Source organism: Polyodon spathula, chromosome 19 (genome assembly GCF_017654505.1).
Source record: "Polyodon spathula isolate WHYD16114869_AA chromosome 19, ASM1765450v1, whole genome shotgun sequence".
Lineage (NCBI taxonomy): Eukaryota > Metazoa > Chordata > Actinopteri > Acipenseriformes > Polyodontidae > Polyodon > Polyodon spathula.
In genome coordinates this window covers 3,049,708-3,121,796 of record NC_054552.1, presented here as the reverse complement: position 1 = coordinate 3,121,796, position 72,089 = coordinate 3,049,708, and the positions used below count along the sequence as shown (strand labels likewise).

Below are 72,089 nucleotides of genomic sequence, written 5' to 3'. Positions count from 1 at the left end.
AATAGTGGAATGCTACAATCATTAAAAATAAAACGAAAATCACAAATGCACTGAACAAACTAGATGTGTATGGATACAGAACAGCGCTAATAAGTTTACCAACACAGTAAAATGAAACATTGTGTTTTGTTGGAGTATAGGCCTAACAACACGTCTTGTTTAATTGTTCTTAAACGTGTCGGTTGTCCTATAGTGTAACCCTGTCGATTTAGCGAGGTGTGTAGCCTAGGTGAGACATTATTAACCCTGGGATAGACTTTCGGTCTGACGTTAAGGAGTGCGCATTACTCTTAGAATACACCGATCGAATGGTTTCAAATGAGGGTGCCAATGTGCAACAGTCAATTTTATGACAACTACTTTTAAAATGTTATACCTGACCTTCTTAACACAGCAATGACTTACTTGGTTACGGCTTCCAGTGTATTCAAACCACCAAAGAAATGAAAAACAAAGGATAGTCCTATATTAATTTTCAGTTTAAATATGCACACTTACACATGTGTCGGTGTTAAAATATTCAAATAAATAGGATAGGGGGAGATTCCATGAGCTCCTTATTTAACAACAACAACAAAAAAAAGTTGTAGGCTGTAACTTTCAGTGGTAAATGCTTTGTGAATAGCTCCTAACATCGCTTCGTTTTCTGATCAGTCCTAGCTTCGTGTAATGTAACTTTTGCAATGTCTGATCCCTAATTTTCTAAAAGTAGTCTACAATAATAATAAAAATAAATAAATAAATAAATAAATAATAATAATAATAATAATAATAATAATAATAATAATAATAATAATAATAATAATAATAATAATAATAATAAAAACTGTTACTGGTTCAAAAACGAATTATTTATTCAGAACACGATCCCAATAAGACTCAATAACACCCAATAACCCAAAACTGCAATACACCTGCTTAATAACATCGATAACCTGTCATTATTTTTAAAAAATAAAATCCTTAAAATACACAGGGTACAGATTTTCAGCAGAGAAGTTTATCCTCAAGAACGCACCTGATAGAGTATAGGATTACTGCAACTTACTCTGTACTGCAACTTGTCTCTAAGTGGGGTATGTACAAAACACACCCCCATCAGTTCATAGGGTTCAAAAACTAAAATAAACGTATAATCCAGGACTTAAAAATAATCAACCAAAAAAAAAAAAAAAAAATAATAAAATCTTAAAAACTTTCATTCTTATTTTGGAATCCACTGTCAAATTATTTCGAGGCTCCTGTTACATTGTCATTCTTTTGTCACTTTGCCACTCTGATCTACTCCAGTGCTTGTAACATTGTGCGTTACAAAAGGCGGGTTTGATCACCGCAAACGCTTGCTACAAGCAGAGGAGGTCTATGAAGTCACACGGAGATCAAATAACCCGACTGCAAAATACGTGGTTTGTGTGCATATGGCTCGCCAGCGGGCAGCACTTAATGAATCAGCGGACCCAAGATGAGAGGGTCGCCCAGCGACAGTGCGAGTTATTTGGTGTATGGCCCCAGATCTGACGGCATTCCATGCCCCTATTTGCACAATTATAAAAAATGTGCCTTTTTATATAGAGAATCACCCAGACGTGAACGTGAGAACACGTTGTCATCCGAATCTTTTGCCAAGTGACTCGTTTCTCTCCTTAAAAGCCACATATAGCTGTTTGCTTTGGATAATTAGATTGAAACATGAAAAAAAAAAAAAAAAAAAAAAAACATTGTTTCGAAGTGAGCAATACTAGAAAGTAAAAAATTACAATGGATCAAACAATGCCATTGCAGTTGTGGATATACTGAAAACGCGAATGTCCACGAATGCGTTTAGGTATTTAAAAAATAAAGAAGAACTCACGGGTGATCTGTCTATCTGTTCTCTTAATTTCCCTGTCTACTCCAGATCGCTCAAAAGGCTGTGTGAACAGTTCCTAACCATAGATTTGAAATTAGACTTCGAAATGAACATCAGCAAGTGTGAGTCAACAGACAGAAATTCCGTTTATAACTTGATTACGGTGGTCTTGAAAACGTAGATTTCAATATTGCAATGCATGATGCACACTTAATTTGTTCGGGCCAGCATCATCCAACAGTGTCTACGTTGAGCAAATTCTCAATATGTAATGTAATGGTAAGCAGTCTGCGACGGGTCCACTTAAGTCACTGTCTCTTTAATGACGTGATTTATGTCTAAACTAAATCATGTGTCACAAATGAACAGGTGCAGGGGCGTGCACAAGGGGTGTGTTTGAGGGGCGGGGAAGGGGGGGGGGGGGGGGGGGCAAGCAGGGGCACTGCCCCCTCCAATGATCATCTCCAAAATATTGATTTTGCTTATCAGTGTATTGGGTTTGCCATTTCTGTCACTGACACTAACAAACTGAATGTATTTCCTCATAACGTGCAGTTAAGGACTGGCGCGACCCTTAATGTTTGAGTCCAACTGCAGTGGTACAATTAGCGGAAAAACCGCACATTTTATTAAATATGCTATTTTATGCTAAGATGAAAACATGAACACTGTTAATTTACTTAAGCGAAAGCACTTGTGAAGCTGAATCAAGACTAACACAGAAACCCCGGAAGTGCAGAATAATCAATACAAATTTAAGGCTTAACCAAACCTCAAGCCTGTACTGTATATGCTATAAAGTTGTTTAAAGTTACCATGCATACAATACCACTTCACACAGTACAAATACTTTGGCTGTAAGGTTACAACAGGCATCGTTTTCATTGAATTTGTAAGCTATTGATAATTAGTCTAAAATCGACGGAATCATCTGAGCTCAACTTAGATATATAGCACAATAATAATTAACAGGGTGCCAATTTGCTGATTCTTTCACAGTTAACGCCCGCATCTGAATTTTACTAATAGTTAAAAAGGTTAGTTGACAGTGCGATTATGGTGTGTTCCAAATTATAAACAACAGGCAAATACTTTGATGTCTGCCATACATTAAACGGTTGCTAGCATACAAAATGGAATGTGGCACTCTCTTTAGGTCAGATAAGGTATATGAATTAATACGATATATATATATATATATATATATATATATATATATATATATATATATATATATATATATATATATATATATATATATATATATATATATATAGATATATATATATATATATATATATATATATATATATAGATAGATAGATAGATAGATAGATAGATAGATAGATAGATAGATAGATAGATAGATAGATAACATGGACAGGGCATGCTATTCCATTACACTTGTTCTAGAAAGATCAATAGTATTAGCACCTATGTGAGCTTTCACCTTGCCAATAGCAATTCTATCTTATGTTGCATCCTTTACCAGAACAGCAGGAGATCTTGTCGATGTGAAAAGGCCAAAGCTATAAAGACCATGACTCACTATTACCAGATACTTGTTGTGTTAACCTAGTAGTTATCCTAGATACTTCTGACATCTTTGCACTTTAAAAGCAATCTATGGTCTATAGACATTATACATCATCTCACTCCAAATATGTTATAGAATACATTCAGTCTTGCAATTAATAATGCCTATGTGCATAATCAAATCTGAAAAAAAATGTGCATCTGAAGAAAATATCTTTAAGTCTATGTTTTCTCAATATATTTTAATCATCTATTTGTGATTTTTAACATCTGATAAAAATCCCATTGCTGATTAGAAAATACACATACTATATGAAATAATATATGTTGATGTGTTTTAATCTAATAATAAAATGTTGAACTCTGCTGGAAATTTAGAAATCAGTGTTTTTTCAATTTAAGTAACAGCAACATTTAAAATGCTTAAAAGGCTTTTTTTTTTTTTTTTTTTTTTTTCTTCATACTGTTCATTTATATTAATATTAAACTCTCCCTTGTGGTAATTGCATTCTGTTGCTTTCTCATTTTACATTCTCCCATACGTAAATTATTATGATTTATTATTTTTTTTTTTAGCTTTTAATGAAGAGGATTTTATTATTAACCACGTCGCCAGCGTACCACAACAACTTAAATTCCAGGGTTTCACAAATAAAATGCATGTAAAGTTCAGTTTACAATAGTATGTGCAAGTAACGGGATTTTATCTGATCAACGTCAATTCTGACATTTGTTTAATGTTACCACTTCCTTTTTACTGCTAAATGTTAGCATAATGTTCACCAAAGGGATCAGTAGCATCTGTGGGTGACGATTGTGTTAAAGTGAATACTGCCCCATGCTGCAGGAGGTGGTGTGTGATGTAATAGGTAACGAAGCAGATATAAATATCGTTGGTCAGGGTAGAGCAGCATGGCTGAGCTGGGCTGGTATAGGCGTTCAACACTTCTTTAGACAACTCTTCTCCTGTGGCTCACAACAAATTGGGATCAAGTTCGAATAAACTTGCACAGAATCGAATCCACTTCACAGTGGAGTCTCCATGCAGTACCAAAGAGAACGTCACAGCTCCGTTTGGAACTGAGCGTTTTGCTTTCTTTATTTTCCTTTTTCCTTTGGTCTAAGTATACAGCGGAGCTAGAGGTATTTTTAGTGCAATCGACTCCTTCAACCACGTGTGCCCACGTTGATCAGGATGTCCATTCAATCGGCCTTCTTGCCAATATTGGCCCTGGGACTGGTGTCGTGTTTAGTGCACTGCGCTCCCTTCCCCGGTGGGCAAAACGGCACTCCGGAGCGCCACTGGGAGACCCTCTACTCTCGCTCTTTGGCTCGGATCCCCGGGGAAAGGAGGGATATCAACCGTGACAGTGACTATCTTATTGGCATCAAAAGGCTGCGGCGCCTTTACTGCAATGTAGGCATTGGGTTTCATATTCAGGTTTTGCCCGATGGAAAAATAACCGGAGTGCACAACGAAAATCGATACAGTAAGTACAGTGTATTTTTTGCCTGTGATTATTTTTTAGTTTAGGGATGATTTTCAGTTTCAGATCTAATTTATCTGATTTCCACAATGTAAAATGTTTTAATTGCAGTGTATTTGCAGGTGATGTTTATGTTGGGTCAGCACTGCATTTTCTGTAGCAGATACAGTGACTCTGTATATGTGTGTGTGTGTGTGTGTGTGTGTGTGTGTGTGTGTGTGTGTAAACATAGTTTATACATTTACTTTGAATGTGTTTTTGCCTTGCATATACAATATGATCAAATGCATTATACACTGTGTCAGATTCTGAGATTATTATGAACGTTTTTTGAATTGCATATTGCAAAGTCATATGAAAGTCGTATATTCTAAGAGCTGGGCGTAAAATATTGAAGTTTATTTAAATGTCACAATCAGTCAACGTGACAAACTTATGCATGTGAGGTTTCATCTTAAATTAGTTTTTAAGATTTGATTACACACACAAACCGGCACCACTAGGCTTCCTGTCTAATAAAGAAATACGAATGGGTTCTTCAGTATTTTCCAAGTTAGCTGGAGGGCACAGTTAATGGTGTAACTATAGAGGACTTGTGTATACGGCCTTGAAGACCATGCTAATCATGCGCTTGTTTGAACAAAATAAGCAGCTTCTTTTTTGGATCCAAAAAATGTTCAAAGCATTATTTTCTGATGTAGGATAGAATCAGGTGTTCATGCACCTCGACATCTGGACACACACACACGCAGCTTGCATGTTTTTTTTTGTTTTATAATAACCAAGTTGGTATTCACAAACCAGTTGAACGTTTAATGTCAGTCCATCGGTTCTTATGTTAGAATCTATACAGGAAAGTATCTGCTAGGGTTTAACCCCACGGCCCCACACGTCTAATTAATATTCTTCTGGAGACAATAGAATGTTAGAGGAAAGCATGTGGCAGAAAACAGAACCACAAATATTAATGGGACTATCCATAAATTACGAAATTGTGCAGTTTAATTTGTTGCATGTGCAGGGAATTTACCGGAGAAGACGACATACTGTTACAGTGGCCCGTTTAAGAATACAAAAAATAAAAAAATAAAATAGCTCATTTTTACATTACAGTCTATCAATAGAAATAAAATATTTGAAAAATATAACTGAAAGAGAACGTAACAGTTCCTTCACGTCAAACTTAACTATATATTATAAAGCAATAGTTTTATACTTTTAAACTCAATGGGCTCCACAGATTAAATCGATGCAAATCCAATGTCATTTTTATCATCTACTTTTGTTTCTAGGTCTTCTTGAAATTTCCCCTGTGGAAAGAGGTGTTGTGACACTATTTGGTGTAAGAAGTGGTCTTTTCCTGGCCATGAATGGCAAAGGCAAGCTCTATGGATCTGTAAGTTATGACAAATTAGTTAAGATGCGTGTTCGCATCTTCTGAAACCCTCTGCCTCGCATTGTTAGGCGCAGTCATTGCATGCCTGTAGTGTTTCGCTGTGTTTGTATTGTGAGCCCGATAAACTGTGGATGGATATTGCCGTAGATCATCTAGTCTGCATTCCATTCTCTGCATTGCCAGCCAACACATGTACCTACTGTCCTCCCCATCGTAACGCTGAATTGGTCAATCTAGACCACCCGTAATGCGCCCTGTAGTCGTGTATCAACCCCCCCCCCATTCCCTCCTTCCTTCCTATGTTCCACAAGCTATTAACACAGCTCACCTGCTCTTGTTGCCAGTACGTTACAGGTAACTGTGTCTAATAATCCAAAGCGCGTTTCACTCGTCATCATTCTGAAAAAAGTCATTTTCACAAATGTTTAGGCTTAATGATGTTTATTAAGACGGCTGATCTGTGTAGCATGGATCAACCATTACCTTCGTACATTCAGTTGTCCAACTCAATTCTATAAGCCAAATATATTTAGGCAGTTGAACAACATTCCCAGATGTGTTTACCTTCAGCTGGAATGATCAATAATTGAACATTGAGAAGTGTGTCGTAGTAACGGCGTAATAAGCAAGTGCAAAGAAACCATTTGGTTCTTATTCTCTGACAATAACCATATTTTTCTCTTTTCTTTTTAGACACATTTCAGTGAGGAGTGCACGTTTAGAGAGATGCTCCTGGCCAACAACTACAACGCATACGAATCCCGAGCGTATCCCGGGATGTATATAGGAATAAGCAAAACTGGCAAAACAAAGAAAGGAAACAGAATTTCCCCAACAATGACAGTTACGCATTTCTTACCCAGAATCTGAGTGATCCTTCTAGACTTTACCTCAAAGAAATGAGACAGATCGGGCGACACAAAACAGTGCACTTTCAAACGGAGCGTTTTATGCAATAGTATCATATTTAAATTTATTATTAAGATTATTAAAGATATATATATATATATATATATATATATATATATATATATATATATATATATATATATATATATATATATATATATTTATAATTATCATGAGTTTTATATTTCTGAGAAAATGCCTTTCAATTCACGAGGCAATTGTAAGAGACCTCCTACAGTACGTTTTTTTTTTTTTGTGTGTTTGTTTTTTCAATGTATCACAGGTGTGCTGCTATTACTTGTTCAAACAAGTGCAATGTAATTCCTTTATTTACATTTAGTTTTTGCACTGTTTATAAATTATGTTGTATAGTGAGCGTCCTTGAAGATCTACGTGTATTTTTATTTGTAAAAAGATAAGTCTTAGTCTTTGGCTATAACTCGTGAAAACCTAGTCAGTTCGAATAGTGTAGCTTGCAGGAAATGTACAATGTCTGACCTCCTTTGTGCACAGTTGCTATTCAATTGAAGCGGTATCGGTTTACTTCTGGTACAGAAAGTGCAGTGTTGAAGTCCTACCCCACAAATCTGTTTTTAGCTCCGCATGGGCTGAACTTTGAACTTTTCTGCAGTCAATCTTTGTTGGATCTATACAGAATCAGACAGAGAGACATCTTCGACTTCAGCCAATATACAAGCAGCAAGTTCTAAATGATAGTGGATTCTTCAGTAGGCATTTTAACTCGCGTACAGTCTTTAAAAAAAATAAATAAAATAAAATAAAATTAACTCTTTCCAAAAAGCTGAGGATACAAGGACATATACTGGACTTGTGTCATGGCTGATAACTATAACATGTTTATCGTGTATAGTGTTTAATATCAAACATGAAGATCAGATCTCGACCAGTACATCATTAACAGAACACTAACAACAAACGCGAATATCTGATTAGGCTACATCATGTTACCTTTGAAATAAATTAATAAAAAATGCTTTTTGTTTTAAAATATGCAGTATTTTGAAGCAGAAAGAAATTGCTGCTTTTCATTTTTTTCCATTCCCTGAATTCATAGAATATTTCTCTACCTCGCTAAAACTATTATCTAAACACGAATCTCCTTACAAAATCTGCTATTACGTATTCATTGAGTTTAATTTCTAGAAACTTGCAGACGGGTTCTTGAGGCACTAAGTTTCCATATGTAGCAAAAAGTATCCAGGCGTCTATTGCGTCTAGTTGAGCCTTGTCACTTTTGAGCTATCTTTACCCAGCGATTTACTTTTAGTAAGGATAATCATGGTGGAAATATTTGCAGACAGCTGTTAGACTGCACTATATGGCCATCCAGTAACCCTAGATTTGTCTTTATATATTTTGCAAATATAACTCCTAGTAGCCAGTGTAATGCAGTTGAAGGCTAGGTTATATTTGGAAGTTGAAAACACACACACACACACACACACACACACACACACACACACACACACACACACACACACACACACACACAAAAGCTAAAAACGTTAAAGATATATATATATATATATATATATATATATATTATATATATATATATATATATATATATATATATATATATATATATATATATTGTATGTTCAAACATACAAGTCCATTGTTGTGAAAAGTGAGCTAGCCTGCATGTTGACACACTCCTACAACCCTTGCAGACTGAAAAAAGTTTCGGTTAGGTTTAACATTCCTCTTTTAATTGTGTGCTTTGATATACTTCTTTATAAAGTCAAATTGTTTGGTATAGTAAACGCTGAAAAAAACAAAGAACAACAAAACGCCAGTATGGAAATAAGGAGAACATTCATCAAGATCGGATCCATTATTCCCTGCTCGCTGTTCAGACTTCAAATAGGAGGCCGCTTATACTAATACTCTGTTCTCTGTAATCGTTATTAATTGTACTGTTAAGTGTTTTCAATTCTTGTGATTTAATTTATCATCCCCACCTGAATGCATAAATGGACATAACTAGTACCTGCAGCCAATTTCAACCAGGCCTTCCTCAAACCTTTGCCCTCCCTAATCTCCAGTGTCAGGAATTAGTGCCAAATTTGTTCTGCTCAAAACGTTATTTGCATTAGTTTGGAAAACGTTTGCAATAGGCATTATTTGCCTAATCTAACTCCCTCATGTAAATTCAAATTCTGTGCATGAACAAGAAGAAATATTAGCTTCTTTAGGGTTTTTTTTTGTTGTACATGTGACATGTACGCACTTTTACTAATAATAATAATAATAATAATAATAATAATAATAATAATAATAATAATAAATAATAATTTAAAACATCTGTAGTGAAAATGTATCTAAAACTAAGACATTGGATGAAAATGCCAAGTGAACTAAAGAGTTGATTTGGTGAATAATACACCCTGTCAGGATAAAACACTTGGTAGATTGTATTAGAGAATTTTACTTCACCTGGCTTGAGAAACCCATGACTACTGTAAAACCCTTTAATCAATTCCATCTGTAGCTTATCCAGACCAATCAACCTCCTATATAAGACCTGTACCCCTTTTTATTTCTGTTCATGCATTCAGGTAGGCTTTATAGTGTTTGACTGGATACTGTGGTCACGTGATATCTATTTAATTCATTTATCAGAATTTTTCTGTAGTTTTATACAGGTGCTGTTAAATATTGTGGTGTATGTGCTGTGCACATAAAAATGACTTATAAAGAAGTAAATAAACCATCTTTGGAGAATCCTGTTCCTTGTCTCAAGTGTTTAATCTGTCAAAGATGGTCATTACATACAAAAGGAAGAGCATGCTTTTTCAGTATATCCTCACTTGGAAATTTAAACTTATAAAAATAAATTGTGTGTTGTTTCATTGCAATATTTGGCTCAGGACAAATTAATAACATACAGGTAAATGGGGCAAAGATGATATTCAAGGCCACTAAAAGCAAGTGGGTTTCCAGTTACAATTGTAGCTATATTATTAATCGCTCGTTATAGCAACTTCAAATCGAAGGTGTTTTTTTGTTGTTTTTTTTTCCAGTTGAACTCCACTTTATTTTCTGTCCGTCACCTTGTCATTGTATCACACCAGATATAAATTTTGAATAGCAAATTTTATTAAAAAAGTCAGGATACCAATACATTTTAACCTGATTTGCAAGTAAGGTCATGGATCTGAATGCTACTTGGAATATAAAAACGATCAGTAGTTCAAAGATTTCTGGCTGTGAAGCAGATCGTATTGCTATTGCTTTTAAGGTCCTGTAGTGAAATAATTTTGACAAGATGCTCCGAGGGCTGTTCCCTCTTTTTAAAGATGACTAATAAGGACGCAGTTCAGACACCTTCGTGACACTTTATTTTGTCACAATATGGAACAAGGTTACTAACCCTTCACAGACTGTCTGTAACTTTAGTTGCAGTTTATATCCAAGTAAAAACTTGGTTTGCCTTTTCTTCATGAGTTGACATGCTGTAGACAAATACAGTTCTCTTCTTTATCATGCTATGTTGCTTCAAAACACCTGTTTCTCTGTTCAGCAAAATGCTAAATTAAATAATAATAATAATAATAATAAAATAATAATAATAATAATAATAATAATAATAATAATAATAATAATAACAAACAATGTCTTTGCGTTTAGATTTAATTAAGCCCAGATCATTTCCAGTGTACTGAACAGGTCACCACAACATTTTCCAACTACATTTAAGCTCATGAGGGCAAGAGTTCTACTCTCAAGTTGTAATGTGATTCCAAGCCCTTTTGTAAATTGGCTATGTAAATAAGGTCAAATGTTGTTAAATTGCTCTCCGTGACATGGAAGAGACAGTGTGAATAAAGTAGGCAGCAATGGTCAATAAAACATAATGTGAGGAAGTAGGAGGATGCAGTGACTTAAATGAATGCAAACAGCAGCATTTTTAAAGGGATGGCATTATTTAATTTTTTTTTTGGCATCTTGCTAAACAAAGGAACAGGTGACTGGAAACAATATAATACAGTAACATAACAGCTCATGAAGATTAAAACATGTTTTGACCTTAACTTTAAATGGTACAGTGATTTTTTTAATGCACTTACTTTACAATATGGACTATAGATATTAGGCTGTGCGAAACAGGTTGAGAAGCATTTCAAACACTGTCCATGACTGGCCATTCAAATATTCCTCTTTAAAAAGCTCTATAAAAGGAGCACACTGATTGTTGTAAAGCATTTGCAATAGCAAATCCAAAAGAAAATATATAAAAAATACACCATATTTAAAATGGCCATATTTAAAACAAATAAACAAACAATCAAACACAATAGACCTTAAAAGCTAATCTGCTACCCCACCCTCAATAAAGAACAAAATGGCAGGTATTGCAACAGTTGGGTGTGGCATGGTCATATTCATTTATTTATTTTTGTATAATGTTATCTGCATATTGGCTGTTGAGATGTTACATATTGCCTACAATGGTGTCCTGCAAAGCAAAACAAGCACATCAATATGTTTTAATAAATAAATAAATAAAGCATTCCCAAGTCACTTTCAAATGACTTTTAGCATCATATCATGAACTGACTATTTGCATCTATGTATCTAATTGTTTGCTAGATTTCTGTTTCAATGGGCTTATCAGCACGTTAGTGATTATATTGAACAAATAGGCTTTGTTGATCCATTTGTTTAAATAAGTTATAGCAAACTGTATCTCTAAATGGCAACTTGATATTTTCCTGGAAGTCATTAATATAAAGCAATGGAGACAAAAAAGTAACTGACGGTGATAGTAATGCATTTCTACCTGTTTGTAGAGGAAGGCCAGTTTGTAGATTTTTTTTTTTTTTTTTTTTTTTTTTTAAAGCACACACAGATATGAATTTATAGGCATCTCTTTGCACATAACACCCCCTTCACCCTTTTTAGTTACAGTTCTATTAACAATCTTCAAATATACACATGCACACATAATATATGATCTGATATTCTACCCTCAGAGACCTTGTCCTGACCCCTCTGCATATTCTAAACTAGTTCTTTTAAGTGCTGAAATATACAAAGACTTCAAGAAACCAGACATCTCAGGAAACTGAAATGCATGTGTTACCAGAAAGTGTATTGCTTGTAATTGACTTTAGTACATCAGTGACGTGGATAAACAGCCATCACAGCAGGGAGAGATGCTGGATTTCACACATGATTTGTTCTTCACTCCTTAACCCTGTCACAGCAAGCGATAGGTACTCAACACCTTGGGCTAACACATGCACTAACACTTGTGAATGTGCATCTAAATGCAACATGTCAGCTCCAATGAAACAATGTTGTGGGACAAGCAGTTTCCATCCAGGAAGCCAGGTGTAAAATGGTGGTGGTGGGGGGGATGGGGGGTGCCAAGGTTCAAAACCCCAATTTATCCTTCCCGATCAAGCATGCATGGATGGTGCCTTAGTTGATCCTCTAATATAATAACAATCAATAGAAAGCATGAAGCAGTGCTTGGCCTTGTCCTGACATGGTTATCAAATTCCCAAAACTGAATATACAAATGAGACTATTACAAAACCTTGTCAATCAGGGCACCCATTTTAAACTTAGACTATTTAATACATAATTTGTTCAATTTAAAATAAGCTCAACAGATATGCAAGTACCATTAACCCATAATGTGTGATGAAATAGTTTGATAAGGGTCTGCTTGGCAGATTAAAACTCTCCAACTATGTCTTTGGTTTTGAAAGTGTTTCTGGTGCAGCAGTAACATTTACATTCCACTTTTTAATTAGCAGAGGCAATTGAAGCATTCATGGCATCATACTGAAAGCACAACATTCCACGGAAACTGCACCTATGAGACCATTAAGCACAAGCTTATAGGTTTTGTTTCTTTATCTAGTTTCCAAACAACAATAAAAACTTCAACACTCATGAGACAAGAGATCTGTGATGGCAACTGATCACTGCAGGACAGGGCTTATCTGCAGCGTGACTTGCCAAAACAAATAAAGAGGAGATACAAAGAGACCAGTGGCACTCTGCAGGACTGAGCTCAAACTTGATTATCAAATGATTATCTGTGGGAACCAACAAAATCTGCTTTAGCTGTCCAGAGGTTCTTAGGAGGCCAAATCCCTCAGACCAAGGAAATAAGCCAAAACATCCTGGGAGTAATTCCCTACAAAATAAAACTGTGGGGCCAACTCTGCAAACACAGCCTCTACTTTGTGTACTATGAATAACATTTTTCAAAATTATTTAATAAATAAATCTTGACACTTTGTCCTCTTTATGTCATGCAGTTTAAGGGGCCCCGAAGAAGCAAGGGAATGTATGTGCACTTATTTTCACCTCCCGTATACAAACACTGTTGAATATGCATTGAAACAAAAGCAGTCAGTGCTTTGCATGCAGCGCTGCTCACTTTGTTTCTCCAGTCTCCCTCACAAGGTAGATCATATGACACCGACAGATTCAGCTTTTGTTTGTTTTACTTTTATTGCAACAAACAGCCAAACAAGACAGGCAGCTTGTTATCTCTCTTTTCAGAAAAGAGCCAGGTGAGTAATATGAACTTGCTTTAAGGAGAAGTTTATTTGGAGCAGAGCCTAAGCTGCAAGTGGATTTATGGTTATCCCTTTTTGATAGATTTATAAAATAACGCCTGGTAGCAATTCAGACTACCAAACAGCATCAGTTGACTTCCACTTCCATTCTGAGAACTGAAAAAAGACTTGCTTATGAGGATAGTAAAGGTGACGTGGAACCAAGGCTCTATATTTTGTAGACTTTGTAGATAAGGGGAGCAGGGCTGTCCTACTAGATTTCATCTGAAGCTATTGCCAAAAGTTTTGTACCACCCTATAGAATTAATACATTTTTCTTCATAAAGTCAAATGAAACCTGGTGAATAATGCCACGTTGTAGACACTGCAGAACACTTAACTGGACTTCCTCTGCAACTTGTGATACTGGCAATGAATTCATTGCATTTATTAACTGTATTACACACAGTATCACATATCACATCCCCAAAGAATGACTGCCACGCCACAAATAGAGTGAGAGAGGCTAGCACTGGGGCAGTGATATACTGTAAATTATTGGCCTTTGTCCTGCTTTGCTGAATGAAGGCAGACAAAGCCATGACTAAAAAGAGAAAGGGAGAGGTGGACGGCAAAGAAAGAAAATGAACACAGCAAGAAATGGTAACTACAACAACCTATAATTATGGGGAATTAGAGAAAAAAAGTGTCTTTGTAACAAGTGTAAGCTATCTTGATTGTTTAAGCCATTTGTCCTTGGAATCATCTTAGTTTTATTTCTTTTAATGAAAAAAAACAGTTTTGCTTCTGTCTACTTGTGGTTGATCTTCTACAGAATAGGTTTGTCTGTGATCACTTTTTGGTGCTTAAAGGAAAGACTCATAAATAGGGTCAGCTAAACAGTAAAGTTTGCCCTTTAAATACAAAAGCCTAGGCTTTTCAGAAATAGCAATTCAGTATTATAACTTATATACTTTAATTAGCTCTATGCAGCATGGATGGCAAATGAGGCCAAAATGCAGTCAACAAGACACGCAGTGGCATGCACCTTGTTATAAAACCAAAATAAGGAATATAAGGTATATTTAGACATGGTACTTGTCCTCTTGATCCTTTGTAGAGCCAGCTGTGAAGTGTGCACAGTGCTGTCTGTTTGCAGAGGGAACGCAGCCTTCCAGATGTTTAACTATAAAGAGTGGGACGATCATAGGGGATGAAATATAAACCTCTTTTAACTGGACACCGCCTTCACGGATTTCAAAAGAGGAAGTTATCTGGACTTTTATCCTGTAATCATCCTCTCAAAGCCAGTGTTTAAAGAAGGAGAAGAAAAAGTCATACTGTACATGGGGGCCCATTGTTACTTTTTTGTACTGTACTGTAGGTCCATACAAGAGCTGCAAAAATTCATAAATTATCCAAATACAACAAGCATATTGTACAAAAATAGGATTGTAGTGAATCTTTTCTGAATGGTTTAACAAAGGTTTACCTTTAGTGGTATAAATGTTGGAATTAGTTTTGTCCCCACCTCAGAGTAGTTCTATTCTGGAAGAACAGGTGCTTTCTTGTTAGTTTAGCTAACTTGCTTAAGAATGGCTATGAAATGTAAATGGCCCGAATTATTTACTTATCCTCTAAATGGATCGATAGTGTCTCACAATTTTATATGCTGAACAAAAAGGCGCAAGTGCTTTATCACACCTTCAATGTTTACATCTAACCGCCAGTGAGACATGCCATTTACAGTGGCTAGAATGAGATTTTTGTCTTAGAAAAGTTCAGGTGTTTTCCATTGCATTCCGTTGACATGTTTGCAGATTTGCCAGTTTGACTCATCAAAAGTCTTCATTATTCTTGGTTGGCACACACAGAAGCGAGGAATTGTAGCATAATACATTCATAAACACAGAGACCAATATTTAACCTAAAACAATTTTTCCCCAATGTAATTGAGTTGTGTAAATAAAAGGCCTACACAATTGCTAAGGCAATGAGCATTTAAGATTTGTGTTCCATGTATGCAGGAAGAGACATAGGGCATGGTGGCTCAAAGCCATTTCCTTAACCTCTGAGGTCCAGCTACAGTGACAAACAATTCCAGAGTTATCAACTAACATTATAGTGAAATAAAAATCACATCCAATGGCCTGTCATCACCTATCACAATCTCTGGGTGGGGTATGATCTCTTCAACAAGTCAAAAGGTCACATTCTTATTGGAGCCTGTGACAGCGAGAACTTGTCACTGGTTCTTGGGTGCACGTGTGACTTTACAGAACTGGGATGCACGTTGCACGGGTAATAATTGAGCAGGTAGGCTCGCCCAGCTCGGAGGGGTTCGGGAGGTCTGGATTGGCTGGGGGCCGTGCCTGGGCCACAGCTCGAGGCTACTGCACCGCCATTGCTACACAGATGGGCAGTGAGCAAAAGCTGCCGCTGTGTTTACATCAAGGAGGAGAGCGTCCTCACTGAGGGATTAATGACACAAAACCCTTCTACTGCAAGATGGTGCTTGTGAAGGCGTTGCCCAGCCGAGGCCATCTGAAGAGGCAGGAGTCGCTGTGAGAAGGCTGGGACTTCGGGACCCCAGAAGAAGGTCAGAGAGGGTTTGCGTAGTGAAGTAGGTTCCTGCAGCAGTTCCTTTTAGTGGGACTTGCACTCACCATTTGTGTGGCAAACTTTTATTTTTAGTTTTGCTTAGTTTAGTTTTCTTTATTAATGTGACACTAGGGCTACCATTGCTCGTACCTTAGTGCCAGCACCTGTGTTTATTAAATCTGCGCACCTGTGCGGCGTACCAATGCTCTGTGTCTGCCTCAGTATCATTCAGTGATGACCCACACACATGACAAACCCCCCTGTTAAAGAGCCCTTGCCCCAGTTTTGATTTAAGAGACATAGCAGGCAGTGACTTTTTACCATATTAGCACTGACTTTTTTCATTGCCCTCCACAATTTGCGCCTAAACAATGTAATAAACGTATGGCCCCGGGGTATTGACAAGAGAAGATCTGCAAGCAAACACTGCGGAGGCATGCACCACTCAGCAAGACGTTTCTCCACTCCACGCAGGTGTACCGATATACTGCACAACAGAATGAGCCGATGCATGAGAGACTGGGCAGGTTTTGTGGAAGTTACAGGACAGTAATTGGCACATTAACAGAGAGCTCACTTAAAACAGCTGTTGTGATCGGAAACAAAAAGCTCAGTACTAAAACAAATAAGAGCGGATGTGATTTCTCAAAGCACCCACCTCATACACCCTGGCAAGTCTTGGCATCGACTGAAGGTGTGTTGTTGGATAAAGAGTTGCCACGATCATATCAGAAAGCTTGTAGCTTGAGGGTGAAACATCATGTTTCATTTATCAAAGACATTAAGGCTGTTCCACCCACTGGGAGAAGGTATATCATATCTGATCCGTAAGTTAAGCATAAGAAAATGTCTCCTTTCATTAAAGAATTCAATGATCAAACAGTTTTCTGTATTGTTGATGCCACCTATCAGCATTCAGCAGCATTTTGGGAAACAAAGCCTTAGATTTTTTACAGAATGTAGTACTTTAATACTGCATTTTCTGTGGGGTATTTTATTGACAGGGGCAATAAGATTTTACTGCATGCTTAGTCAAAAGTTTAATTTACCCAACCACATTGCCGACAGTGGTGTTATAAATATGATCAACTGAAAACATCATCCCAGGAATAATTTAGGCAGCAGAAATGTAACCTTTTTAGGTAATAAGAGTTAAGATCTGCCAAAAATCCAGCATAGACTGCTAAGTATATTACATTACCAGTCATTGTATAAGTCACTGTCCTTAGACGTAGAATACTATCCATCTTTTATCATGTTTTAGTCAACTTGACTGGGGGATATGACTCAATTTTCTGTAGCAGTGCTACACCTTCAACCAATAAGAAAAGACAATATGTTCACAGCCAGAACAAGACATCACAAGATTTATTTTTCACATTAGCACACAGTTTGGTGTAAATTCAGCCCCTTCTGTCAAGCTTTTACGTGAAACAAATCTGAGAACTATACTACGGTAACGACTATGGAAAGCAAACTTTTTTTAGTATTAACAACAAATTTAGAGGCGCGCTCATGAAAAAATGAAAGAAAAAATTCTGTTAAATAGGGATGGAAATTAGACTCCCACTTCTGAGCAGTTTAAGCCATTCCAGGTTTTACAATATGAGTTTAAACAAAACATGGAAGTCACAGACTTCTCAGAAGTGCTATTTAGTAAAACCTGGAATGGCTCAAACTGCTATGCCGTGAGAGTCTTCTTCCAATACTTTCAATTTGTAAAGATTTCTAACAATTCTAAGACATTAAAATAGTTTCATTATTTCCACTAGAGGGTGCAAAATCACTGCAAAAAAAAACAGTAGTACTACAGAAATCCCACCTGTTACTTTATAGTATATCCTCTATCTCCTGTCACAAAATACTTAAAGGGTAAGTAGCAATGGTCCACAAACTATATCACTACCTGGCCCCAGGTCTTGCTACAACTTTTTACACATATAGCTTTAAAGTCTGTTTCAAAGCTCTTTTCAAAATGTCCGTTCTAGTGCACTAACAGTGTCAGGATTATTGCCAACAGGTAATACAGCAGTAAAAAATCATGATGTGGTACGTTACAGAAAAGCCAAAGCACTTCTTACATTTTTTTATTATTTATTTATTTATTAATCGCTCTTCCTGCAGTGATTTAGGGGACAGATCTCGAACCTAAGTGCACTAGAGTGGCCATTTTGAAAAGAGCTTTGAAACAGGCTTTAAAGTTTTAAGTGTAAAAAGTTCATAAAAACTTTATGAACTGAATAGTATGAAACATGACAGACCTGATGTGTTCTTTTGTCCACATTTGTGGTCATTAAAGTGTGACATACACCATAACTAAAGCATTACAAGACCATATATCCATGTTCTGAGGAATAAAACCTTTTTGTTCTTTAAATCGGGTTTACTCGCCAATGCTGATATGCCCCACATTGTATTTGAACTTTAAGCTTTAGCCTGCTGACAGTAGCCCTACTTTGTGCTTCCACGTGGTCATATTGAAGGCAGCTTTTGTTTTGTTTCCTTGCTTCTCTCAATGTTTTCCAGGATACCCTAGACAACGATTAACACAAGAGATGTGATTGTCATTGCATTTTCCTTTCAAATAAGTGATTTTAGCGGCAATAGAAAATCAGACAACACCCTAGCAGAGGAAAGAAATGAAATGCCATGTTTTGCAATCTTGACAAAACATGGCATTGACAACCAAAAAACCTACATCCACCCTAAAGCAGTTCTGACATTAACATACAGAAGTCTCTTTCAGCCCACTGGCCAATGTTTTTTTTACAAAAAGAGCTTGTCACCTCTTTGCAACAAGATATGATGTACATATAAACTCAGCAAGATTATTTAAGGTTAATTATGTTATTTTAAATTTCAGTTTATTTATGTTATTTTGAATAGCACAGGCTCCCTCATGCTCTGGCCTGCTTACGTCACTTGACCAGCTCTCGTCACTTGATTGGTTCAATGATTTCGTCTTCTTAATTGTAATTGGTGTTAATGAGCTACGTGCCACGCGCTACTTCATAGATATTTTGTTTGTTTGTTTGTTTTGTTCTGCTGATCACCAAAACCAGTTACTCCCGACCATAACAAATGAATTCCAATCATTCTTCAATAAGGAAGACAAGCCAACGCGGCTGACAACTTAAAATTAATAGTGCGTAATAGTCTAGACCAGCGTCTTTGTTCAGATTTGACGTTTGACCAGCGTTCTCCTACTTAGCCCTCATCGTTTTTTCTGCCTTGTCAAAATTGGCTCAGCCCTAGCAGCTGATGACAGATTGCATCAAAGACCTCTTGCACTCCGGATCTCGACTATACCTTACCTTTGACAGAGTTATCACAAATAACCAACACGACTGGTACAGTGCAGCTGAAAAAAATTTGGGGAGCTCTTTAATGTCTAATGGAAAAAACCCATAAAACAAAGTCATACGATGTTCATGCCTTTTGCACAATGATTTACTTAGCATTTTTCTGTGCTATTATTTTCACACCGCGCTCTTTGCGATAATCTTCACACCATAAATTCACACCATGTCCATTTAGGGGCTCCTTACTACTATTAGGCTATTAAAACAAAAGTTCAGGTCTACAGTAAGTTGCATGTAATAAATATTGTAAAGCGACGTTTTACTGAGGGACAACCTTATGGTTTCGTCAGTCCGTCTGGAGAGCATTGTTACTGTAACATTCCTAATTGGGGATAAACATAAATTATGTGAATTTCAGCTTGTACGTGTGAAAATAACCCTACAGGTATATATTACTATATAACTTTTTTGTGAGATGCAGAGCCATCTACTGGTAAGACAATTTAACAGCAGTCTGATACCAGACGTATGCGTTTGCCTTGACTCTTCTCTTTTTTGAGGCAGCTGTCCTAGGAAATCTGTAAGACTTCCCGGGACACTAAATGTCATCAACGTGAGAGAGAGAGAGAGAGAGAGAGAGAGAGAGAGAGAGAGAGAGAGAGAGAGAGAGAGAGAGAGAGAGAGAGAGAGAGAGAGAGAGAGAGAGAGAGAGAGAGAGAGAGAGAGGTTGACTGAGATTTACCTTTAAAGTCTAAGAGCGCTTTGCCTTTGGTTTGGCCTGTCTTCATCTTGCTTGACAAGGAGTCTTTAAAACAAAAATGTTACTCGGACTTTGTATTGTCTTTATTATCGATACGTTTATGTTTGTTCTGGTGGGACACAGAATGTGGCTCTGGGCCACACATTATCAATGGATGGGGAAAGCCAGTGAGACTCAGACATCTGTACACAACAAACAGTCGGGGGCTAGTCAGTTACTACGTGCAGATAAATGAAGATGGCAGAGTGGATGAAATCACTTTTCAAAGTTCTTACAGTAGCTTTTAGCCCACCCGACAGAGCTTGTGCTGCAGTTTCAGAATTGGGATCCAACTGATAACTGAGATTGATTACTGACAGTTTGTTCAAAGTAAATATGGACAGTTAAAATAAATATTAGGAGAAACGATTTGAGCGTGCGTGGCTGGGTATTATTTATTCTCATAATTGGAGATAGGTTTGTTTGTAGACTTCATTTGTATTTGTATTATGTAATTTACAAAACAATCAATTATTATATAAATTCAGAAAATCAACGTTTTTTCTTTGTTTGCATTAATTTTTTTACAAGACTCACAAGCATTATTACTGACAAACTAAAAATACAGTGCAAAAGTACAAAGTACAACTATAATAAGTAAAGGAATACTACACTACAGTCACCTGGTTGAAATCAATTAGCTGTAATGTATTTGCTTGTAATGTATCGGTAATGTGCAATAATCGTTTAACTGCAGCTCAATCAACATACGCGTAACCACCGTTATCTCAAAGTTCAGCAAATGATCTGTTTGACTATATTCCCATTAATTGTACACCTTATAACTGCGTATGCCTGCTTATGTCTGTGCATGTTACTTATTACACAGGCAAAATATATTGATTAGTATTAGTAATATTGAAGCCAGTCTTTACTCCCTCAAAGAAAATAACTGTCAGCGCTTATTCAAATTTAGTGCACCTGTGTATTATGCAGTAGTTCAAAGTGTTAAATTCTGTATTATCAGTTTTGCAACTGCAGTATAATGCTCTTAAACGGGACTTAATCAAAAGTTAGACTCAACAGCGATTTGGCCGACTGACCAAGGGATTAATTTACCATTCTAACCCTAGCCAAAAATAACAAGGCTTGGACTCACTTACTTGACAAACAATAACCAACTTGGATAAACAAGCTAGTTCAATATGTCAAAACAGGCACTGAATTTAAATATGGTCAATTCTAAGAACCTGTTTACAAACGTTCTAAAAAAAACAAACTTGAAAGCATCTGAAATAGAACACTGGGGTCATCGGTTAACGTAGAAAAACAAGCCATACTGTTAAACTGTAGCACTCTTCTACAATTACAGAAATACCTGAGTCTGTGTAAATATTTTATTGTACTGCAACGACTACTACATAATAATAATAATAATAATAATAATAATAATAATAATAATATAATAATAATAATAATAATAATAAACATAATAAACAGGGTTATAATGAAATGTTAATTACAACATTTGGCAATGGTTCAAAAAAATACTATTAGAGGTAAAATAAATAAATAAATAAAATATAAATAATATTAAAAGAGAATGTATATCAGCCACAATACCCAGTGTGTTGCACATCCCTATGAGACACTGATACGTTTCTTTCTCTTAAAAGCACACATACACAAAAGAAGATTGCTCCTTCACTGAGCGTATTCTACCAGGCGGGTACAAAGTGTATGTATCTGAGCAGCACAAGGACCCTGTGAGTTTGAGCAGCTCCAAACAAAGACTGCAGTCCAAATGGAAAGGATTGCCTCCCTTGTCTCAGTTCCTGCCTATGGTCAGCACCATTCCTGAGGAGCCGGTAGACTTTGGTTTTGATGATCTGGACCAGCCCTCTGATCTGGGGTTTGGACTTTCATCTCCCCCAGAGATTGACAGTATGGATCCCTTTGGAATGATATCCAGAATCTATATGCAGAGCCCCAGTTTCCACAAGAAGTAAACCAAATGACCAACCTTTTTTAAAAGGCTCATCTTAAACAGACTAATGCTTGGCTTCCCATGGAACCAGGGCACTAAATAGGGCACGGTGGAACCTGCATTCCAAATTAAGCCCAGAGGAAACAGAAGGTTTTATAGAAACAGCTATGCTGTACTATACTGTATATGGGTTACCAGGTGCCTCATGGTTTTCTGAAAAACATTCTGGAAAAAGATTTACAAGATGCTGCATGTGTCTGTGAAATGATCATACACCACTCCCCTTTAGATATGCACAGAACAGTAAAACCTATTGTGGATGAAGATTTTTATTCTTCAGAAATCTGAAGGAATCTGTCTCTGTTTACCCCCGTTCAAGCACTTGCTTATCAAAGCACTATTTATAATTAAGTCATTTAATTTAAACATTCCCATTGTTACTGTATGTTTGTTATTATCAACAAATATGTATTTATAGTGAGAAAGTGTTTTTATATTATAGTCTCAGTCATGGTATATAGTTATTATTTTTGTATTATTTTTAGGAAAACTAATACTGTTAGCTAATGCAGCTTTCTACTTACCTAATATGGTGAAAATATTGATCTACATCATATCTTTTCATTTGAAAAGCACCAACATGTGTGTGAACACTAATACCAACTATTATATATTGATATTGTAGACTATCAGTATAATATATATATAATATATATATATATATAAGTATATATATATAATTATCATATATATATATATATATATATATATATATATATATATATATATATATATATATACAACAAGTTTGGTGTAAACACATTTCTAGCGGCCAGCAGCCCCCATCCAAGGCTGGACTTGAGGAAAACAACAAACACCGTCATCACACTGGGTCTAAATGAAATACAAGAAAACCTTCTGATTAAAGATCTTTCAGTCACAAAAGCACCAGGTTGCAGTTTGGTTTCTGAGGGTGGAAATGGCCTTAGATATGTGAACAAAATTGCCGGTAATATGAACGCACACACACACACACACACACACACACACACACACAGTAGGCTGTTCAATCTGGGTTGGGTTTGATTGGTTCCCACGTTACAACAAGCACATTGCAGCTTTGGAGTCCAGAGAAGAGTAACTAATCCCATTGCTAAAAGTTTTGAATTATGAACACATATTGAGGTGAACAGAATTTTTTTAAAAAAAAGAAGGGTTAGTGAGACTACATTGAAGTTTATAAAATCTTTAGTGTTTGACAAAGTTAACCGAAACCCTTTTTTAAGCACCACTCAGAGACCAGATCTAGAGGACACAGTTGGGAACTGAGTGGACTTAGGAGGTTAGGTAACACTTTGGGGTTACCAAGCCTCAGTGTTGCTGCTAAATAATTTGAAATCCTCAGGAGCTGACTGGACAAGGTTCTGGGGTCAATCAGGTACCAGGAATCGGGTAAATTGATGAGCCTATACACAGATCGATTGGCCTTCTCTAGATCTAAACTTTTCTTATGTTCTTATAGTAATAAAAATAAAATCTTCAGGACACAGAAAGGCAATGTGGAGAGAATGGAGTTCTGCTGAAATCTGCAGACTGGTCCTCAAAGTGTCCTGACCTGTCATCAGTTGAACTTATCGCAGATAAACTGGATAGAAAGGTGGAAGATAACCCTACAGTGACATGTCAATACCTGCAGAAAACTTGGCAGGACTACTGACTTGGAAAATTGATTGATCAAACACCTTGTGTTTGCCCAGCTGTCATTCAAGTCAAGGTGGCTTTTTTTTTAATTTTATCAAAGCAACGTTGTACTATACAAAAGCATTTTGTAAATCATTTAAATGATTTTAACTAGCATTTGTGTATTGCCAATGAACTTCATTGACATTGCTTTTGCATGCTGCCCAAAATAAGAAAATGAAAACTGCACACCGACATGTTGCTCTTTTTTAAGGTCATTTGTTTTATAACGTGGGTGCTTTCTTTAAACAATATCACCGTTTAAGACACATGGTATTCCATAGGCATAGAAAATAAGAATGTGGCAGGGGATAAGTTAATGTCTGCAAATATAACCTATTGTGGTTCCATTAAACAACGTCCACAATAAATATTTCATATTGATCGTCACTTATAGGCAAACCTTGTCCTTTACAGTATTTATTCCAGTAGATCTGCCAGCTCTCCTAAAATTATTTTTAACCCCTCTTACCCTCTCTGTTGATGATGCGTTTACTTACACCTGTGATTCATGAAAACTAGACTCCGTACTAATCTTCCCCTGTATACTTGTTATCCTTTATCTACAACAACGAAGCCAGTATTTTCAGAAAAGAGAACATGAAAGTGTTTCTGCCAGTAAGCTGCACCCGAGTTCCCTGAAAGTGCTCTTAATTTCCTCTATCGATATAGTTAGTAATTTTCACAAGTCGTAACGGAGCAGAGGTCAAGGCACTATAATATAACCTATTAGCCTCTATCTAACAGTTGCATTACTTTCAGAAATTTCCAAAGTGCATTACAGCACATTCTAGATGATTCTGACTTTGCCACCCCAGTGAACTATGGCTATCGCGATGTAAGGGATAAAAAAAAAAAAAAAACAGCTTTGATGAGACTTAAGAAGAAACAATCGATTTGAATAAAAAATGACAAAACAGTTGCTTCAGAAAAAAAAAAAAAAAACTAGAGAACACGAAAAACTAGAAAAAACAAGAAAGCAAAAACAAAATTGGATCTTTTCCCCTTTACAAAAATTAAATAAATGAAAACGTTTCACATGTCCATAGAACATTTTGAGTTGGAAGCTGCATTGCTAGTGAACGTCGCCATCTCGTGGCGTAAACAAGAAATACAACAAAGCGCTTTGGGTGTAAAATGCATTCAAGTCTTGTGGCCACAATGTATAATTACAACTCGAGACTCGAAGGTTTTCACTCTGATCTGAGGCGATTAAAATAGGAATACTGTTTTAATTATAAATATCTGTCACCGACATTTATGTAGCATTATATTGTTATACTAGTGACCGATTTAATTAGATTGAAACATTTTACAGGATTGCACCAGACCAAGAAAAAAAAAAAAAAAAGCTTTATTAAGTCGTGTCCCTTTAAGAAAGTTTCAACAGCCAGACTGCCCAGAATGCACGGCGTGGACAGGAAGGGCTTTTTTATTTAATCAGTTTTATTTCTGAACAGAATACGCAGTGGTGTGTGCAGCTACTGTCTGAGCATGTTATTGTAACGCTGCTTATTGAGTTGGGCTTATCTCAGTTTATCTGCTTACAGCAGAAAATGGCATCTGTTTCAGGAAGCGACGATTTGTTTGATACAATTCTGTTGGCTGATAACAGGTAAATGTGAGAATATACAGGTTCCAATCCGTGGAACACAAACCAAGCAAGCAAGTAGACATTTTTCTTTCTTTTTTTTTTTCAGATTTCGCGGTGAGGGTTATCAGGAAGGCTATGAAGAGGGAAGCCGCGTTGGGATAATTGAAGGAAGAAGTCATGGATCTCTGCATGGCGCTAAAATTGCAGGCGAGGTAAGTTTATAATATTTTATTATTTATCCAAAGCGACTTCCAGAAATTATAGAAAATATAACGGTATGTAGAAGTTTACAAATAAAGGTGGCTGTGACAAGTTGGCCTCTTGGTTTTTATTACAGGAACCCCGTCGGGTTACTAAACCAAAGGTAAATAAACTATAAACGTTTCACATGACACAGTGGTGTCGCTATGGGAGATAGGATTTGAATCCCATCATCTCAGAACAAAATAGCTACACGATTAAAAAGAAAGACATGTAAACCTGTGTATGGAAAGTGTGCCACAAGAGCCCCATATGTTGGCCCTATGCATCCGAGGGTAAAGTGCTAAATATTGCTTTTATACGAGACCCCAGTGCACAATTGAAGCATGTGATTCTTGCAGTGCTCACCTGCATAAACAGATTTACTGCCCCATTGAAAATGCTGCTACCGTTTTCTCTATATACTAGGAACAAGCAATGGCATTCAGTTTACCTTTACAGTTGAATTCGACTTATATTCAAACCGTAAATGTGATGACATTTTCAGTCTAGCTTCTGGTCCTTTCATTAGCTTTAATATAATAGTTAACATTATATATATAATGGTGTGTGGATTGTATTTAAATGTACGTATCTATTAACAGGTTGCGTTTTACTATGGCTTTGCCTTCACCTGGAAATGCCTACTTCAAAACAGCACAGATGCCAAAGCAAGGTCCGTGGGGAGCATCTAAGCATGCATTGGGTCCTCAGAGCTTTTCTTTTATTTCTTCTTAATATAAGAATATACATTAAACACGGTATGTTAGCCAGGACCAAGTGCTTTTGAATAACACATTTCATGTAGTTTACAAGCTGCCCATATTTATTAAACAGAAACTTAATTTGATGTTTTGCATTGTTGGCCTAATTGCAGAACAAAAAGGTGTATTTTAGTTTAAAAAATGCACTCCATATTTTCCAGTAAAAGGCTGAAGACCCTGGAATCTTTAATCAGCATAATTCAGAGTTTCCCACATGAAGATCCTACTTATGAAAAGCTTCAGGAAGATGTGGAGCGGGTCCGAGCCAAGTTCAGACAGGTATACACAAAGTGAAAGCAGTACAGTAGGTATTTGTGCTAATTGCTGCTTTTCATAGCCTCCTTGGAGAGCAGCAATGAACACAAATTCAAGAGCTTAATGTGAATAATCAATTCCTCCAGCTCTACATTCACATATATACGCTACGTACGAAAGTACTCTGTAGTGTTTCAAGCTCCTAAATATTTTGGTGACTTCTGTCTCTGTTTCAGACTTGCTCCCTTTTGAACGTCCCTGCTGACTTCAAGGATTGTGTGAATCAATCAGGAATGTCTTTCTGATAGAAACTGCTATGCAAACCTGTAAAACTAGAAAGTCTGAGCTCTGCAATTTGCACCACTAGGCGCTTTACAGAGCGTGTAGGCCAAGTGGATGCTGTGGCTGTGTCTCCGGTGCTGCAAGAAGATTGGAGTTTGTGGGAGTGCATAGAAGGGGAAGGTAAAGGATATGCACAGAGATCTTGAGGAAGTGGGTGTGACTTTTCCCTTCCAAGTTTTAATTTGTTTTTGCCTGTCAGTACAGCTGTGTTACCTGAGATCTGTAGTTGCAATGAGTCTGTGGGGGCTGTGTAAGATGATCAAGACATAAGAACCTGATAATATTCTGTCAACAGTAGCGTAAAGTCTAGAATACATCAGTGGTTCACCTTCATAAGATTTAAACCTTCATTGTATGAAGAACAACAGCATAGTTTGCCTGTGTTATACCTGTCTAGTGTAGTGTTTTTTAAAAAAAAGTATATGTCCAAGGGGTTGTAAACTTTCAAAGTTTTTGTGGCTTGTACTTCGGTTGAAGTGTTTTTACAAATCTGTTTGAAAAATAAAAATGATCTTCTGCAGTAATACAGTAAAATGTTATTTGTTATGGTCGTTATAGTGGTGATATAAACTAACTTTGCAAACACATCATATAATACTGGTACATTGTTTTTCTAAGGTAATCATACATAAGATTTGCTTAAATGTACTTTTTTTTACTTTAGTGTTTTAATTGCTGTTAAGTTTAAACTTGTCATTTTTTTATTATTATTAAAACAGTCTTGCATGTCTCTTCACCTTTCACTGACCCTTCAGGTCCTTTGTGGTGCTTGCAGCCTAATTTTAAAGAAATACATTCCCTACCACAAACCATTCTTTCTACATCTCATCCTTCTTGCAATAGCCACCATTTTAAAGAAATCCATTTGCCCATTTTGTGTGTTTTTGAGGGGTTGTTTCTCAACCCTAATGACTGAGTAAATCCTAGAATTGTTTTTAAATTACAGGTTGAGAGACCTGATCCATTAATGTCGCAGGTTTTCTTGGTAGCAACAGGTAACTTAGTCGGTTTTTGATAGAGAGGTGAAGAGATTTACCCTTGACAAACCAAAATGGGTATTACCTGTGATAATGTACTCAGAAGAAGCAGACACAGACAGAAGCAAGTAATTGAGAAATAAAGGTAACATGCTGTGGTGATAGATGTTAAGCAAATGCCATGTGTGGCTTGATTTCCATTCATTTATTTTAATAGGTTCTGGCACCCGGGAATATAAAAACTTCTTGGCTTAAGTTAAGTGTTACGCTCTGTTCTTCTAGTGCCATTTTCTTTTAAATTCAATTAAACTAAAGTAGCTTCAGTTCAGCTCTGCCAGTCCCACACGCTGTCCAGTCTTGCCTCTTGAGGTTAAGTGTGCTTCGTTAATAGCAATTAAACACAATTTATCAAAATTTAATGAATGAATACGGTGTTTTAAAGATGTGTATTATTCCAATTGTATGGAAAACTATTTAAATTATATATATTATATATAAATTTTTTTTTCCCCCATCGTGGCTGTCACTGATATCCAAAATAGTTGTTTCACTTCTAAACATGGAATCTTAGCACTGGCAAAAATCTCAGGTCATTTTTTAAAATTTTTTTTTAGCTTTGTAATCAGGTTATCTTGTTCAGGAATCTGCCCAATGCTGACATCTTGTGGATAAAGTAAATACCTACAATCACACCCAGGTCTGACATTTAAATCATAGCCCTCATGTGGTCAAAAGCAGAACTGAAATGTATTCTTTTTAAGAACATGTGAATAAACAATTTCACTGAATCCCACTGTTATTCTGTTTCATGGTTTAGTGAGGTAGTTAGGAGGTACTTCTGTTACCTTGTGAAATTAAAAGGCCCGTTGCGGTGTGTGATATGATAATTCAGAAATGTGTCACTGTTGATGGTAAATTAACACACTTTCATTTTTTCATTACCATCATTTGTCTGGGTGTAAATCGGAGAACAAGATAAGGGAATGCAGTGAAATGAATGCTTGTGGTGTTAAACTAGAATATCTAGGCTCTCTCTTGGCATATCTAACAGTGAAATATATTTAATGTACAGTATCAGTTTCCTTTTATAACCATTGACCATGTCTAACAAAACAAAGGCATCTTGTAATTTCCAGCTGTTGTCTGAGTGTAATAGGTTTCAAAAATGTGTTTTTACTGGGGTTTTACAAGTGATGATTATCGGGTATGTACAGACAAGGGAATTACTGTAAAATCAGTAACAGGTAAAAGTGTTTGACATACATGTACTTTCCTTCCTCTTTCAGCAGTGGCTCAGTGGTAAAGGAGCTGGACCGCAGTGTGTGAACTCCTCATGCGTTCAAGCCCCAGCTATGTGCTTGACCATCGTGACTCAGGTGTGAGTGGGTGTCTGGTGTAAAATCAGGGAGGCCTGAAGCAGGCGTGTGTGACACTGATCCTCCTGCCTTCCTTTTTATGTGTGCCAAAAATACAGCAATTCTAACAGTGCCTTCCCTGTGAGCCTGTGTAGACCTGAGGCTTTAGACTTCAAAAGGGGCAGTTTAGGAAGTGTCTCATTTTATTCTGGAATTTGACAAGCATTTCCAAAACAATTCCACATTGTCAGGCTGGGGGGGATGACTCAAGGCACCATTTATTTGCTTTGGCAGGTGATTTTTTAGTAACTAGCTTGCACTAATGCATCAAAGAGGAAAATCCACTGATTTAACCCAAAGGTGCTTACGTTAAAAGAAAGGGAGAGACCTGACCTAAAAATAATGATACAAAAAAAACAGGGAAATCCTATTTATTTTTATAAGAAAGCTAAATTAAAAAGGAGAATAGGTAAAACAATTGTACATTTTTAACTATAAATCTAAAAACGCATTCTGCAAAGTTCTGTTTTAGACTGGGGAAAGACATATGGGTCATGACATTCTTAAATTGTACATCAGCCCCTTCCAGCTATACACGTGGACAGAAAAAATGACCAGGCTGCGAATTAGATGTATTTAAGTTTGGGTTATCCGTTAATTATTAAAGAATATGTAAATAAAAAAAATAATGCTAGAAGACTCAAGTTACTGTATATAACACATACAGACTTTAATGCCAATCTTATACCTTCTCTGTTGTAACTTTTGCTGTTATTGTAATTGGTTGTGCTTTATTAATCCTTAAATGACAGGAAGTCTATTTTCATTATTCATTTTAGACAGCTTGCATATTTGCCAAAAAGAGTTGTTCAGGCAATCCGAGGACTCCTCGCTGAAGTAGTTATAAAACAAGAAGTAATGATGTAATTGAAATATGGTATGTTATACACACACACCTGGTTATCAAACAGTCAAGAAGTCAAGTATTGTGTAAATGTACCTAGTATGACACAGTCATTGAAACCAGTAACCCTTTACTCTGAGTTGCTTGCAACTAGCTGTTCCTGTTTAGATGTTTAATTGGCTAATATGTGGTATCTCAAGGAATTGGGCTAATGTAAGGGCAAGATGGGGTTAAAATAGTCACAGAAGTGCACAAGGTGAGCTGATGGTCTGTAAAGAAACTTTTTGTTCTGCTTCCACTTCAATAAACATATCAAAATTCAAATGAACAAGGAGGAGGGGAACAGGCCTAACAGCTGGCATGTGCAGTGTACAGCAGGTGAGGTATGGAGATAGGGCTCTCATTGAAAGAGGTAGATATAACTTACTCTTCCCTGTAGGGTTGGTGAATATGGAACACTGTTAGCATTCTGGCTGTCTTGTACTGTACTTTGTCCGCACCAGCACTGGTATATGATTTCTCAATGGTCAACCTCAATGATGTGAAATGAAGAGCAAATATATATATATATATATATATATATATATATATATATATATATATATATATATATATATATATATATAATATAAAACATACACACACACACACACACACAGCTCTGGAAAAAATTGAGACCACTGCAAAATTATCAGTTTCTCTGGTTTTACTATTTATATGTATGTGTTTGGGTAAAATGAACATTTTTGTTTTATTCTATAAACTACTGACAACATTTCTCCCAAATTCCAAATAAAAATATTGTCATTTAGAGCATTTATTTGCAGAAAATGACAACTGGTCAAAATAACAAAAAAGATGCAGTGTTGTCAGACCTCGAATAATGCAAAGAAAATAAGTTCAGATTCATTTTTAAACAACACAATACTAATGTTTTTACTTAGAGTTCAGAAATCAATATTTGGTGGAATAACCCTGATTTTCAATCACAGCTTTCATACGTCTTGGCATGCTCTCCACCAGTCTTTCACATTGATGTTGGGTGACTTTATGCCACTCCTGGCGCAAAAATTCAAGCAGCTTGGCTTTGTTTGATGGCTTGTGACCATCCATCTTCCTCTTGATCACATTCCAGAGGTTTTCAATGGGGTTCAGGTCTGGAGATTGGGCTGGCCATGACAGGGTCTTGATCTGGTGGTCCTCCATCCACACCTTGATTGACCTGGCTGTGTGGCATGGAGCATTGTCCTGCTGGAAAAACCAATCCTCAGAGTTGGGGAACATTGTCAGAGCAGAAGGAAGCAAGTTTTCTTCCAGGACAACCTTGTACTTGGCTTGATTCATGCATCCTTCACAAAGACAAATCTGCCCGATTCCAGCCTTGCTGAAGCACCCCCAGATCATCACTGATCCTCCACCACATTTCACAGTGGGTGCGAGACACTGTGGCTTGTAGGCCTCTCCAGGTCTCCATCTAACCATTAGACGACCAGGTGTTGGGCAAAGCTGAAAATTGAACTCATCAGAGAAGATGACCTTACTCCAGTCCTCTACGGTCCAATCCTTATGGTCTTTTGCAAACCTCAGCCTGGCTCTTCTTTGCTTCTCATTGATGAAGGGCTTTTTTCTAGCTTTGCACGACTTCAGCCCTGCCCCTAGGAGCCTGTTTCGAACCGTCCTCGCCATGCACTTCACCCCAGCTGCCGTTTGCCATTCTTTTTGTAGGTCACTTGATGTCATCCTACGGTTGCTGAGTGACATTCGAATGAGTTGGCGGTCATCCTGGTCAGTGGAGAGTCGTTTTTGCCCTCTGCCAGTCTGTAGCTTTGTTGTCCCCAATGTGTGCTGCTTGACCTTGTTCTTATGAACCGCCGTCTTTGAAATTTTAAGGATGGAAGCAACCCGACGCTCACTGTATCCCTCTGCCAGTATAGCCAGAATTGAACCCTTCTTTTCCTCACTCAAAACTTTCCTTTTCAACTCTTTGGGCATGGTCAATAGTTATTTTTTGATTCCAATTACTTTTGAGGTACTACTAGCACTGTTTTGCCATCCAGCTGGTCCTATTGCAAGAGGATAGTGATGACCAAAGGAGTGGGTTTTATACTTTTCCTCGTTAAATAAGATTTGGTTCAGGTGATCACCTAATCAGTACCTCATTCAGTAGAATGAGGTGTACCTGTGTTGGAATTCAACAGACACTGGAATGGAATGGCTGCCATACATGTAGAGATGCTGATTTAAGAAAAATTTGCAGTGGTCTCTTAATTTTTTCCAGAGCTGTATGGATGTATGTATATGTATATGTATATGTGTGTATGTATGTATATATATATATATATATATATATATATATATATATATATATATATATATATATATATATAATATAAAACTTGCATATAAATAGCCACTGATGTTGGTAAAATTATAATCTCCATTTTAAAAAGGGTTTGTTTTTAAAACTGCCGTAGACCTAATTGTGCATTTTAGCTGTCATTTCGACATTGTACCTTGAATTTTAGATGTAATAACACTGCCCTCCTATAGAATGTGTTAAATTGCAGTTATGATATGCAGGCTGCTGTATTAGTAATTAATAGCACCTGCAGTGCAACTACACAGCTACATGTGTAATTGCAATATGTATTAACATCTAGTAATGTCTAGATTCACTGCCCTGTATGGCCTTGTGCATTAAGCAGCGGCTTCTTGAAAATACCCAATGAACAAGAACACTAGCACCTGTTTCTGTTTATTACTGTATGATTTGGTGTCATGATGCAATGAATATATATTATTTGAGAGGGAACAATTAGATCTAGGAAAAACTGGCGTTTTCCAAGGGCAGTTCGAACCAAGATCACCCCACCCCACCCCACCTACCTAAGCAGTAGAAGAGTTTCGAACTTAATCATAAAAAGGGCATTTCCAGAATCAGGTGAATAACTGTTTGGACAAAAAAAGACCAGCAGCAATGTATCGTTGCCATCTACCTAGCATGAAGGAGTTATTTACAACACACGCAAACAAATGCACATTTAATTAAACATTTAGCTATTATTTCATTAATCAACAGCCCTGTTCTTTTCACTGTATCCCAGAATTGTGATGGTCAGGTTTTTTTTTGTCTTCTTTTTTATTGTCTCTCCTCTTATTACTGTGGTAGACAACATTGCTCTTTCGATGATCATCAAGATCTCTGCGTATGTAATCCCCCCCAAACTTACCCTCCCTCCTCTGCTGTTTCACAAAGGAGAAAAATGATCCAAAGAGAAAAACATTCTGTAACTAATTCAAAACGCCGTTAGAAAAAGAAAAAAAAAAGTGTGTGTGTGTTGGGGGGCGGGGGGGGGGGGGGGGGGGTTCTAAGGTTTCTTTTTTCAGCTCTGTTTGTGTAAAACATTTAGAATCTCAGGAGCAGGTGGTCAGTGGTGACATAAAAAAAAAAAATGACAAATGTTAAAAAAAGAGCCTAAAGTGCTTTTGCTTAAAAGAGGAACAGTTGCTTCTTCTGAAGCTGGCTGGTTGGCACTGATTAATTGGCATTTGCTGTTCATGAGACATTTGAGAAATAAATAAATAAATAAGAGCAAATTATTTGTTTATCTTTTAATTAATTATTAATTTACTTATTACTGTGTTTAGTATGTTTTGGGGTGGTAAATTAGTTTCATAAAGATAACTGATTTTAAAAAGGTAGTTTTATGGAACACTTGATCACAGACCTATCATGTCAATTCAGAATATAATTCTGTCCATATTTTTGGGTGGGGAGGGGTATTTATATGGCAGGCACAGTATTAGGAAACTGTTACAGCTCAAGTGGACCAAATTTTTAGGGAGTTGTTTCGGCCTCATATGGGGATGACCTTGACAAATAACAGCAGTATCATTTTAAATGTAGTTTCAAGGGCTCTGTTATTAGACACCCACCACTGGGGTTGAGGACCCTCCCTCGGTCCACTTAAGCTGGATTGACCCAAATGTACAAAACAGATAAAACCAGTGATTTCAAGTAATGATATTGACTTATTGACAGTCAACATCACTGCTGGATGCGTTAGATGAAGGGTTAAAACTAAAGCTTTGTATTGGCACCAGGCAGGAATGTCATTGAAATGTAAACCTAAAATGTTCACTTAACTTAAAAAAGCCGGCTTTGTCACGTTTTTGTTTGACGTCTGCAGTTTAACTTTGTCCTTTGAACAACATGTGCAATATCTGGCATTGAAAGTACTTTTCAGAAAGCAGTTTAATAAAGAGGGGGAGTTTATAAATAATAAAAAGAGGCAACAACAAAAGCTTAATGATCACAATCGTGGTGTCAGTTTTATTATGCAGCTTTAATATGTAGCGCTCAAACAGCAGTGTCTAAAGTCAGATAGTTTATATAACTTTGTAGGGCATTGTATTATTGGGGTATTATTTTGGTAGAGTTGAGCGCTATCAGTTTTAATCTTCGTAGAAATGCACATTAAAACAAAGTTACTTGTACTTATAACAGTGGCACTGGTATTTCAACATTATACTTAAATGATTAGTCTACTGTTTAACAATCCAACTGTAATCTGCCCAGTGTTTACCAGGTTATGCTAAAGACTTTGAGGATAATGTTCAAACACTGGTAAGCTAGCTTTTGGGTATTTAGCCCCTGTTGCCTGGCACTCCGTACTGCCCATGCCTTTGTGATTCATAGAGGAGAAAAGATCCTTTAAAAGCACGCTATGGGATTACTTATTAAAAAGATTTCAAAAGCCGTCATCTGTGAAGTAGTGCTCCACTGTTAATAAAGGGTCTTAGCTGGGCTAGAGTGCATGCACCCTCGCTACCTTCTGCTATCAGGTCCCTACAGTAAGTGAGGCATGTGAGTCTGTGTGTGGGAGCGTGGGTTCACATATCAAAGTTTACAATGGTAGATTTGCACAGCAGGTCTACAGTGTTACCATGATTTCCTCATGCTTATGCTAAGCATTTATTTAGTTTACCATGTTGTTTTTTTTTTTTTAACCATTAACATGCATGCTAGCCAATTCATTATCAAAATTTCACTGTGCTCTACTAGACTTTACTATTATTTTACTATGGTGATTGTTTTCATGTGAGTAAGTAAGAAGAAATTTAGAGTGAACTCCTTTGGGTTCAGTTTGAGACCTGTTGTTTTAAGCTGTATTACTATTCCCCTGTAAGTCTGTGCCCAATCCAAAGCCGCAAGCAGGTCCACTTGTCTTTGTGTTATAGTACACTTTGCATTTTAGAAATTATTCCATTAAAATGCATTATAACTCCAGCAGTTATAAATACTGTATCTGTGATGGCATTATTTCTTGAAAATTTCAATTGCAGTATAAAATGTAGTGAATAATAAACAAAGAATACGTTAACTGGGCACAGTTCAAGAATCTCATCATCACATAGGAATCTTTTCCTTTAGGCAGCATCTCTTTTAAAATAGGCATCATCATTTAATGCTAAAAAACATAGAGGTCCCTGAGTGGTTCATCTGGTAGAAGTGCAGCCGCGTGTTGCGCAGGGTGAGTCGTACAGCGCAGGTTCACGTCCTGGCTGAGCGAATTAGGTCGGTCTTCGCTGGGGACTCCAAAGGGAGCATCGCATTGGTTTAGCGCTTCCGTAGGTTGGGGAAATAAAAAACAATGGGGATTATTTCTGCAGGCCAGGTGCCTGTGAGCTCAGAGCGGAGAGCTGCTCTGTTTTGGATTCGAAATATTTAATTGTGAATACTAAAGCAAAAAACACATTGTCTTCTGCTTTCATTACAAATGTAAAATGAGCACCTTAAACCTTGATAAGCAACAATTCCCAAACCTCTCTCCAAAGCATTAATCTTAAACTACCTTAAAAACAGTGAGTTAGTGAGACATGCCACACAAAATCATTGACTGCCTAATTTTAAGTGCTGTGAGTCAGCAGCCCTTTATTTTCCAATATCCCTCTGTTCTGGCTCCCATTGTCCACTGTTTGTCCAGCTCACGTTTAGTGGACTGTGGGAACGGATTAGAGTTTCATGGTTTTTTACAGAAACCCCTGATCAAAGGCATTCCTTGCATAACAAAACAGTGTATACTGTGTCACACACACACACACACACACACACATACACACACACTCACTCTCAGTCACACTGCAGGCCTGAATGCAAGGACTTAATGAAAAGATACCTATGTTAGACCTAACAAATGTGTTTTAAGTTATTTCTAAAATAAATCAATTACAAAATTAAATGATTGGAGTAAAATTGTTGTCAATCATATAATATGGTATTTTTATCCATGTCAATCCACATTGTTCAATGTAGTCATAGCCCAGTGTTTAAACCGTTTCCTACTAAGCCACAAATTATGCCTTCAGTAGTTTGCATGAAACTAAAACTTTTTAAAGTAATTAATTTTATTTATAGTAATTATTTTTCTTTTGTTTTTTTGTACTGTAAATAATTAATGGCATTTCCTCATCATGGTACAGTAGTTTCTGAGAAATATCAGACGTAATTGCTTGTGATTTTCACTTGACTGGGCAAAATCAATTTTTAAATGCTAGGATGCTAGCATCCCTTGTGATGCTAGTGCAGTTTAAATAAAATTAGAATAGTGATAGCGAGGGTACAGGGATAGAAATAAAACAAATGGAAATCACTTGAGGAATGTTAATAGCAGCTTTGCTTCATAAAGTTTTCAAATTGAATACAGTGCCACTCTGTGACTGAACGTTGTAATTGAAGCAAGGATTTTAAAGGGAAATTCAAATTCAGATTGTTTTAACTAAAGTTTATATCAGCAGCTATAACACATGCTCAGTATTAGTAACTTCAATAAGTTTAAAACCTACTATTTCTGAAACAACAAAATAGGCCGTAGAACACATAATCTGCCTGTCCATCTGCTACTAGGATTGAAGTGACAGAGGTTAGATATCAATTCAGTTGGTTTCCTTCAGGAGCAGGAAAATGGCAACAATATGATCAGATTTTAGACTGCAGATGGAACCAGTGGCAGCCGGAGTTCGATATTGGAATGAGGAGATTGACTTTTACAGACTGTTTTCATGGTGCAGACAGAAACAATTCAGATTCTGGGTGCAGACAGAAACAATTCAGATTCTTGGGGGTTCGCAAAACCAAAATAAATATTCCCCCAGTATAATCCAGGTTGTAGTTAAAGGAGTTGTAACCTAGGCTTTAAACACAGATGTTCTGCTTCTTCTTAGCACTTAGCTATACTACTGTTTGCCTTTTTTCTTCTGTTGAATATCTTTTGGCTAACACACGTACTTTTGAATATACAGTTAATTCACCCCAGGGCCTTGCATTCAACATCGGTGTTTTCCATCAGAAGTGGTTTACTGATTTACATTAACATTACTAAAAGTAGAATAAGATCTGTAAAACAGCAGGGTTGTACACTATTACAATCTACTGCTGTTTAAATGATGTAGAAATAGACCCCTGTACACTAATCCTCAACACTGTTGTTAGCTCAACGCAATGTTATGTGTGATTTAGAGACGCCTATATGTTTTAGTTTATTCTTCAAAGCTGTTTTTAATCCCCAACACACACACACCCTTTTTTTGTACAGAAACACACAAGTCAAGAAAATTATTTTAAATTTTTTTTTATTTTATTTCGTTTTTAATTCTAGATTACTTTGTTGTTGGAAACATGCCCAATACAGGTCTGTTGGTGAAAAATGTGCATTTCAGACCAGTAACTGCTAAGAAGTCAGAGTTTTAGACATCTCTAAGTATGTGGGCGCTCTGTCAGACCTAAGGCCATTCAGCATAAAACACCTCCTCCAAACAAAATACAAGGGAACACAGGAATTATTTTTTAGTTGCCCTCCAGTCTGAATTAAAGTGCAGACAGAAACATGTTTTTTTTTTTTTTTTTCTTGTCAGCTCCCATTCTGAAGGGGTAACCCCAGCATTGTTTTGGCTGCAGGGCTACATTGTTGTCGTGAAATGACAGAGGTCCTGAAGCCTGGTCTATACACTATCTTCAGACAGGAAAGCTCTTTGTTTTATGATGCACATAGGGTCCAGATCAACAGAGATGCCACATACAGAATCATCTTTTTTGAGGTAACAAACATTCCTGATATTGAACAGATTATATCCAGTCCTCCTGGGTCCTGTGTTTGCCAGCAGCTTTGCAAATAATATCTTAGAATGCTAAAAGGAAATGTTTCACCATTTGATTCCTTCTTCTCTCCACAAACAAATAAGGGTAGCAGCATAATAGACGATTGCTAAGTTAATGCATGTTCCTACAGGCAAGGACCGCTGTTGTCTTTAATACCCTCAGTGATCACTTAAACTTGGGTTCGTTTCTCTAACACTTTTGCAACTGAGAAAAAATGTACAGAAAATCTGATAAGATTGTATGCAAATGGTGTACAGTAAAGGGTTAGCGATACAGATTAGAGACCTATTAAATGACAATCCCAACCTTCCATCTCAAATGGTAGTTTAATAGATATTATAAAAATCAATAGAAAAAGCTGTTTGCTTAAATCGTGTCTACTTAAAATGTATTGTGCAGTATGTACACTTATTTATTTATTTATTTATTTTAATAAAAAATGTATAGCTTATGGTCATTGTTGTTGAAAATATAAAAAGACAGTTACATTTTAATCAATGTTAAATTACTACCCAAAACACACAATGGCTTCATGAGTAGACAAGACATATAAAACTTCCATCATATCTACTTGTACAAACACTTTATAAATATATAAAAGTTGGCCATTAATGGCCTAAAAGGGGGAATACAGTCTCTTTCAATGAAACAGTTTAAAACTCAGAGTTACATGGTCAGGTTACATATGGCACCAGCTTCAATCTATGCTATTACTTGCACACTGCAGGACCCATTTGGAACAATGATAAATGCATTTCAGATTGCAGTTTAAAACAGAACTATTAGGCACTGAGTTAAAAATTAAATGTAAAAACCCGGTCTAAATAACGATAAGTTTGACAACTGCAGTATGAGGTATGGTGGAACAGAAAACTTTGTCTTTCATTATTTTTTTCTTTCTTTTTTTTTTTTGGAATAGCGCAGAAATCATATTAAGTAAAAACTGATCACATAAAAAAAACTACAAAAACAAAACAAGATGTCAATAATATCATAATTTTCTATGAGAAAATTAAAAACCTATCACATGGCAGTATATTGACATTGTAATAAAAAAAAAAAAAAGATCCACAAAATAGCAGCAAACATAATGACTTAGATAAGAGAAAAAAAAAAGCATCGTTATTGTTTTTTGTTTTTTTTTAAACTATTCATCCTTTTGCTGGGAAATCTTCCATAGCAGCTCAATAAAAGGAGTGTCGACTCCATTTTTTTTTTCTTTTTCATTTTACAATCAATGCCTTATAATCGGCAGTTATTCACGTACATCAAGCCATCAAATATTCCTCACGCAGCAACTTCAGTTATTTCTCCAACTCCTCCCTCCACTACTACTTTCTAAAAGAATACCTAAAAATCGGTACATTTCCACATTGTGCAAATCTTCTAATTGTCTCTAAATTTATATTTAAGGATGGGGGAACACGTTGAAATGATACTTGTTTTTGTTTTCAAGTACACCAGTTCTACCCATTATTAACCATGGTGTTTGACATGCATTGCCTTTGTTTTTTTTACAAGTAGGGCCCATAGATTTATTTGAAATGTTTGCATTAAAAAATACAATAAGTACACAATGTATCAGGCTCTTAGCAAATGTGAACTAAACAGATTTAAATAATCTTATAGAAAGACTAAGCATTATTTCAAAATCCATACTGGCCTAAAAAAAACAAAAACAAAAAAAAAACATTTTGCAATAAATAGTACTCAATCTTTACTATAAAATTACAGTCACAAGGAAACTCTTGAGTTAGCCTAGTCATCATGTGTGCATATTATGTACACCTTTTGGACCCTACTTAAAAAGCTGGCACCAAACGCTTTCAAACACCGTTTACACAAGGATGAAAGGACACAACAACGGCAGCAGTCCAGGAAGTCAAACACGCTCACCTAAACTCCTATTTTCAACATCTTGCTTCCTTCCTAAATAACCCTATAGTTAAATATGTTTGCTTTGCAATGCAAAACACAAAGATTCCAATATTCCAAAACCATTCCATTTCTTTAGTAAAGTCCCACATTGTTTTCCAGAAGAGTCAGTAATATCTAATTGACTGAAAGTGCTTTTAAATGGAATGGTTTGTTAGAAAAAAATTATATATATATATATATATATATATATATATATATATATATATATATATATATATATATATATACACACACACAAACTAGGCTGTGGATTGCACCAGGGGCTTTACAACGACTTAAGTCAGTTTTTTTAATACATAGATAACTGCTGAAATATGGAGATTAATGACAATAACAAAGTAGCTCTGCTGCCCATGTGTATAATAAACTATATACGAGCAGAAACTGGATCTATTTAGGCAGTGTTAATGCTGGCACCTCAAGCCTTATGTTTAGGTAATCCACAGACTCTAAAGAGTAACATATAATAATGTATGCTAAAACAAAATACACAATCTATTGGGTTACATTAACCATTTCAAAGCAGAAGAGGATAAGCTCTAAAAAAACGGAATATGAATGACTAGACAAAAATATAATAAAGTGACTAAACGTATAAGAAGATACAGAGAGGCCTAGGCTGCAATAAAGCTCAACTTTGTAGGGAAAATGTAAAAATTTACTATCTAACAAACCCTCTTCCACTTTAGAAATGTTTTTTTTTTCACACTTTAAAAAAAAAAAAAAAAAAAAAAAAAAAAAAAAAAAAAAATCTAATACCTCCCCTGGAGACATTTTTTTTCTGTGCTTATGCCTATTTTTAATAAACAGATAGGCACAAGCACTTTTTTTGTATAAAAAAAACTAGTTGATTAATGTCTTGCATAAATGTCTATTTTTGTAGCACAACACAAGTTATGCAAATACTACTTTTTTTCTCTTTGTTTTTTTTTTATATAAAGACCTTTTTTTTTGTTTTGTTTTTTTGTTTAGGTTTTGGACTTTTTAAAAGTTTTGTTTTTTATTTATTTATCTTTTTAAGCCACAGGCTGAAGGGGAAAAAAAATTAAATAAAAGATCGAGGAGAATCAATGAAGCAAAGTGTTGTTTTTTTCCCCCTTCTTTTGTATTAATTATCATAGAGATATTTTTTTCTGTTACTTATTTTTTTTTTTTTTGTATTGGGATGCTAGGCCATCATGTCCTTCCTGAAAAGCCCTTTGTTGGGTTGCCATAGCAAACTCCATGGATAGTTCACTCAAATGTTCACGTCTCGCACATCCGTTGGTGTGCAGGAGAGGTCCACTTCTTCTTCAACAGTCTTTGTTTCTGAAGAGATGTTGTGCTGCTGTACCTGGCGCAGGCTTGTCTCAAGAAGGGACTCAATCTGTTCTTGGCAGGCCCTCAAACAGTCCTAAAAATGAATAGTAACAAATGATCAATACTAAAGCATTTACAGAACTTGGACATTCTGCACCATTTCAGCTGTTAAAAAAGCAATAATGTTATGGCATTTTTAATAATATTACATTATGCAAAAGGAAATAATTAATAACAACTATAACATCAATATGCCATTTAGCACTGACTGTTATGCTCACAGATTGTCTTCACTAGGCAAGACTAGTTTCCTGAATAAGATGCGACACTTAAGGGTGGGCAATTGCTGCATAAAGTCATTGCCACCCATCAAGTGAACTAATCAGTCTTAAATCTCGCTCATGTCCGGATGAGGAAAAAACTACCAGGCCCAGTTAATGAGCAGATAATCTCTGATTTCTTGTGTGATATAAGCATTCCTGAACGCCAGCATGCAGTCATCCACTATGACTCGGGGGGGGGGGGGGGGGGGGTCAGCCATTAAGAGTTTCTACATAAAAAAATGAAAAGGAAGACAAAACACAGCATGCAACTGCACAATCGAATCTACCGTGTTTCTACTCTGATACACAGCCCTCCTGCCTTGTTACTGAATGCCACACGCAACACAGCATCAGCTGCCACTTGTTGGTTGATTCCTGTATCTTAAAACTAAACATCATTAGCTATCCTTATTCAGTGCCATTTTCTTTGACCTCTGTCAGGCCTCAGTCCATCCAGTGAAGCCACTCTTCCATAAGAATTTGCCATAAAAAGTGTTAGCATCCGCATGAGTGAGAACGAATGTTGTTTCCCTAAGAAGAAGCCTGGCCTGCTGCTTTCTTTCTGTCCTGTTTCAAGTCTGTCACCATTCACAAGCTTGTCTTGTAAGAGCCCCCTTCCTTCCTATGCCCCTCCACCCCCTCTGAAGCTTTCAGTGTTGAAGCTTTGCATTTGGAAAGGCATGGGTTTCTGTTTCGTTTGATCCCTCTCCTCCACCCAAAGACAGAGCCCTTCTAGGGAGGTTAATCCTGGCTTCTCAATGAATTAGACCCACCGTATCGCACCTACTGAAACCACACGACCCCCAACCTGCATTCTCCACATTTCACATCCATATTTCCTCTTCAAAGTGATTTGAGAGTGGAACCAAATTACAACAGATGTATTTTTTTTTTAGATTTTCACTCAGATTAATTTGAAAAGGGCCTACTTCAATTTAGATGTTTTTCTTTTTTTCTAAAATCCCTTAGAGAGCAGTAAAAAAAAAATAGAGGTACAGATAACAGAAGCTGGCATTAGAAAAGTGGACAACTTCCTCATGCATTACCAGTATCATTCTTAGCTATCAGCCACATTTGACACAAATCTTGTTACCTGCTTAGCTTATCACCAGAATAGGCTTCATTGTCCCCTCCAACATTCCACTATCCAAGTAAAACTAGTAGGTATTCCCAAGGTTTATTTTATCAAACCTTAAACAACAAAAATCAGTTGCCAGGAAAAAAAAACATTTGTCATTGACAGAATACTCTTGATAAGGTCCTCAACCAGCTACAGACACTTTTTGTCCATTTTACTCTTGGTGCAATCTGCTGAGCTGGTATACTAAGAACAATGGAAGTATATTCACTGGTGTCCCCTCAAGTGGGTGGGCAGGGGATTAGGCTGAAGACAATAAACCATGAAAGGATAGAAACTCAATCTGGTTTAGCAAATTCCTGGCCCTGAAAACAATGATAGGTACAGCAATTCAGTGGCTTTGGGATAAGAGGGATGGAACCATTCAAATGTGGAGGATTACCCAAGGGCCAGAATTGTGATTGTTTGGGTTCTAATTACCTCTGATCAAAGAGAAAACAGGAAACTGGAGCCCTACCGAGGTGAACATGGGCCGTGAAGAACTTCTAATCAAGTAGCTTTTTATTTTTCCACCTTAGTCGTCCACTATATGTGCCTTTGTATGTGTAAAAGGAAGGCCAAAAGTCTTAACAATGCATTTCCCTTTTCATTAACCCAAATAAGATGTTACCGCTATATAGATTATACAGATTACATATAAAAAATCTTGCTTGAAATCAAATTCAGAGGAACCAGTCTTTCAAGGTGGTGCCTCATAATGCATACCAACACCACACTCATTAGTCAACCATTATTCAGGGCAAACCACTTTGTAGACTTGGAGTCTTCAGAGCTGACAGACTTTGATTAACAAGCAGCCCACCACATCACTTTGAGTAAAATTGCATTCGTTCTGGGAGTTTTTTTTTTTGTTTGTTTTTTTTTCAGACCGCACAAGAACCGACCCTTTCATTGACAAGACAAAAGCAATCACATCGCTTGACTTTACACATCATTGTAACACGGATCATTGAATTTAAGCCTTGGCTGGAAGTTCTCTTCCTGGCCCATTGACTCGTGAGGTGTTTATTGCCCAGCTACCTGCTGATGCAAATCTCCTGTTAACTACCAGAGAGAATGGGAGATCTTCTGCTAGCCAAGCAACGTGGCAGCTATTGCAGACTACAGCTCCACGTATTCTTACTGTGGGTATTCAATGGTGGTTCCAGTGTGGGTCTGACACATAATAAACCCCAATTAGATAATTATAACACACTGAATGAAAGACTTTTGGCCCCACTTAACACAATGAGGTGTCTGCAAGGGGGGTGGGACAAAAGGTCAGAGACACCATGAGGTCTGTTTAGCACATTTATATGATCCCATTTCTTTTATTTAGTGCTGGTAACATCTGTGTTTATTGACAACGAGATCCAACATAGTAATAAGCAAAGACTATGGCATACTACGCATGTGACCTGGATTTTAGTTTATTTTTTAAAATTTTCTTGCTAACATTCTCATTTACAATTTTATATATACTTACGGGATCGCTCTTTATGACTTGCGATAGAAAGTCTGTGAGGTTCTGAGATGATAACATGATTTCGATGTTCTTAAGGTGGAGTCCTTGAACGGCTGCTGCTACACTCCCAGCTGCAATCATGGAGGGGGGATTAGCAATAAATTTGACATCTGGAAAAAAAAAAAAGAAAACATGCTTTAGTTTTGTTGTGCACACTTCAGCAACTTACATATATACATGTTGCCTAGTGACAACCATTATATTTGAGGCCCAACAAAAATAGTTCACTGCAGTTTTAGAGATAATTATTAAAACAACTAAAAAGGTGTCAATTGAACAGCCAAATCTTTGTTTAAAGCTTCTTCTCATTGGCTGTTCCCCATCCTTGCAACCCGATGTGGAGGGAGGGAGGGGGGTCATATTATGTGGCATAACTAAATAATGGGGGGGCTTCAAGAACTGTTGAACAATCAGCGACATTCTGATGTGACACCATGCTGACAAGTGGCTGGGTGCCCTGCCTGCCTGCAATGCTGTAGGTCTCTGCAAAGCCACTCCCATGTAGCCTTGTGAGGCCACCCTCTGCCATTCACATTTATTTTCTTTTAGAAATCGATAAGAAAACTTTTTTTTTTTTTTTTTTTTTTTTTTTTTTGGCTTGGCTTTCCAAATGTGTATTGTGCTAACATTGATACGACTAACTATATATATATATATATATATATATATATAATATATATTGTTCATTTTTAAATTAAGGGTTTTTAAGAACTTAGCAAAAAATAAATTTTTTTTACCTAATATATAAATATATTATAGATATATATATATATATATATATAATATATATATATATATATATATATATAATCTTTCAGTGGATAACAGATTAATAATTTAAGATTAGGTCCGACACCCCCACCCGTTTTGTGCCCAGAACCACCGCAGACAGGCGACTTGGCCTGCCAATTGTCAAAAACAACAAGAGTTTATTTACAGCACTGGCCATTAATTTCAACATATTAATTAGAGGCCCTCGAGCCTGTAATTGGATGCCCCCTCTCCCCATAAGTAAAAGTGTGTGGCATCATTGTCAGCTTCCATCGCCTCATCTTGCTCCATTGAAAGCCCACGAACAAGGAGGCTGTGGTGAGATGAATTAAACCTGACACAGGCACAAAAGAAAGGGGGCCCCCATTCATTTATGCTCATATCCCCACTAACCTATCCTAGACTCCATCCAAAGGGGAATAAACAACTTCAGCACTGTTGAAAAGAAGCTGGAATCCCAGCCACCCTGAAGGGAAGACAAAGCAAGCAGCCCAGCGCTTTAAAAATAAAACCAGAACAAGGCGAGTCACCTCTTTTCATTTCTAAATGGGTCAGTTCCATCTGTCTCTACAAGAGCTATGGGCTATGACTGGAAATCTGAAAATATTTCATTAAGGCCAATCAAAATGACTTACAGAAATTGTTCCAGAGAGAGAGATGCAACAGGTTTGAACTAGTTGCATACCTGAGCTGGCACACAGACAGGAACTGCTCTCTTTCCCTCTACAAACTTACTTGTCTTAATGTGTTTACATAGCAAGAGACGTAATTAAAAGCTACAGCACTAATTGTCACCTTTGTCACACTCCTTTAAATACTGCATTGTCTTGGGTGCTATTTTTAATATTTGTATTTTCTTGAGGAGAATATTGACCTCAATTGAGTGCTAACTTCAAACAGCATAACTGGTGAAGTTTTTCCTCCTGACCTACCACAGCACAAAAGAGCTGCCTCAGCATAAATCCAGTTCTATTAAGAAAAGTCTTGAAGGGGTGCAGAAAAGGAACTCTGCCTAATAGCACCTTGAATGTAATCCCTCCTGTTCAAAATAGTGAAGCCCCCAGTGCCCCTGCCCCCACTCAGCTAAACTGATTTAATAAAGAGGAAATTGCTGCACGGAATCCATGTACTTAACTGCGTTCCCTTCCTTGAGCTTTAGTAGATCGCACACCCTCAATTAAATAGAAGAAGTAGAACATTTGTATCCAATCCAAATATATATTTTTGTCTACAAATGATTTTCTGTTTGTGGCAGTGTTTGAGGGTTACAAATAACAATACTGAACCAACTGCTAATGTGTTATTTCTTAGAATAGCAAGGGCAATTGATCAAAGTGCTGGAATTTTAACAATGCTTCACCTTTTCACATCTTCTGGTTTCTCTGTATTAGCACTGCCAGCAGTGCAAAATAAATGAAATTCTTTTGACTTTCAATGGAGTTGCCCACCAGACCAGACAGCAACCAAAACCAAATAAGTTAGTAGTTTGGTAAACTATAAGGAGAACAATACATGACATGTGATACTTTTGAGTTAGGGTTAGTTTTTATTTGAACCACTCCTTTTAATCGTCATATTTCAGTGAATCCTGATATTTCATGAATTTACAGTATTAAGGCTAATTCCCCTCCAAAAGCTTGACTTGACTAAATATTTCGAGAATGTAGCCCTGATAACCATGGCTGCTTATACACTATCAGCATTTTGATGGACTTTAGAGAAAGAACAAAAGATAAAGCAACTGGCACTAGGGCATCATTTAGCACCCACAAGTCGCTGTCTCTGCACTTTACAACCCATCATGCCCAGTAAGAACATGCACCAGTAGTCATAATTTATATCAGTTACTGGAAATGCAACATCTGCATAGTATTACTACCCTTTCCTAATTAAGTGCAGATAATTAAGATGTGCTTTCTACCAGAGTTAACTGGTCTTCTTGTTCTGTTTGATTCTTAGTTCTGCTTTTTAAAAATAAAACCATTTATGAAGCAAGGAAGTAGTGGCTGAACAGTTTCATCCCACAATGCAATGCACCTCCGTTACTAATGTGGGTCGTTTCATTAAAAAGATGAATATTTCATTAAGTTTGTCTCCATGCATTTTTATGGACAAAAATTGTAAACATATTATTACTGTCATAGATTATGTTTCACTGTCAGGGGCTCGTCCTGCGGTAAACTTGCTTGTTCCTGGTACTTACCTTTTGGCCAAAGTTTAAATAATCCACGTCTAAAACTTAAGGTAAACACAAATCATTACCAAAGTGTATTGCACTTAAATCTAGGGAGGGTTTAAAATGTGCATTCCCAAACGTAACACCACCTGAAATACGTGTGGATAGCTGAGCGACTCCCGTGCGTACCTGTTGCACAAAGAGCCACGAAAGTCTGCGCATGTTTGCGGAGAACCTGCTTGGTGTCCTGGTGGATTGGAAGTTTGGAAAGGAAGTGTTCAATGAAATCATGGGGGGTCACTGAAGCCAGATCCCATTTCAGTTTGTTTAACACCAACAGTTCCATTTGCTATTCAAGAAAACAAATAAGAAAAAGGAACAATCGTTATAATGTGTTCTATAATACATCGGTAGAAACATACATCTGTTTTACAAAACAAACGAGCTCAGTTAACGGGCTTAATTAAATAAACAAATAAATACATAAATAATCAGGCGTTTTTGTCATTTATTTCTACAGTATACTCACAAGGGGGCGCTAGCGCTCTATGTGTAACTCCAATAAACCATGACCACGGAAAAGAAATGGTACATTTTGAATGGTATAATTAAAAAGACTTTATATTTAACCGAATAAATATAGATAACAACAAATAACGTATGTTTTTTCCAAACTTAATTAATTAGGCGTTAATATAATGAACTAGGCTGGATTAAGTGAATTCCTGTATATAAAAAAATTGTCAAAACATTTAATAAACAAGACTTAACTATTTCAAGTGAATTTCAGTGCAGCTTGCAATATAAACTTATCTGTATATAAAATTACATTAACCACGGATTGTCTTTACATTCTATTTATGATGTATATAAGAAGTAGGCCTACAAATACAACATAATTAAGTTAAATTACCAATAACTCTCCGGGCCTGATAGAATTGTCGGTGTAAATGCACAGCTTCTCAGCGGTAAGGGGGATTGTTTCTTTCATTTTTGAGGCCAAAAACATGCAGGTTGCTCCCAATAATTGTAATCTGGTTTTCTTTGTGGGCTCCACTGACAAGAATCTGTCCAAATAATTCATAGCCAATGGAAAAACCTCCTCTTCACATTTCTGTTCTTCACACACCTAAAATTAGGAACATAATAAATAAATAAATAAATAAAAGTTAGGTCACTTACATGAAAATGTATTAAAATATAATCTAGAAATACACTTGCTGATACAATAATATATACCTTATGAATCACTTTGTAATTTTACAATGGTTTTAAAAAAAAAAAAAAAGGTAGGATGCTTTTTGCCTTTATATAGATACACTTAATAAAACATATACATTTATGTGCTAAAAACTATATAAGAACATACAAATGCACATTTGTGTCATTTAAATACGTTTTTATATCAGTTTAAACGATTTTTTGTTCTATTTTTTAGCTATTATTTTTTAAGACATCAAGGTGGAGTCCAAAGCAACGTTTCTGCATGAATTCTGTAGTTCGTCATCTTTTCAAAAAATATTTTTAAATATTTGAAAATTATTCAGGATAATAAAAAATACATGAAAATGAACTAAAAAGGGTCCTTTATCAGATGCAATCGATCGTTTTTTATTTTGAGGTCAAATTATGGGGGAAAAGAACTGAGATTGTGAGGGAGAGCTTTTTTTAAGGAACATGCGACATTTAGCCAGACGTGCCAACACGCAGTTTGAAAAATTAATAAAAAATATAAGTAAAGTGAAACGACACACATAAAACACATGAAAATGTTGCAAAATATGTGAAGTTTACATTCATTGTATTAAAAAAATATTTCGGTGAAATAAATCGTTTTTAAAATAGATATTGCATTGCGACCTTCTGAAGTTTGGTCATTTATGGTGGGTCTCTGTAAAACTGAAAACCAAAAAAAAACGTTTTCTTTCTCAAAATCTGGTGAGATTATATATATAAATGTGTCATATAGATAAACTGGCCTTGGTGTATTTGTGGATATTTGTTATGTCAACTATTTTTTTACAAATTTTGTATATATTATTATTAAATACATTAGTACAGTGAGGAACAAAGATGGCGCATATTACTGGCACGAGTTACACTGCATACGTGTACATTGCTATTGATTTAAAATACATTCTAATAAAATAATTCACAAGGCAATCAGTCATTGACAAGAAACGAACGTTTAATATTGCAGCCACTGCGTTGTAATACAATTACAAAGACGGTGTAGATCGCATTAGCACGTTTTAGAAAGCCATGGGGAAAAAAAAAACTTATCTCCAGCCTATATACGTTCTTGGTATCTAAATTTATATATGTGTTTTAAAAATCGCCAAAAAAAAAACACCATATAATAAAACCAAGAAAAAAAAAATGCACGTGGTGCAAGAAAGGAGACAAGACTTCATATTTAAATAATTCCATAGTTTGAAATGTGCATTAAAAGTCGGTCCAAAGGGCAAATCAAGTGTCAGAACAAAGTGTTTTTTTTTTTTTTTTCACACAAACCTCCAACATCCAAGTGGCAACAATTTTCCTCATGTAAGGCACAATTTCCTTCTGCACACATTTGAAGTAATTTGCAGAAGGAAGGTAGTTCTCCTCCGCTTTAAGCAATGTCTGTAGAACTCTGTCATTTAGAAGGTTCGCATCTTGGTAGGCTCTCTTGATGGTCTCTACTTCACAACACAGCAGCTGATGTTCCATGTCTTAAACTTTTTTCAAGCTTTCGAAGGATTCAGAATGAGCGCTACAAGTACTGCCTTGGATGCTGCTGCTGCTGCTGCTTAAGCCCTCTGGAGGCTCTCAAACTTCGCTCCTTTCAACAAAACTCCCTTTCGTTCCCTGCTAAGCAATGACGTTACTGTTGTTAAGCAAAGATCAAAGCTCTGTGAGCATAAGAGAGGAAGAGGCCACTGTGAGGAGGGTGAAGTCTTAAAGACACATCCCACTAGCTGCTAGTCCTTCCCTTTGCAGAGTTGGAGCAGGGCTTGGGTATAAATCGGGGAGGTTATTTTCCGTGGGGGGCGGGGGAAAATAGGGGTTGGATAATAGACACATTCACAAAAATTATCCTTAAGGGGATTTTTCTTTTTAAATTTTATTTTCATTACCCACTTTAATTTCTTTTAAATCATTGTGTCTGTTATTTGTGTAATTGCGTGAGCAAACAATGTAAATAAAAACAACAACGGCAAAGACGTTTTCAATCATTTAATTTAGTGTTTTGCTTAATTACTATTCGCCAAAACACTCAGTAAATATAACTGTTTCTTCTGATGATTTTGAATGATATAATTTATAGCAATAAACTCTATATACTTTTGATGCCTGCTCAAGTTACTTGTACCTATACTTGTTAAGACATATTGGCAGAGAGACATATACAATGAAACAAATAGAAAGTAGTATAGCTTAATATTTGTCTTTGCAAATCATCTATCTATCTATCTATCTATCTATCTATCTATCTATCTATCTATCTATCTATCTATCTATCTATCTATCTATCATGTTATATTGTATTATATGTGAAGCATTTCACAAAAAGTGCTAAGCAGCTTTCATTCTGTGTGTGGCAATATTGCATAAACGAACTCGCCCACTTGAAAAAGAAACTTGACAGTAATTTCCTAGGAACTCCCCCCTAAAAAAAAAAAAAAAAAAAAAAAAAAAAAAAAAAACTGGGAGGAATCTCAAATTAGTTTAAACCAATGGGGGCAAGATCTGTTACCAGGCAGAATCGAAGCAGGAACTCTGTCGGTTCTTCTGGATATTTTAGGGATCATTTTTAAAAAATGAAGGAAAGTCAGAAGCGTAAAAACACGTACAGACTGCCAATTAATAAAAAGTAAATTATTAAAGCCTATGACACATAATAAATAATTATTAATTTGCGATCCAAACACACAAATGACATCTTTGAAGTTTCTATCGCATTTAAATGTACTTCAGGACAATTTTATATTAAACTGGCATTACAATAATCTTGGATAATAGGTGGATGATAAAAAAACAAAAAAATCTTGTTAATTTTATACAAAAAAAAAAAAAAAAACGTTGGTGTGCTATCCACTATTTATAGCATTGTGTTTTTAGAGGAAGCATTATGAATTTGCCTCCTCTGTAAATTTTTTTTTTTTTCTTAAGAGTAATTACTTTATGATTTACGAAAACATGAAATCGTTTGAAAAGTCTTGTACATGTGTCAATCATTCAATGCACAATCCTGTCTGAACATGTAAAGCAGTTTTACTTAAAGAAACGCATCTTTATACTCTCCTGTAATGACAGCTCGGCTGTTTGTTGTTTGTTTGCCACAGGCCTGGCAAGTCAAGTTATCAAATTGCCACGTTTATATTGATTTGCATAAAGCCAGAGGAGGACCCCCTTATCCCTTTCTTCACCTTTTGTTAAATCTGTTAAACAAATCTAAACTGACGGACTAGCCCTTCTGATCACATTCCTGAATAAGTAGTATCTGTACCTTTTGTTCCTGGATTTTAAATGTGTCAAAAGATAGTCATGCTTGATTGTATTTGTTATCTTTTCTAAATGATTTTTCCCCCCATGACTGACTTGCTGGAACAATAGTCTTGGACTGCCTTACTTAAATTATGGTAGTCTATCAGTAGTGCTAATCAAGGACCGAAACCATCAAAAAGTGTCCGAATCCATAACACGAATACTCTCTCAAAACCTACAATGTTTTTATGCCACCAGTAGAACGCCATATGCACCACGTGTAAATCTGGCTCTTGAGAAGTATTCCATGTGGTTCTATAACACACATGAGAGACTTTGTAGAATACATTTACACGAGGCTACTAAACCAATGACATTTGTCGTTTGCCGTTTTTTTTTTTTTTTTTTTTTTTTAACTGTGAACGACAACTCTGGTGTTGCTTGCTCAATAAAATAGGTTATTAAATTATGACGGTGTTCTAAAATATGTCACGCTGTCCCTTTAATCGAGTGCTGTCGCCGATCATTAATAGAAGTCTTCGACATTCCGTGAATTCCAGACTGTACCCATGTTAACAAGTCCACATGGGTTTCCATTTACCGCAAAACACCTAGCAAAGGCGCATACACAAAAGGGAGACGTGAGAAACAAAGCCCAGGTTACCCAACTATATTCGTAGCTCTACAGAAATAAAATAAACCTAAACAAGGCTAAATTAATACATCATTATTTTAGATACACAACAGTTTTGTTTCAAAATAATTCCTGTATTATCTCCTTGATTAGATAAGCTCACTTTTCTTTTACTAATTATATTGTTTAAATAAACACATTAAAACACGCATTACAATACATTAAACAAGCCTTTAATATTGGTGCTTTATTGGTGTCCATGTGTAGCATGTTTTGAAGCGATTTAGATTCTAAATAATAATAATAATAATAATAATAATAATAATAATAATAATAATAATAATAATACAACAGCAAATACAATTATGAAAGCATATTGATAATCAAGAGCCATGTTCATTTTCTATTAATACTTTATTGCAAAACGTGATTTACATTGGTTTAAAAAATGTATACCGTTATTGAAGTAATATAGTACTACAATAAAGATAAATGTTTTGTACGTGCTAGCATATACATTTTTTAGAAATCTGTGTGTATTTGTATAAAATATAAGAAACTTCATTCAAATCTAAAGTAACGTGTATTTCACAGTATATGTTTTTCATTTAAAGCCAACAACAATGGACTACCTTTTAAAAAACAACGAAGATTACTTTTAATCTTGTGCAATGGAATCAACACAGCTATGCTGTATAATACGGCAAATGGGTTGGCAATACAAACATACTAGAGACCATTTAAAGATACAGTACATTGAAACTATGCCATGGACACATTAGAAGTGATTACAATTAGTGTTTCATTCACCTTTATCTTTTGAGAGTCTAACCTGTAGTGTTTACATTGAGAAAGAGGATTACATTACTAAGAAGAAGAAGAAGAAGAAGAAGAAGAAGAAGAAGAAGAAGAAGAAGAAGAAGAGAAGAAGAAGAAGAAGAAGAAGATAGTTAATACATTCATGCTAAGTTTCACAAACAAGTTCCTTTCTAGTAGTAATTGTTTGAGTTTCAACCAATGGGAAACATATAACAGAATGAATTAGTAGATTAGTTTTGATATTTTTCATTCTGTATTGCATGTTTATAATGCATATGTATTGCATCTGTGAATAATACACATGATCTGGAAACCCCATGATTGCAGATTCTGCACTAGGGGCAGTAGTTTCAATGCAGAGCACAGCAAAGACAGCACCAGCTCTAGGTTAGCCACATTGTAAAGGGATTGTTTAGACACTGTGTTTGCTTGGTTTAAATTGCATGATCAGCAATTATTATTAGTTCATGAGGTTTCTTTTATTTGCTGATGTGTTGGCATAATATTGCATGTAGTGGTTTCATGTATCTGATGTACTACTTCCTGTAGATAAAGTTAATGTGCTGTGTTATCTCTTAACATGGTGGTTTTAACATCTGACTCTACCAATAGGGGTCACTGTGGAGCACAGACACTTTACATTAAACTGTGTTCAGCCATTACTTTAACATTTTCTCCATTTTGTTTATTTTTTTTTATTTTAATTTATTTTTTTGTTGCTGTATACTGAAAATGCAGTCTGTTGAAAATCAAACACGTTGGTGTTGATATGTGGGCAGTACTCTGCCACAACAAAACTGGCATAATCATTTGTGTGTGTGTGTGTGTGTGTATGTGTGTCTTCAGAACTGTGACAAAGATATATCCACCAGTACAATAGAGAGCTAAACAATGTATAAAGTAACACTATCAATTTTGCCATTAGACTAAATTGTAATAAAAAAATAAATAGATAAATTAATAATGTAAAAAGTTACATAAATTAAGACACATATACTAAATGATATTTACTAGATGATATATATATATATATGTGTATATATATATATATATATATATATATATATATATATATATATATATATGTGTGTGTGTGTGTGTGTGTGTGTGTGTGTGTGTGTGTGTGTGTATGTATGTATATATGTATATATGTATGTGTATATACATATACATATATACGTATATTAACAATCCTAGTCTTTAGAAGTAAAAGTCATTGCACTCTGGGACCAGTTTCCAGCTGAATGTTTTTTTTCATTCACAAACAGGTATATTCTTACAGTAACCTGCACATCAATTGATGAAAGCATGAACAATCTATATACAGTAACTCTTGAAACAATTATGCTATTTTGTTTAATTTGTCTGGGAATATTGGAATATGTGAAAACATGGAGAGAGAAGCTAATGTACATAGGATGTATATTCAATCAGGGTTACAATTATCTCCACATGTATCTAACCCTTGATGTAGAGGTATAATTAAAATATATTGTCAATTACTGTTATACCAGCAAAGCTATGTACCATACAAATAAATATGCAAAAACACTAAAACAAACCGACAGGCAAGTAGATAATAGGTTGGTAGACATTGCACACTTGATATAGAAGAGTGGGAGATTTGCCTTTTGGTATTGTGCACTTATTCATTATAGGAATTAAAAACTGCCAATTTGTGGTGGTTGGACAACCTTACTTAGGGAGTTCTTTACTTTGAACTCCAGGGGGTTATCATAAACAAATACAGTACATCTGTAAAGCATAAAATAAATGTTAAGGGTATAATAGCACAACATTTCTAATTATGGAAATGAATCTGTGTTCTTTAGAGGAGTGGGATCTTGAGGTGTGTGTGTGTGTGTGTGTGTGTGTGTGTGTTTAACAATGGGATCTAGACATCCCAGCAAGCTCTCTTCTCTAGTGTCTATACAGCAGATACTTTGATTCCACAGTACTGGTATCGGCAGTCACTTAGCACTTAATTAGCATTTTAATGGCTAATGTGTTCATTTTAGCAATAAGTTATATCTTTAAGAAAGATTAGATTTGCAATCAATTTGTCTTACCTGGGAAGATTCATTTTCCTCAGGGCTTTCATTTATATACTTTGAAGTAGTCTATCTTTGAGAAGGGATTGGACAAATATAATCCAATGCATTGGATGCTGTTGATTGGCTGGTTTAGAGCTGTTGGGTTCCAGAATCAAGCAGTTAGTGAGCTTCACAGCCTAAGCATAGTTCTGGGGCTCTACAAGCATTTCAAGGCAGCACATAGATCAGGATCTGCAGGGCTGAAAACCTAAAAGTCATCAGTATTTTTTTTATGTTCTGATCTACCTTAGCAAACAATTTACAATTACACATAAAAACATAATCGGAGCACCATTATTGAAATGGATCCTGTTTTGGACTTTGTATGTGTTTTAGTTGAAACTGTCTGTCCACCTCTTCATAATTCACATTTTTAAATGTTACAAGAACAATGCAGACAGTCACTGAAGCATTAAGAAATAATAAAACTCATCAAGAAAGCCTTTCATCTTCCTTAACAAATCCCCCCCTCAATCAGTAAAACCATATGCCTTTTCCTAAAATTAAAAAGTAATTATACCCTTCTACCTACACCCAAATAAACACAAGTCATTACTTTTGTTTACAAGGAAACTTGCACTTAAGTGCTTGTATGATTTAAGAACTTCTGAACCACAATTGCGTTTTTGTTACAAGTTCATTCTGATTTATATTATCCAGTACCACCTACTCTGTCATTTGGTATAATTCAGATTTAATGATAGCAGTTGTTATTTTGATTGAATAAAAGGGAAAAGCTCAAAATAGGAGGACGAAACAAAGCAGTTATTAAAATAGATGTCTTTGTTTAAAATTTGTATTATACTTAAAGGCGTGTTTTATTTTATCTGACAGGGCATCCCCACTGCAAGCTTTTAGCAACTGTTTAAATAAACAGAAAAAGAACATCTTTGACAATGGCAGGGTTGTACAATAAATGTTATTTTGTCTTAAGTCCTATGGTGTTATTGCTCAGTTGAGTTCCTCAAAAATGTATTTGCGTCCCAATTAATGTGTCTCACCTGTGATTCTTTGCCCACCCACAGAGAAGCAATAAAGCAATTATAACAAGAGCCATTTCTGAATAAATCAGATTCCGAGACACCACCAACTAAGACCAAGGCAATGCCATCATACACCATGACATAGTATAGTATGTTATTAATCACTAAGTGAACATTTTCTTAGAGTTGTTAACGGCAATAGTTTAAACCAGCTTGAGGTGTACTTTTTTTTTTTTTTTTAAATGTAGTCGTCGCCAATTTTTTTACCCTGGTTTTTCTCTCCAATTTTGCATGCCCAATTATTATCTGTATCATTGGCTCACTGCTCACAACCCACCTGCCGACTGTGGGAACGATGGCTGGAGCGTGCATCCTCCGAAACGTGCACCTGCCAATACGTCAATTTTTCACACTGCGGATCCACAACGAAGCCACCAGACCTATAGTGCCGGAGAACAACACAGAGCTGGTGGCTCCACTGCAGAACCAAAGGTGCTGAGATGCATTAAAATAAAGCTTTTACTATCTTCTAAATTAATGCTTTGTGTTAAGAACATTTCCACTAATGGATTAATAGCACAGCAGTCCTAGGTTGGATCAGCAGGAAAGAATGGTAAGACGTTTGTTGAATGGTAAGATGTTCACCTCCAGCCCTTGCCTTTCCATTCAATTCAGAGGGCTGAGATGTCAATTCATTACAAGATGATACTGAAAACTGTTTACTTAAACCGACATGAAGGTCAAAGCACTTGGGAGTTGCCTCAAGGTTTTCCTACAGACAGATGCCCACCCTTGTACAATAAAGAATGCTTCATTTTCAAGGTGACACATCACAGTTTAAATGCATATTGTTTTTGGTCTCCCTTCCACAAGAACAAACAGCTCTGCTCTATAATTCTGCAAAGTGCGCTTCTGCTGGTACCTGCCATAAATCTGCAAATGTGTAAAAATGCAATACTGCAGAATGGTGTCTTGGAATGCCACCCAACACCCCTGTCACATTTCGCTTTGTAGGCAGCTGGTATTTGGTATTTTATGTTTATTGAGACACATGTCTGTTATTAGATGCCTTTTGGAAGTTAACCCCAGCTGAATAGCTTTCTAACAACTGAACTTTTCTTTGACAGCTTAAGAACCCGGAAATATTTGTGACCTGTTTCATCCAGTTCCTTTCTTGTCTGGAGAAGTGCCTGATAATCTCGAGGTGTGTATGTGTGTTTTTAAAAGCCTCACTTAAAAGTAGGTTCCATCAAGATACCATAAAAAATGAAGTAGGAGGAGTGTGGGATGTAAAACTTCAATTTTCCCATGGCCTAATAATGCCTCCCTCCCTGGCTTAGGGCAGCCACAGGTATGCTGTGAATTTTTGCTTTCCCTGCCAGGAGAGTTTATAAATGCCTTTTTAAAATCTTAAATTACCACAGCGCTTAAGAGACACAATTAATTGTTTGACTAAAGCAACTGCAATCACAAGATTGATTTTTCTTTTTTTTTTTTTGCTGTTTATTTGCCATGAGTTCATAGTCTTCGAATCTGTGGTCTCTGTTATGACTGCAGGTGTAAAGTTCTAGCTTGTTTTCGTTCACCTCCACATACTGTTCACATTCACACAGACAGTATACACTGGCATGCTGCCTATTCCTGGACTGAGAACTGGTGATTGGCAAAGGCGATAGTAACCATTTCTATGTAGAATTAGAAACCTCAGAACTTTCCCACCGCCAATCAGAAAGCTCTGCTGCAGGGCGCTGCCACACAATAGGTGACGGTGGAACATTCAGCTAGAATGTCTAGCTTTAAAAGCAACACATTGAAAAGGTAAATAAATCTGTAAATTAGAGATTTAAATTAATTGAAATAACAATAAAGGCACTGTTTAGCAGTTTTTAATCACAATAGAACCCTGACTAATGACCATTACCTTAGTTGTTGACCTTGCCTGAACAGTAGCCCTTTCTCACCAACACAGTAACTGCCAGATGATAATGCCATCCAATCAGACAACTATGTGCAGTGATATTCACATAGGACCTCTGCTTTACTATGGTCTTTCTATAGTGTCCATCTCAATCCACCGACTGTGGGATAAACACAAATCATTGAAAAGGATTTATCATTGACAGCCCACGAGACACTCCAACATCTTGTAGACTCCACGTCCTGGACTAGCACTGACCTGGGGAAGTGGTGCAAGTGTAGTCATGGCAATGGACCTGATCATCACTTGAGCTGTTTTAACATGTTACAGTATTTTCAGATGAGATGAAGGATATCCTGGAGACACAGGCAAAGAACAATACCTACATTCATACACCATGCACTACTACTTAGGTAAAGTGTGTTCAAACAAATGGAATAGTATCAAACACACCCTTTTACTGGAAGCATGCACTGGATTTAGTTGACTTAAAGGCATACTGCACATTTTCCGAAAATTGCATTTCTTGTCTGTATGTTCTGCATAATTCTCTATTGTGTTTCTGCCTAGATCATTTGCCATGCTTAATGACTGTTCCACTTAGACTCTTCAAGGAATCTATTCAGAAAAAAAGTAGTCCAGTCAAATAATTACCTCGGCAGAAACAACAACTGAGAATCATACTGAACAAACACAGTAGGATATTAAACAGGTAGGGAACTGAATAATAGGAAAATATTAGGATAGTATATGGATAGTATAAAATAAAGTTCCTAGGAGTGCTGAGCAAGTTGTACAGAAATGCCTTACCATTATACTGGGACATGAGCCACTGGGAGCTGGTCATGGGCTCTGCAGGTGCTTGGTTCCCCACATTACAATCCAAAAAAAGTTTCTCATCATTTTGGTTAAACTCTTCGTTGTGTGTGGTGGACACATACCGACATGAAACATCATTGAAAATACATTTTAGCCTTAAAATAGTGGAAGCTTTGACACAACAATACGTCAAGCTAATAATGGAAAACAAACTACATAGGGAGTGTTAAAATACCATGCAACAGGAACCAAAGATTAATGGTCTCGTTTCTCAATCTTTTGAATACAGCACAGCGACCCTCCAGCAGTAAATCACCCGGTCTGTCTATAGTCTATACTTTAGATCATTTCATATGTTTGTCATATTCCACCTCACAGATTTTAAACTAAATATGTATTGAAAACTGAAGTGGATAATGAATCAGAGATCTGTGTAGATTAATTTGGGATTTGCAAAGTAACTACACAACAAAAAACTAGCAGGACCTGATATAAATTTCTATTGTTTTACCTCTTATTAGTACTACTACCAATATAACTCCCCCTTGAAGATCGTTTGGTTCTTTGCTTTTATTTTATAATTCATTTTTGAATATCAAGACACTTCAAAGACAACACTATGAAAGTAAAATTTGATGCTGTTTCCTGGTAACAAGTCACTTCCTGTACTGTCTAGCACAATACATATTCCTAAATATTTATTTAAAATCTGACCAGGGTCCTGTAACTACCAGGCTCATGTAACTTGGAATTGTTTTATTTTTTATGCTTTTATTTTGTATTACTGTTTTTATGCTTCATCTAAGTGTTACTAAAGTGTTTTTGTCCCATTTGATTCGTCTCTTTTCACTATTGATTTTATAACTTTATTTTTTGCCACTTTCTCCTGCAAGGACTCCCTTGAAATTAGATGTTAGGGTCCTATTCTGATTTAATAAATAAAAACATTTGAAATAAAAATAGCTCAATCAGGCCATGAGGATTAATCAACAAAAAAATGAATTTAATTAAAATAAGAAAAAGAACCAAAAGCTCTTCAACACAAGAAAGGGTGTTGGGGTGACGACTACAAATGCTAAAAGCTTCATCCCTCCTGGAAGCTCTGTCCACTGTCACCCAGAGCACTAGACAAACACTTCCTGTAGTAATAGTGGGGTATCCGTGATATATATCCATGATATGTATCCGTGATATGCAGGCTCAGTTTTAGTACTGGGAAGCAAAACAAAAATGTAAACAAAGCAAGAGAAGGGGTTCTCTTTTTTTTAATCTTTAGAGAATATTTTGACAAGAAGCACCTTTCAAACTAATATTTCAGGCTGATGTTGAAACCATCTTAAAAATGCAATGGTGTGCTGCACTTTTGAACGACAATATTGGTTTTGTGGAGTTTACTGTTGGGAATTATGCGGTTTGGACCTTTCAACCCCACAAAATCAATAGAAATCTTTATAAAAGGCCAATGAAGTATGCGTTACAAGAAGTAATAATAGTACAAAAACACACAATATAAATATAAACCCCTGCATGCACCAAGTCCAGGTAAAATGACACCAGATTTCCTAAGGGTTTTGCTTTGTACATTAACCGTTTTTACCCAAAGCTCAGTAAAACAGGCATTATCTTGTACTACAGTTTAAAGTTACATAATATAGGGATGATTTACTTCTCTGGCCCCTATTGACTCTGTCTGCTGCTTCTACTCCTAGGCTGCCAGCACTATCACTTGCATACCTTTACGCTTCCAGATTCCATCTCATCTACCCGGGCTTTGTCTCACACCGTCACTTCCCTCGGCGCCGCTTTGCCTTCAGTTCCTTAGTATTTACCAGTAGTCTCTGATGATGATAAAGATGAATTCGGTGCTAGAGAAAGGCAGAAACATTCCTCTCAGCCTCACGGGAGGTCCAGAGAGGATACGTAAAGACATTAACTCTGAGATTAATCGAGATGAAATGATGCACTTTTGTTTTTGCTGCTTGCACTGCATCCTGTGTTCCCTTTGAAAGCACTGACGTGGTTGTTTGCTCGGCACTTTTATTCTCCTGAACTTCTAGTTTGATGTGTTTGGAGCTGATATATTGATATATCTTGGATGCGCATTAGCTGAAAGGTTTCATACAAGGGATGAACTCTGGTATGCCATCTGGTTATATGGAAAGGTTAAAGAAGTTTGTTTTTCTTTTCATTGGGGAAGAAAAAGAGCAAACAGATTTGTTTTTAAAAGATATCACAACACAAAACTTCCCATTGGCAGAGCATAATGTTTAGTTTTTAAGCTTTTTCAACCTTAGCGAGGTATAAAAACAAGTTGAATCTAAAGCTAAAGCAAAGATAGCCACTAAAGGCTCAATTTGTATTGGAGGATTTCAGTCAAATTTAACTTTGGTATAGACTTCTCTTTTGTCAAAATGTTTTTACTATCTTTTTTAGTACCACTATATTTTTACATTGTTATAAAGTTTACTGTACACCTGATATTGAGAACATTCCAATGCTAATTCTTTGGCACAGAACTCTGAGCTATGTGCCAGTTTATAGTAGATATGTACATACAGATAGCAAGTTAGTTTCGTTCACACATAATTCAAGGGTGGGATGCTACATAAACCCAGAGGGCAAAGCCATGTGGGTTTATCCAGGCATCCCATCCCAAGGGTGGGCATTACATTTTCATTTATCACACACTACCCAGTGCAATATTGTTTATAATCTCTGGTGAGCAATTTTTTTCCTGCCAGAGTTCTACATTTCTGTGTTGCTTGCTGTGGGAGGCTTACTCTTCTTAGTCTAGATCAGTGAGTTATTATCTTGCACCGTGGTCACAATTTGGTGTTAATGAGCTTGTTTTTCTCGTAATAACTGGACAGTTATTATGGGAAGTATCAACTGGTTGAGCCCATCAAAAGAATAATAATTACACATTTCTTATTTTTTGTGTGCATGCACTGTTTCATGTAATTAGTCTGAAACCCTTATTTGATTTGATTTGTAAAGCGCAAACAAAAACGTACAAAAAGTACCACAGCATGCCTCTAAACAAAGCCTCTGAAGAGTCTCCTTTTGAAAGGAATAGGTTGCACACAGGTCACTTTCTGCGATTTTTGTTAATGCACCAGTGGAAAAATAAACTCCTTTCATCTTGAAGAGTTCAGATTAACAGTTGTATATACAGAATAATCTCCAGTGATGCTTGTACTGGAACATGGGTTTAGGGTTGGCAAGAGGATGTTGCAGGATCATTCATGCGTCAATCTTTGGAGATTCAGTTGTGACAGACACGTTGTCGCCTTTATAAGCTTTCACCCTAAGCTTTTTAAAATGTCCAGAATTGTTTAAAATAAATATACTATATCCATTTATACAAACATACACACTCTGCATACATACATACATGCAATGGCATATAACACATTCTGTGATTTAGCTTGCATAAGTGAATGCAACTGTCAGTCTGGTTGCAGAAAAAAACACTCAATTGCTTATGCATTTTTATCCCAAGTTATTACTACAACTTTGATCCTCTAGGATCCCAGGTTTTATATACAGTGTTCCTGTACCTACATGTATGCATCAATGAATGGGGCACTGGGACACAGGATGCCTTGAAGTTTGGATACAACGAATGCTTTGCCAGTTCCAAATACCTTGATGAAATATAATGTTGATCAGTAGGCTATAAAACAAATAGGTTTGGGCTGGCAAATAATATAGGATGGTTCAGATATCTTGCTCATGGTGTTTTGGAAACCCACACTGAGATGCAATCTGTGTGTGAATAAGTAAAATCATCTTTTTATGTCTATGAAGCTTGATCATCCGCAGCATTAAGAAACAGAACATAACAGAAATGAAGAGGCAAGGTGTTTTTATTATATGGAAAGAGTGGAAACTTTATTGGCTTTATTAAAATGATTACTGGGCCCGCTTTTATTGTGCTAAGAGTATGTTGGTTCATTTTTTTTTATATACCGTTAATATATTGCAATTATTTGAAATACAATTTAATTGATAAACTGCTGCATTCTGAATGTTGAATACCATATATGTTGTTCATAACAACAGAAGAACATTGGGAATGAGTCCATCTAGCATAGTTTATAGCCCAGGGGCTGTATCAATTGGCTCAGGTTGCTAAAAACATTTACTTTTATATGGTTAGCAGTGATTGTGAAAACTGCATTTTTTTTAAATTATCTTGAAGCTTTTTAAGTTTGTTTTTCTTCTAAAGTTTAGGGTGACTTGATGCCTCCTGGAAACACTACCTTGTGCCAGAGGTCTCGAGGAGGCTGCTGCCTGGGTATAGCTGTGTGAGCCTGTGTGTGTGTCAGAGAGGAGGGGGCATGTCTTCTTAAATGTCTCCCAGAAAACACCAGAGTGATTGTGTACAAGCTCATTTCATTGCTCCTAGCTAACAGATAACTTCCTGTGCTTAGAGATTGTATACCGAGATAGATCTGTAGATGAGGAAATATCATCTTCCCAGACTTGCCATGGTGTTTAAGTAATCTGTGAGAATGTCTTAAAAATGCCTGGGCCTGTCTGTTCTCAGATAAGATATTAGAAAACAGCTAGTGGAATAAAGGGAATTGGAATGCCGTCAAAGCCTAATCCTTAATTATCTTAATTTATTGATCTGGCAAAGCAGCTCAGATCCCATGCATTACCTGTATTTAACCCATCCAGTCCCACTGTGCCACCTGGGAGAGAAAAAGTACCAGTCCTCAATCCAAACTAAACCGCAGAACGGGAGCATTTTTCAGGTGCCTCCTGTGGCGTCTCCCTTCAATGAGGTATTGAGGAGGGAAAGACATTGATTTTCCCAGTACATGTAGTAGCTGTATTATTTTCATCAAAGCCCCTTGTGATACACGATACAGCTCCTTAGATCAAAAAAAGAAAACTTCCTCAATTCAGATGAACATATCTCATTTCGCCCCTTGCTGAAAAGCGAATCCAATTTTGAGCAATTTCAAATTCAACTTGACAGGCGAGGCAGAAATCCAAGCCATTTGCTCTGGTTTTTCAGCACGGTGTTGATAAGCACTAGTTGTTCTTCGTCAAACCGCAGAGTGGCTCCTCAGATTTTAGTTTAGCTAAGTGTATTGAGATTTATTTAAACAGTGTTCTATAGTTTAGCTGGAAATTCCATTTATAAAGAGATCCTTTTATCACAAGACTAGGAAACAAATTCTAGGATTGAGCCTGTCAGATGTTAGATAATGCTTGTATTAGGTTCGGTCAAGATATTTCCTGCTATTGGATGGTATGTGCAGTTCAGTGATATGTGGTGAACATAGTCAGGGTTGTCCGTAAATAAATTGTGTTATTCCTGGGTAGTACAATTTACCAAGCATTACAGGTTGAGGCTGGTTTCAAGTAAGAGCGAGCATGCTATTGGTAACATGGGTGTTACATGTTGTTATTAAAGTATATGAAAAAAAAAGTATATATAAAAATAAATATGATCTCTATAGTATGGAAGAGATCTTTCCATTCTGGATTACCAGTTTCTGTGTGTTTATTTACTATTTCAAGACAATTTAGTTTTACAATCTGTGCCTCAGAAGAAAAACAGGGACATAGCTTGAAAAATGTTTCCTCCAATCTTTAATAACTGTTATTGTTAAAAAAAAAAAAAAAAAAAAAGCCTTTTTGTTTCACAAAACTATAAACAAACAACTAAATAATATAATATAGGTACTTGGTAAATTCAAGTTGTTATTGTTTTTTTTTTTTCATTTTGTATTATTAACGTGGAATTTTGTCCTTTAAAAAAAGAAACTAGAGTTAGACTAGATAAGACCAGATGAAACGATTTCAAACTTTTTCATTGGAATTTTTTTTTTAACACAGCAATTGCAATTGCTCTTTATTTTGTTTGAAGATACCTCTTACTGTGGTCTAGGAAGGATTTTACATGAAAGAACCCAGATTAAATCCTTTCAAGCCACATATCCATGGTGCATCGTTGCTTCACGTTTTTAATAAAATGTAATTTAGCAGTGAATCCTCATAAAATGTATGAACATCTTACGAGGACATCACTTCCTTGATGGAAGGCAAAATGTGTTTATTGCAGCCACTATGCTTAAAAGTTGGAAAACTGAGACATCCATTTACCACTTTTGTTTGAGTGACCAGTGTTTGTGTGTGTGTGTGTGTGTGTGTGTGTGTGTGTGTGTGTGTGTGTGTGTGTGGGGGGGGGGAATACAGCCATTGTTGGGGTTGTTTTCCCATTGAAGATCCAGAGATTTTATAATGACCCCCCCCCCCCCCTCTTTTTTTTCCACGAAAACGTGGTAACACACAGTCTATCCCAGTCTTTGATGTCCTGAATCCTCTTCATATCCTGGATACAAAGTCAGTGTTTAAAAAGAGAAGGGCTTCCAAAAGAGACTGATAGTCTCGGGTTTTCTTTAACCTAAAAGAAGGAGAAAATGGTTCCCACTGAAAGAACCCCTTTTTCAGCCCAGGGTGGCTTCACAATAGGCCTTGAAAAGATGGACAGAGCAATTGTCCTGTTTAGTGATCCGCAAATGGTAAAGGAGGGGGTCCTCTGTGAAGGGGGTGCCTACACCAGGTCTGACCTGACACTGGGGGAACAAGACAATGAAAGGCCAAGGGGACTAACAAGAGGAAAACCGCAGACAATGGGAGCCCAAGCAAGAGCACAGCTCCTGCCATGCTGGCTTTGCAGCAGCAACATTAAGTGCTTCAGACGCGTGAAGGCCAAGTGAAGTGGAAAGAACTTGAAGCTTCCTCCCTGTACAGCTAATGTGGCCCACTGGCTTAAAAATGGGCTGGGGCCTCACAAAGAGGTCAAAGTGGCAGTAGACACTCTGACTGAATACAAAATAAAACTGATATGATTTGACCAAAAAAAAAAAAAAAAGTTTTTTTAAAGATTAACTGATTGTTAAGAATGTCGAATTCTCCAAATTGTGGGCCGTTGCTATCTCAAGGCCTAGAGAGTTGTTTGTCATGTCAATGAAGAAAGGCATAGATGGGAAATTATATGATTTAAAACCAATTAGAACAAAATAATGTAGTCATCAATCTTATTTGCTGGATACGGCAACCTAAAATGGGTCTTTAAATTCTCATGGGTTTTAGAAATGGGAACTTTTTTTAGCAACTTTTTTGAGATACAATAGTTACTAAAAATATAGATATCTGTGAGTCATCCACAGTCTAAAATAAATAGTAAGCTACAATTGATGGGTATTTATTTATGTTATTTACCCTTTTAGATAATTTGACTTTGGTGAACAGAATACAAATTAAGCCAAATAATGAAAATTCAAACTTTCAGTCTTCTTTAATTTGTCAGAATTTTAGGTCATCAAGGCTTGGTTTGATTGGTTCAATTAAACAGTTAAGAATATGGTCTGGAAGGGTATAAGGTACAAGGGTACAAATCTGTAAATTATTTTACACAATATATTTTCAAAGATGACGTGAAGGTGCTCAATTCACTTACCACATTTGTTTAAAATCCCAAACTGCATCCATTTACTGTATGTAATTTAATGATCTGTATTTCCAATACTGATTATCTTTGTCTCAGTAACAAAATGTGAAGTGTTCGTAAATTCTGACATGATTCACAGCTTGTTTTCTTGTGTTACCTCATGATATATGTATTTCTACTGCCAGTATAATTCCTCAGTTTGTAATACTTTCTCTAATAGTTGATGTAACTTACACAAACACATTGAGCCTGAAACAACATAGATAGTAGATAATTCTCAAGTGATTAAGTAACAAAAAAAAAAAATCTGAAAATATTTTTTGCATTGCAACGTGATAAGCAATAAAAACATAAGAAGTCGTTGTTATAAAAGCTTCTACAGCTCATGTTTTCTCACCTTTAAATGTTTTTCGAATACATTTCTTTACAGCTATTGCTGTATTCAAAATATTCTGCTTTTGCAGACAGAAACCAACTTTGGTGCTGCATTACATGCTATTACAATGTAAAGAGAGAACTTGGCAATCAGATAGTGTTCACTGGTAATGCCGAGTGATTAACTTTAAGGTTTTCTATTGCAAAACAACCAAAAATCCCAAAATAGTACGTTATTCAAATTACTGCCGTGACAGGAAAATCAGATCAAGCTATGTGTTGGTTTTAATTTGTAGCCTAGTCTCTGGGCTTTGATTGCAGACTTTCTGGTCTTTGGATAGGTCATAAAGACCCAATTGAATGGCTGTAGAGGTCACCTTATCTTACACCTTTATTCTATTTTCTCTGGGGACACTTGAAGTTTGACATGAACATCAACTGCCCAAGGACTCTTGGCAGCCTGCAGACACACATAAGGGCTAATTGTGCTAAACTCACTCCAGATATCTTGTGAAATGCCCTTATCAATTGAAGTGAGCTGATTGACATCTGTCACCAACAGAACTGTTCTGATCTCAAGTATCTCCCCCACTGAAAGCACTGGTGCTATTTTCTTATATGGTGTTCTTCACCTGCTGTCAACTGCTGTTATTTAAATGTACACCACTCACTCGATATATCGTGGGTGTCAGTGTCCAGTATAAATCCGTTATATATCGACGGCAGTGATATAGCGAGAGATGCATAGAAAAACAAATACTGTACAACCACTCCCTCGTTTTATCGGGGGCGTCAGGGTCCAATGTAAATCCTCCACGCAACCTGTTTTTTCTCATTTTTCATATAAAAAGCAGTACACTAATTCATACTGTGGAGGGTAATTGCTTCTCATCAACTTGAGTCTCCAATGAATTCTCACTCACTAAATGCATGCTTGCCACAGGGCTCCCCTGGGCCCTAACCCAGACAGGGATTGCAGCAGTCACACACCAGCCATGATTTTTGCAGACATTAACGGTTTGCTGACATAAAGGTGTATAACAGTACAGTTTGGAGCAAAATGCAGGATAAAATCTGTTCCAGGAGATGTCAGGGAGAAGGGTCCAAAATACAGGAGACTACAGGAGAGTTGACAGGTCTGGATGTCCAGTAATTCTAGATGAAATTGCCTATGTGTATTGCAGCTAAGGCATGCACAGTTAGACTGCATTGCATTGGTTTGATTTCGAGAAACATTGAAGTGGATTTAGATTTGACTTCAACTTTGTGGTCAAAACAGCAGGTGATGCACACCACGTAGATTAATAAACAAGCTGATTAAATCCCATTGATTTTTCCTGATGGCATTTTTGTCTGTTCTTTTCCCACCTGATCCTTACAAGCATTGAAAATATTTTTTTGCAAAAACCATAACTTATACTATAAATAAAACTACACAATCAGCTTGTCCTGCCATTGTGATGATCTCCCAGGGTTGCTATGCTTTTTTATTATCAACTTTTGTGTACTACTCTGATTGTGATTAATAATGATATATGGTTATCCTCTCCAAAGAGTGTTGATGGAATTTGGTTTTCTTCCATTCTAACCTTTGGATTGCTAAAGCACTGGGTGATTGTTCTTCATTTACTTATGAATGTGGCTCTTAACTATATCTCTTTCTCTCTTATCTTGTCTCACACAAAGGGGAAAGACCATCCAGCACTGCCAATTGCATAGCTGTTGTCAAGGACTCTCTCGTTATCGCCTGCTTATCCTGGTCCGCCCAGTGTAAATGCCTCCTTCCTTTAAGGCGCATTGTGGACAGCAATAATATTTAAGCTGTGTTTATGGCCATATAACCTATACATTTGCTAATAGCAACATACTGCTTTAACTAGATGTTTAATACGGTGCAGGGGTTTCCACATACCTTTCCTGCAGAGTCTCGTTTATAGCTCATGCATTTCGGGGCAATCTTAGGGCCCTATTCACACATCTTATGGACTTTAAAAAAAAAACAACCCTGTTTGATTAATTAAATCATTTGCAGTTTATTAAACCCTTATTTTCAAAGCACTGTTTTGGGAGTTGGGCCTATTTTACTTTGAAAAAGCAATAAAGCTTACTGCTGCAAAGGAGAAATGTATGTATGTATGTATGTATGTATGAATGTATGTGTGTGTGTGTGTGTGTGTGTAAGTACAGTATATATGCATGCATGTAAATATGTAATGAACAAATGTTAATTGGTTACAACTATGAATACATGTATTTGATTCTACTCTAGAGCTATAATATGAAATATCTAATCCAGTGTTTTTGTGCAAGCTAAAGTTCTTATATCTTAGGTTAGCTATAATGAACATACAGGTATGACCTATGTTTGTTTCATGTGAGAAACATGGCTTGTAGGGTTAGGGTCTCTTATGGTGTCTCCTGATTTCCATTCCCTTATGAGATAATAGTTGACAGTTAATTATTTTACAGAGGTGTATATTTATGTGAATGTGGGCTCAGTATTGCTGTGAATTTGGCAGGCAAATGAGCATGCTAAATCTTTGCATATTTGTTAAACTTGATCCCACTCTGTCTATCAAACATTCTTGAAACTTGAAATTGGTCCAAACTACAGCTATGGCCAACATAGCTGCATCACCTAGAGTGTTAGGATTTGAGACATCATTTAAAAAAATGAACATGATTTAGATCTTTTATTTACCATCATGTAATCAAAAGTAATCAAAGAAACTTCAAAAGTCTACCAGAAGCCATAATAGTAATTTATGTCAGTTTTTGTCAGTTTGTTGTTAAGTATATGGTAAACTACAAAGCGGTATTTCATTCAACATGTTAACGTAATATTATTCAACATGTTTCATTTGACTTTATGAAGCAAAATGAGTTCATTATAGGGTGATGCAAAACAAGTGGCCATAGCTGTACATTAAAGAGAGATGACTTTCCATCACTCTCTGTCAGGTGATAGCTTTCTTTCTTTCTGTCAGCTATACAGTAAGGTGACTTGAACTTTGTAAAGACATTGCTTTTAATGGCAAGATAAATACCCGTCAATTGAAAAATAAAGTCTCCGGAAAATTATAAGATTCTTACAACTGGAAATAGATGGTTGACAGGATATTCTAGAATTCACCTATTAGGCCTTTGTTTGAAAGCTAGATAGAATGTTTGGGGAGTCCCAATTGCACCATAGAGAACACAGAGGTAGCCACCAATACCATTGTAACTTCCAACTAAATTCTGGGCTTGCCAATGGCAATAATCCTGCCTCGATAGAGTTCACAAGAGCTCTATCATTGTGCATCCAGGAAGTCACAACTGGTTGGCATTGTCAATGCTGATAATTAACATCTGATTAAAAAAAAAAAAGGATCTCAAGCTTTTCTTTGTTCTCAGCATATATACAATAAAACAAATAGGAAGAATGACTCATCATTTTTTGTTGCGCAATAGCTTATGAAGTTGAAACATGCCATGGATTGAGGGTAAAATTCCCTTTAACATCACAGAAACCCTTTAATATTTGTGTAACAACCTGACATGCAGGGGTGGATATATCTACCTGGGAACTAAATCTTCTTATTTATATATTTATTTATTGCATGTATATAGCACTTTTTTACAAAAGTATCACAAAGCACTGTACAGTATATAGCAGAAAAAAAAGAACAAACCACAATGCATTTGTATAGCATGTCACAAATATGACTGCCACACTCGATCCATTTAAATACAAATTAAAACAGTATACACATAATACAAAAGCAGCAACCCAGTCTTGGGTTTAGTCATGATTTAGTCATGAAAATTGTAATGGTCCCAGCTTCCCTGATAAATGAAGGCAGAGCATTCCATAACTTTGGAGCTCTACAAGAAAAAGCTCTCCCTCCTGTGTTGCTTTTGTTGACCCTAGGAATAACCAGCAGCCCCGCATCCTGTGATCTCAGAGTGCGGTTTGGAAGATACGGGGTCAGTAACTGTTGCAAATAACTAAGTGCTAATCCATTCAGGGCCTTGTAAATTAACAGCAAAATCTTTAAATCAATTCTATACTGCACAGGGAGCCAGTGTAAAGAGGCCAGAACAGGGGTAATATGTTCACTTTTCCTGGTTTTAATCAAAATTTTAGCAGTCGTATTTTTAAGCTGCAAGCGGGATACCACATGTTTTGGGACTCCAGAAAAAATATAATTAGAGTATAATCAATTCTAGATGAAACAAAGGCATGCATTAGACACTCGGCATCATATACAGAACTAATTGGCCTAAGTCTGGCTATATTTCTCAAATGGTAAAAAAAATACTTTAGTAACTTATAATATGAGTCTATATAACCCTAACATGAGTCTCAAATGAGAGATCACGATTAAAGATGGCCAACCAAACTCTCAGTTTCTAGTTTAAGTTTTGATGAGTGACTGCAAGGGTCGAGCTCATGTAATCAAACATTTCCTTTTAGTTGGCTCTGTGAGCCCACTAGCATAACCTCGGTTTTATTTAAATTCAACATTAGAAAATTCTGTGACATCCAATGCTTGATGTCTGTAAGACAAGTACCTAATAACACCCAGGAAGAAGAAATTCCTAGTTTTAGGGACAAACACAGCTGGGTATCATCAGCATAGCAATGGAAGTTCACTCTGTGTCTGTGGATAATGTCACCTAACGGTAGCAT

The 72,089-nt window shown here is 36.3% G+C and overlaps 3 protein-coding genes across 4 annotated transcripts; 2 read left to right on the top strand and 1 right to left on the bottom strand.

The window, feature by feature from the left end:
* The first annotated feature begins 4,407 nt into the window (after positions 1 to 4,407).
* Positions 4,408 to 7,202, top strand: fgf4 (fibroblast growth factor 4). Its single transcript, XM_041219537.1, has 3 exons — positions 4,408 to 4,875; positions 6,165 to 6,268; positions 6,962 to 7,202. Exons 1-3 carry the CDS (start codon positions 4,581 to 4,583, stop codon positions 7,136 to 7,138), a joined length of 576 nt encoding a protein of 191 aa, XP_041075471.1. The 5' UTR covers positions 4,408 to 4,580; the 3' UTR covers positions 7,139 to 7,202.
* An 18,319-nt stretch (positions 7,203 to 25,521) lies between these two features.
* Positions 25,522 to 27,810, top strand: lto1 (LTO1 maturation factor of ABCE1). 2 transcript variants are annotated; one of them, XM_041218066.1, is made up of 6 exons: positions 25,522 to 25,706; positions 25,792 to 25,897; positions 26,023 to 26,049; positions 26,531 to 26,601; positions 26,851 to 26,968; positions 27,181 to 27,810. In XM_041218066.1, the coding sequence occupies exons 1-6, from the start codon at positions 25,648 to 25,650 to the stop codon at positions 27,247 to 27,249; spliced, it is 450 nt and encodes a 149-aa protein (XP_041074000.1). In that variant the 5' UTR covers positions 25,522 to 25,647; the 3' UTR covers positions 27,250 to 27,810. The 2 variants fall into 2 exon arrangements, with proteins under 2 accessions (XP_041074000.1, XP_041074001.1); XM_041218067.1 differs by lacking the exon at positions 26,023 to 26,049 and having other exon boundaries at positions 25,523 to 25,706.
* Positions 27,811 to 41,758: 13,948 nt separating this feature from the next.
* On the bottom strand, positions 41,759 to 50,793 carry LOC121295125 (G1/S-specific cyclin-D1). The gene is made up of 5 exons (XM_041219538.1): positions 50,344 to 50,793; positions 48,743 to 48,958; positions 48,019 to 48,178; positions 44,844 to 44,992; positions 41,759 to 42,011 (listed from the first exon to the last, which is right to left on the bottom strand). The coding sequence occupies exons 1-5, from the start codon at positions 50,539 to 50,541 to the stop codon at positions 41,856 to 41,858; spliced, it is 879 nt and encodes a 292-aa protein (XP_041075472.1). The 5' UTR covers positions 50,542 to 50,793; the 3' UTR covers positions 41,759 to 41,855.
* Positions 50,794 to 72,089: the final 21,296 nt, after the last annotated feature.

What these genes read in the sequence shown, in the direction of transcription:
- fgf4 (XM_041219537.1), top strand. Translation starts at nt 4,581, where the DNA reads ATGTCCATTCAATCGGCCTTCTTGCCAATATTGGCCCTGGGACTGGTG. An exon ending in GCACAACGAAAATCGATACA is followed by an intron (nt 4,876 to 6,164) that starts GTAAGTACAGTG and finishes TTTTGTTTCTAG; the next exon opens with GTCTTCTTGAAATTTCCCCT. An exon ending in AAGGCAAGCTCTATGGATCT is followed by an intron (nt 6,269 to 6,961) that starts GTAAGTTATGAC and finishes TTTTCTTTTTAG; the next exon opens with ACACATTTCAGTGAGGAGTG.
- lto1 (XM_041218066.1), top strand. Translation starts at nt 25,648, where the DNA reads ATGGCATCTGTTTCAGGAAGCGACGATTTGTTTGATACAATTCTGTTG. An exon ending in ATTCTGTTGGCTGATAACAG is followed by an intron (nt 25,707 to 25,791) that starts GTAAATGTGAGA and finishes TTTTTTTTTCAG; the next exon opens with ATTTCGCGGTGAGGGTTATC. An exon ending in GTCGGGTTACTAAACCAAAG is followed by an intron (nt 26,050 to 26,530) that starts GTAAATAAACTA and finishes ATCTATTAACAG; the next exon opens with GTTGCGTTTTACTATGGCTT.
- LOC121295125 (XM_041219538.1), bottom strand. Translation starts at nt 50,541, where the DNA reads ATGGAACATCAGCTGCTGTGTTGTGAAGTAGAGACCATCAAGAGAGCC. An exon ending in TTGCCACTTGGATGTTGGAG is followed by an intron (nt 48,959 to 50,343) that starts GTTTGTGTGAAA and finishes TCCTAATTTTAG; the next exon opens with GTGTGTGAAGAACAGAAATG. An exon ending in TCAGGCCCGGAGAGTTATTG is followed by an intron (nt 48,179 to 48,742) that starts GTAATTTAACTT and finishes TTTCTTGAATAG; the next exon opens with CAAATGGAACTGTTGGTGTT.